The sequence below is a fragment of the Malaclemys terrapin genome, chromosome 13 (genome assembly GCF_027887155.1).
Source record: "Malaclemys terrapin pileata isolate rMalTer1 chromosome 13, rMalTer1.hap1, whole genome shotgun sequence".
NCBI lineage: Eukaryota > Metazoa > Chordata > Testudines > Emydidae > Malaclemys > Malaclemys terrapin.
This window is the reverse complement of record NC_071517.1, coordinates 27,374,133-27,443,493: the sequence shown is the minus strand read 5'-3', so window position 1 is coordinate 27,443,493 and position 69,361 is coordinate 27,374,133. Positions and strand designations below refer to the sequence as shown.

Below are 69,361 nucleotides of genomic sequence, written 5' to 3'. Positions count from 1 at the left end.
TTTCCTTGACTTTCTTCTTGTTGCTAACATACCTGAAGAAACCCTTCTTGTTACTCTTAACATCTCTTGCTAGCTGCAACTCCAAGTGTGATTTGGCCTTCCTGATTTCACTCCTGCATGCCTGAGCAATATTTTTATACTCCTCCCTGGTCATTGTCCAATCTTCCATTTCTTGTAAGCTTCTTTTTTGTGTTTAAGATCAGCAAGGATTTCACTGTTAAGCCAATCTGGTCACCTGCCATATTTACTATTTTTTCTACACATCGGGATGGTTTGTTCCTGCAACCTCAATAAGGATTCTTTAAAATACAGCCAGCTCTCCTGGACTCCTGTGCTCCTCATGTTATTCTCCCAGGGTATCCTGCCCATCTGTTCCCCAAGGGAGTCAAATAATCAATTATTATTGATTTATAGTCACCATTACAGAACCAAACCTGTGAGATATCCCACTTTAGGGGTATTAAGATAACTGTCTGCTACGTGACATAATTCCATTCTTCCTATTATCTTCACATGTGCCTAATGAGTCCACAGTACATGGTAGAAAGTAATTACCTGACTCCTTCATTGGAAGATTTGCTATATGTCTTCTAAACGCAGTATTAGCCTCTTGTTTTGTTTCTACCGTACTGATGTCTTTGTGCTGCAAATACGTTTCTGCAAACGAACAACACTGATATTTAGAATAAACATCATAATTACCAGAGGTGAAAGTGGGCCGGTCCAGCGTACCGGTAAGAACTGGCCACCGGTAGCGGCCTGTACACAGCTGATGTTACACTTCCGCTGTGGCAGTGCTTTATGCTTTAACGTCGCTGCCCCCTTTATCCCATCTCCCCCCCACCGCATCAGCAGCCCTGCCATAGGGTCCGGCAACGCTGATGGATGCTACTGGCAGAGCCACCGACAATGGGGGAGCGAAAGGGGCCCTGGGTACTAGCAATTTACAAGGGCCTGGTGCTCCTGGCCATTGCAGCAGCAGCTGTCAGCAGGGCCGGCTCCAGCACCAGCCCACCAAGCATGTGCTTGGGGCGGCACCTGGAATGGGGCGGCGCGGCGCTCCGGCCTGAGAGCGGGCCGCGACTGGGCTCGCTGCCCTCCTCGTGGCGCTCCGGCTGCAGGGGAGAGCGGAGCCGCAGCGGGCTTGCCGCCCTCCCCCTGGCGCTCCGGCCGGTCAGGGAGAGCAGAGCCACGGTGGGCTTGCCGCCCTCCCCGCAGCCCGCGGCTCCGCTCTCCCCAGCGGCAAGCCTGCCGCGGCTCCGCTCTCCCCGGCGGCCAGAGCGCTGGGGGGAGAGCGGAGCCGTGGCGGGCTCGCCACCCTCACCCCGGCGCCCTAGCCGGGCTCTCCGCCCTCCCCCCGGCGCTCTGGCCACCGGAGAGAGCAGAGCCGCATCTGGGCTTGCCGCCCTCCCCCCGGCGCTCTGGCCGCCGGGGAGAGCAGAGCCCCGGCCGGGCTCTCTGCCCTCCTCCCAGCGCTCCGGCCGCAAGGGAGAGCGGAGCCGCAGCGGGCTTGCCACTCTCCCCCCGGCGCTCCGGCCGGTTGGGGAGAGCGAAGCCGCGGCGGGCTCGCCGCCCTCCCCCCGGCGCTCCGGCCGGTCGGGAGAGTGGGCCTGCGGCCGGGCTCGGCGCCCTCCCCTGCCGCGCTCCCCGCCAGGGGCGGGGGGCGGCGGGAGGCTTTTTTGCCTGGGGCGGCAAAAAAACCAGAGCCGGCACTGGCTGTCAGGAAGGGCTGGCTGGTGAAATCTGGCCCCCCAGCACTGCACCTTCCGCCGCAGACCTCATCCCTTCTGGGGCCACAAGCCCACCCCACACACCTTGGCAAGGACACCGGTACAGTGCCCACTGGTAATCTCTGGCATTTACTCTCACCCTGGATAATTACACATACATAACAAATGATAATTGCAATTTAGTATTCAATACCTTTAAGATGAGTGGTCCGCAGTTGTGGCCATCATTTTGTCTGGGATGCTGAACAATTTTAGTATTCCAATCAGATGAGGATTTGCTAGTTAATCGTTTGATAAAGTTTCTGGAATTTTTAGAGAGTACATTAGCGGACCGCATAAATGAACTTTGCTTTCCTTTTTTCCCCCCCTCCAGTTTCTGGACATAGATACAAATCCATTCTATCTCTTTTTAATTAATGATCGAAATGATTTATTGCTCACATATATACACACTTGCTTTCATATTATTGTCTCACTCTTACATAATGTATCACCTGATTTGCTGTGCCCCATGTTGATAATAACACATTCTCAATCATGCAACATGCTATTGTTTCGCGTCCACATTCTGTGATGTCATTCCCCAGAGTCAAATCACACAATTTCACTCAAAGTCCATTACTAAGCATATTCAGTACAAGTACATGATGTTTCAATTTTTATTTGTAGCTAACAAGAAGATATTAGTCTCACTATTGTTACATTCCCTTTAAAAAATGTTTCAATGGAACAGTTCATGTCCACTGTAAAAGTAAGAGAGAATCAAGGGAGATTATGCCAGGCTGGGGAAGACGCTTAAGGAAATCGAGGCTCAGATCATCTTCAGTCAGATTCTGCCTGTTCCTAGAGAAGGGCAGCAAAGGGGTGACAGGATTGTGATGATAAATAGTTGGCTAAGGGAGTGGTGCTATAAAGAGAGCTTTGGGATGTATGGCCACTGGGAGGCTTTCGGGGACAGAAAACTGTTCTCACGGGACGGACTTCACCTGAGTAGGGAAGGAAATAGACTTCTGGGAGGAAGGCTGGCTCATCTCATCAAAAGAGCTTTAAACTAGGAATTTGGGGGAGATGGTTGGGAGATGTCCAGTTAATTTCCACACCAGATTATAACATTGAGAGGGAGGACAATGAGATAAGAACGGATATAGCCGGGGGGGACGAGATTGGACATAAGGAGGGGGGGGGGTGGATACTAGACTAATAGGTCATACTAGCAGTACGGTGTCCATACCAAATGGGATAACAAATGTGAGAGAGGCCAAACGGCATAAATTAAGATGTTTATACACCAATGCAAGAAGCCTAGGTAACAAAATGGAGGAATTAGAGCTCCTGGTCCAAGAAATGAAACCAGATATCATAGGAATAACTGAAACGTGGTGGAACAGTAGTCATGACTGGAGTACAGGTATGGAAGGATATGTGCTGTTTAGGAAAGACCGGATCAAAGGTAAAGGTGGGGGAGTAGCGTTGTATGTCAATAATGAGGTAAACTGTAAAGAAATAATAAGTGATGGAATGGATAAGACGGAGTCTGTCTGGGCAATACTCACATTGGGTAAAAGAACTACTAGAGCCTCCCCTGGGATAGTGCTTAGGGTGTGCTATAGACCGCCGGGATCTAGCCTGGATATGGACAGAGAACTCTTTAACATTTTTAGGGAAGTAAATACTAATAGGAACTGTGTAATCATGGGAGACTTTAACTTCCCGGATATAGATTGGGGAACAAATGCTAGTAACAATAATAGGGCTCAGATTTTCCTAGACGTGATAGCTGATGAATTCCTTCATCAAGTAGTTGCTGAACCAACGAGGGGGGATGCCATTTTAGATTTGGTTTTGGTGATTAGTGAGGACCTCATTGAGGAAATGGTTGTAGGGGACAACCTTGGCTCGAGTGATCATGAGCTAATTCAGTTTAAACTAAATGGAAAGATTAACAGAATTAAATCGGAGACTAAGGTTTACGATTTCAAAAGGGCTAACTTTAATAAATTAAGGGAACTAGTTAGGGAAGTGGATTAGACTAACATATTTAGGGATCTAAAGGCAGAAGGCGCCTGGGATTATTTCAAGTTGAAGTTGCAGGAGCTATCGGAGGCCTGTATCCCGAGAAAGGGAAAACGGTTCGCAGGCAGGAGATTTAGACTGAGCTGGATGAGCAAGCGTCTCAAAGGGGTCATTAAGAAAAAACAGAAAGCGTACAGGGAGTGGAAGATGGGAGGGATCAGCAAAGAAACCTACCTTATTGAGTCAGAGCATGTAGAGATGGAGTGAGAAAGGCTAAAAGCCGTGTAGAGTTGGACCTTGCAAGGGGAATTAAAACCAATAGCAAGAGCTTTTATAGCCATATAAATAGGAAGAAAATAAAGAAAGAAGAAGTGGGACCGCTTAAGACTGTAGATGGAGTGGAGATTAAGGATAATCTAGGCATGGCACAATATCTAAATGAATATTTTGCATCGGTATTTAATGAGGCTAATGAAAGGCTGAGGAATAGTAGAAGCGAGACGGATGGGAATAAAGGAGTGGGGATTGACATTACCGTATCCGAGGTAGAAGCCAAACTTGAACAGCTTAACGGGACTAAATCGGGCGGACCAGATGATCTTCATCCGAGAATATTAAAGGAACTGGCGCGAGAAATTGCAAGCCCGTTAGCGATCATTTTTAATTAATCTGTAAACTCGGGGGTGGTACCTTTTGACTGGAGAATAGCTAATGTGGTTCCTATTTTCAAGAAGGGGAAAAAAAGTGACCCAGGTAACTACAGGCCTGTTAGTTTAACATCTGTAATATGCAAGGTCTTGGAAAAAATTTTTGAAGGAGAAAGTAGTTAAGGACCTTGAGGACAATGCCAATTGGGACAAATTACAACATGGTTTTATGAAAGGTAGATCGTGCCAAACCAACCTGATCTCCTTCTTTGAGAAAGTAACAGATTATTTAGATAAAGGAAATGCAGTGGATCTAATATACCTCGATTTCAGTAAAGCGTTTGATACGGTACCGCATGAGGAATTATTGGTTAAATTGGAAAAGATGGGGATCGATATGAAAATCCAGAGGTGGATAAAGAACTGGTTAAAGGGAAGACTGCAGCGGGTCGTACTAAAAGGTGAACTGTCAGGTTGGAGGGAGGTTACCAGTGGAGTTCCTCAAGGTTTAGTTTTGGGTCCGATTTTATTTAATTTATTCATTACTGACCTTGGAACCAAATGTAGGAGTGGGCTGATAAAGTTTGCGGATGACACAAAGTTGGGAGGTATTGCCAATTCGGAGAAGGATCGGGATATCCTGCAGGGAGATTTGGATGACCTTGTAAACTGGAGTAATAGTAATAGGATGAAATTTAATAGTGAGAAGTGTAAGGTTATGCATTTAGGGATAAATAACAAAAATTTTAGTTATAAGCTAGGGACGCATCAGTTGGAAGTAACGGAAGAGGAGAAGGACCTCGGAGTCCTGGTTGATCGCAGGATGACTATGAGTCGGCAATGTGACGTGGCCGTGAAAAAAGCTAATGCGGTCTTGGGATGCATTAGGCAAGGTATTTCTAGTAGGGATAAGGAGGTGTTGGTTCCGTTATACAAGGCACTGGTGAGACCTCATTTGGAGTACTGTGTGCAGTTCTGGTCTCCCATGTTTAAAAAGGATGAAATCAAACTGGAACAGGTACAGAGAAGGGCCACTAGGATGATCCGAGGAATGGAAAATCTGTCGTATGAAAGGAGACTTGAGGAGCTTGGTTTGTTTACCTTAACCAAAAGAAGGTTGAGGGGGGATATGATTGCTCTCTTTAAATATATCAGAGGGATAAATACCAGGGAAGGAGAGGAATTATTTCAGCTCAGTACTAATGTGGACATGAGAACGAATGGATATAAACTGGCCGTTGAGAAGTTTAGGCTTGAAATTAGACGAAGGTTTCTAACCATCAGAGGGGTGAAGTTTTGGAACAGCCTTCCGAGGGAAACAGTGGGGGCGAAAGACCTCTCTGGCTTTAAGATTAAGCTTGATAAGTTTATGGAGGGGATGGTTTGATGGGATAAAGTGATTTTAGTCAATAGGTCAATAACGTGCCATCGCTGGTAATTAGCAACAATGGTCAATGATGGGATATTAAAAGTTACTACAGAGAACTTTTTCCAGAGGGTCTGGCTAGAGAATCTTGCCCGCATGCTCGGGGTTCAGCTGATCACCATATCTGGGGTCGGGAAGGAATTTTCCTCCAGGGTAGATTGGCAGAGGCCCTGGAGGTTTTTCGCCTTCCTCCGCAGCATGGGGCAGGGGTCGCTTGCTGGAGGATTCTCAGCGATTTGAAGTCTTTAAATCATGATTTAGGGACTTCAACAGCTGAGTCAAGGGAGAGAATTCTTCCAGGAGTGGGTGGGTCAGCTTTTGTGGCCTGCATCATGCGGGAGGTCAGACTAGATGATCATAATGGTCCCTTCTGACCTTAGAGTCTATGAGTCTAAGTAAGTATCTAATAAATCACCTCCAATTCCTCAGGCATGTTCTTTCATATGTAACCCTTCTGCCCATCTAAGTTGGCAGCAACAAGGGCCGGGTTCTGTATCTAGGGGTTCCGTTTCAATAACACAATGCAAAACCGGCTCGAGCCCCCACCCAGTGACCTGGGACAATTACATACCACCCCCTGGGCGTCTCTAAGAGGCAATACTTCCCCTCTCGCAAGCACGGAGTCTGAGTGTAACAGAAAATGTTTAATAACATGAGGTAAACAACATCAGCATTAAATTGGAAAAACACCACAACTAGAGTTCTTAGACCAAACCATGAGCGAAGACCCACCCCAGCAAATTGGGCCGTGTCCTCTCCCGTTGGTTCTTGAAACCAGCGACCCAAGAATCACCAAAGTCCCAAAAGTCCACCAATCCCAAAGTCTCTTGGGTCCAGCAACCCAAGAATCACAAAAGTCCGGCAACCCCCCAAAGTCTCTGTCCATGATCAGTGCAGCCCCAGAGTTCAAAGGGGGGGGGTGAGCAGGGTGTTAAGGGGCACCTTACGTGATCCGAGGCCAACCGGCTGCTTCTCCGTGGGGTTCCACCACAGCCTTCACCACGAACTGCTCTGGCAGCTGCTCCGCTCCGCTCACCGACCTGTGAGCCGCGCCGCTCCACTCCACTCACCGACCTGTGAGCCGCGCCGCTCCGCTCCGCTCACCGACCTGTGAGCCGTGCCGCTCCGCTCCGCCCCGCTCCGCTCCGTTCTGCTCACCGACCTGTGAGCCATGCCGCTCCGCTCCGCTCGTTCCTCGGGCCGCTCCCACAAGGCTCTGCTCTGCTAGCTGCTCCTCCAGCCGCTCCGCTCACCGACCTGTGAGCCGCTCCGCTCCGCTCACCCCCGCTAAGCTAAGTTAGCTTCACCCGGTTCGCCGACTGGCGGTTCATTCACCGCGCCCGGCTGAATTGCGTCCCTCTCAACGGTGCCATCCGCCACGGGAACCGGGACAAACGCTGCAGGAAGTGCGGGTACGTCAACGAAACCCTGCCCCACGTCCTGTGCTGCTGCAAGCCCCACGCCAGAGCCTGGCAGCTACGCCACAACGCCGTCCAGGACCGTCTAGTGAAGGCCATCAACCCGCGTCTGGGAGAGATCGCTGTCAACCGCACCGTCCCTGGCACCGACAGGCCGCTGCGCCCGGACATCGTCGTCACGGACGAGGTGGGGAAAAAGATCATCCTGGTCGACGTAGCGATTCCGTTCGAGAACAGGACCCCGGCCTTCCGCGAAGCCCGAGCCCGCAAGCTCGAAAAATACGCCCCCCTGGCTGACACCTTGCGGACCAAGGGCTACGAGGTGCACGTCGACGCTCTGCTCGTTGGGGCCCTGGGTGCCTGGGACCCGTGTAACGAACGCGTGCTGAGGTCCTGTGGGGTGGGCCGTCATTACGCGCGGCTCATGAGACGCCTCATGGTCTCGGACACTATCCGTTGGTCCCGGGACATTTACACCGAGCACATCACCGGCCACCGCCAATACCGAGAGTGAGCCGGGGAGACCTCGTGCACCCACACACACCCCCTGCTGGACCCTATCCCCTGAGCCCTAAACCCACCAAACCTAGCTGAATCCCGCCACGTGAGGGTCACCCCTTCCCCATTACCCAGCCCGCTTGCTTATACCCATGACTGTCCCTGCCTCCCGTATGGGTGGTGGACCCTCACCGTTTATCGACTGTCTCCTGATCCCGCCCACCGGTTACCCACCCCTCATTGGGGACATTGCAGTGTGTATATACTATGTGTGCTGCCCAGCCCCAAAACACCAACATACCCCCTTACTCTGCATGTTACCCCCAATGACCAATGACTAACGCTTCAAATTTTCTGTATCGTTTATTTCTTTAAATATTCTCTAATAAAATTTATATCTTCAGGCTCCCCCACTAGTTAACACAGCCTCAGTGATCTCAGCTCTTAAATAGCTTTAGCTCTTTTGTGATTTTAGCTCTTTTGTGATTTCAGCTAGTAGTAGGGGAGCCCCAGTGCTGGTGCACTATTGGCCCAAAGTGAACTCAGCTTAGCAGTCTGTAACTAGACTCCTAAGGGAATCAAAGTTAGCTCTGACATTCAACAGTGGAGAGAGGAGAAAGTGCAATTGGTGTTTCAGGCCCACAAAAGGGACCCACACCACCAGGTACCAATGCCTGCCCCCACCCTCTCTCCATTCACTGGGTTTTGTAACCCATGCCCCTTGACAAGCAAATGCTACTTAGGTAATGGTGAATGACTCACTCAGTCCTTCTGTCATACAACAGTTCCACTGGCCTTGATTCACAGAATCAGGGTAACAAAACTTTATTCTTCCTGCCCCAATAACAGAAACTGGGGATCCCACACCAGCCAAAGTAACCACTTTGAGTTGCTGTGGTTTCATGCCAGGCGAGTGGGTGTGCCTATGCAAACAAGATCAGCCCCTGGAGTTCTTTTCCACACTCGCCATAATTCACCACCAGATGTCAGGGTAGAGCTCATCCTGACTCTGCTTACATCCTCCCCCCAGCCGAAAATTTGTCGTCCCGACAAATCACACTCCCTATTATAACAACTCACCGGTTCCCTCCAAAGGGCCTCAGATAGCCCACTTTAGCTTCCACAAGCCTGTGTGCTAAACATATTGGTTCCTCACTAGTTACCCCAGGTGCATCATAAGTCAACCGTTTTACTGGTCTTATTACCCTGTCTCGTCTATTGAGAATCTCTGTTGCCGTGGTGGGCGGGACAGCCTCTTGAACGATGGATGGAGAGGTTTCCTTTGAGGGTCCCTCGGCTACTGGCATAGGCCCCTGCATTTCTAGTTCTAACAGTGGAGGGTCCAAGGTGCCCAGGACATCCTCCACCTGTATGTCTCCACTGTCCAATAACCTGGGTGTGTCATCACATGGGGGTCCCACCAGTGGCTCAGGGGTGTCAGGAATGGGCCTAAATACTTCTGCCATGGGGTTTAGGGTGGAAGAAGAGGAGCTCTCTTTTGATTCAGCCGATCGAGACTGAAATCTTGTCTCCATCCCAGGATACACCATGGTTGTGTCTTCCTCCTCAGACTCACTCTCAGATGTGCTGCATGGGGGTAGGTTAGCTGCAGGGGGCTGGCTGTCCACGTTGGAGGGCGGCTTTGGTCCAGCACCTTCGTTCTGCCCAGTTGCCCTGTTGTGGCCCATCTCATACGGGGTGCCTACCAATTCCCCCACAGGGAGCAAAAGGTTTCTATGCACTGTCTTTGTCTGCCCTGGACCCTCTTCAGGTTTGATCTTGTAGACTGGCAGGTCTCCTAGCTTTTCCATCACCAAGTAAGGTATTGCCTTCCATCTGTCGGCTATCTTGTGTTTGCCAGCAATACCCAAATTTCGCAGCAGAACTCTGTCCCCCGGCTGGAGTTCTTGCAGACGTACCCTAGCATCATATCGATGTTTGTTGCGGTCGGCGTTCTTCCGAGCCGCAGATGTAGCTAAGTGATAAGCATCCCGCAGCTTTTCTCTCAGTAGGGATACATATTGCTGATGAGTTTCATAGCTATCTCCATCCTCTGATACACCAAAGCACAGGTCTATGGGTAATCTTGGTTCTCGTCCAAACATTAAGAGATATGGGGTGACTCCTGTAGCATCATTCTTTGTGGCATTGTAGGCGTGCACCAGATATGCAACATGTTGGCTCCAGCTTGCTTTCTGCTCTGGTCGCAAAGTCCCCAACATATCTAATAGGGTTCGGTTGAACCTCTCTGGCTGAGGATCACCTTGCGGGTGATAAGGCGTTGTTCTAGACTTCTTAATTCCCGCTATCCTCAGCACCTCCTTCAGAAGATGACTCTCAAAGTCCCGCCCCTGATCCGAGTGTATCCGGGCTGGAAATCCATAAACTGAGAAATATTTCTCCCACAGTACTCGAGCAACAGTGGTGGCCCTCTGATCACGCGTGGGATATGCCTGCGCATATTGTGTATAATGGTCAGTCACTACTAGAATGTTCCCAATATTCCTCTTGTCTACTTCTAAAGACAAGAAATCCATGCATACCAGTTCCAAAGGTTTGGTGCTGGTGATGTTCTTGAGATATGCAGCCCTCGTGGGCAGAGTTTTCCTTTGAACACATCGAGCGCAAGTCTCACATTTCCTACGAACATCTTCAGCCATCCGGGGCCAATAGAATCCACTACGAAGAAGTTCCAGGGTCCTCTCCATCCCTAAATGTCCAAAGTCATCATGCAGGGCCCTCATGGCCAGGGCTCTGTACTCTTTTGGCAGCACTAGCTGTGCTCGTTGCTTTTGTAAAGGGTCTGTGGTCACTCGATGTAGCACTCCCTGAATCAGTTTTAGTTTGGTCCATTCTCTCAATAGTAGTTTACCCTCCGGGTTAGGTGGGACAACCACAGCTGGGCTTCGCCCCTCCCTTTTGGCAAGTAGTGTATCACGAATGCCAATATCTTGCAGCTGGGCTTCCTGACAGTCAGCCGCATTGAGCATGGGCAAAGGAGATTGGTCCAACGCAATATAGTTCACTGAAGCAGAAGGCACGCATTCAGGGGGCAGGCCCAAAGCTTCTGCAGCACATCCATGAAGACTCTCATGGGACTCTGGCTCCCGGCGACTCAGACTGCAAATAGCCCTCACTCCATCTGTGGGTATCACAGCAACTCCTGGTGCCTGTGGATGCCTGGACAATGCATCTGCATCTACATTGCTTCTCCCTGATCGGTATTGAATGCTGAAGTCATAGCTAGCCAAAGCGGCCACCCATCTTTGCCCTGTAGCATCCAGCTTAGCACTTGTTAACACATAGGTCAGTGGGTTGTTGTCTGTCCACACCTGGAACTGAGCACCATATAAGTAGTCTCGAAATTTCTCAGTGATGGCCCATTTCAAGGCCAAGAACTCCAGCTTGTGGGTGGGATAGCGAGTTTCACCATCAGACAGTCCTCGGCTGGCAAAGGCTACAGGTTTACGTCTTCCTTCCACTTCCTGGTACAGTACTGCTCCCAGACCCTCCAAACTGGCATCAGTATGCAGGATAAATGGCTTGCTTGGGTCAGCAAAGACTAGGACTGGAGCATGAGTTAGGCAAGTAATGATTTCTCGAAAAGCCCTTTCACATCTCTCATCCCACCGTGGCCCAAATGGTTCGAAGGGGCCATAGTGTCTCTGCACAGGAGGCTTTGGGGACCTTCCCTTATTCTTGGTCTTAGATTTGTTCCTGCTGGACTGGTATCCCCTGGTAAGATCATTCAGAGGTTTTACAATCGTAGCATAGTTTTTCACAAATCTGCGATAGTAGCCACTAAACCCAAGAAAGGTCTTGAGTTCTCTGTAGTTACTTGGACATGGCCATGTAGTGAGGGCTTCTATTTTATCGGGATCAGTACTCACACCCTCTTGGGACACGATGTGACCCACATACTTCACTGAGGTCCTGCAGAACTGGCATTTGTCAATTGAAAGCTTCAAACCATAATCCTCTAATCTATCAAGCACTTTAAGAAGTCTTTCTTCATGCTCCTCCAAGGTTCTTCCAAACACTATCAGGTCATCCAAATAAACTAACACTTGCAGTAAATTCATGTCTCCCACAACTTTCTCCATAAGACGTTGAAATGTGGCAGGTGCTCCAGAGATCCCTTGGGGCATGTGTTCAAACTGATAAAACCCTAATGGGCAGATGAAGGCTGTCTTCTCCTTATCTACTTCACCCAGAGGGATCTGGTAGTATCCACTCCGAAGATCCAACACAGAGAACCACTGGCTTCCCAGCAAACAGTCTAAGGCATCTTGGACTCGGGGCATTGTGTACTGGTCAACCACAGTACGGCGGTTTAGGGTGCGGTAGTCAATACACATCCGGATTTTCCCATTCTTTTTACGGACCACCACAATGGGTGAGGCATATGGGCTGCGGGACTCTGTAATGATGCCATTCGCAGCCAGCTCCTGAAGATGTTGTCGCACATCTTCCATCTCGGAGAGGGCAATCCTCCTAGATCTCTCCCTGAAAGGTCGAGAGTCATGTAGTCTGATGTTGTGCTCTACTCCTTTTGCACATCCCACATCCCACTCATGCAATGAGAACACCTTGGATCTTTCACAAAGTTTCCTCCTCAGGCGATCTTTCCACTCCTCGGACAACGGTGAATCTCCAAAGTCAAACTTTGCAGGGTCTATTGGCGGAACTTGAGTCTCACACTGGGGTTTTACAATTGATTCAGGCTCAAAGAGATCCGCTATCTTTTGTCCTTGCTTCACAACAACATCTCGACTTGTTTCATTAGCAATCAGTATAGTCACCTTTTCCTGGGCTTCAGCAGGTAGGGTTATGACTCCACTGGAGACCAGCACTCCTTCCGGGAGCTCTCCTTCAACTGGCTGCTCTACCATTGCTAATGCCCCTTGACTGCCTTTCAGCCGAGTACTCATGACAAGCACTTCTTGCTCCGTCCTTGCAGGCACTACTAACGGGGTTGTGCCCATGTACTTCAGCGCCCCAATCGGTAGCTCAGATGTCTCCTTTTTAGCACCCTCAATCTTCCTATAGGCTTCAGCACAAAGCGTATGGATCATCAGGGTATTCAGGTACTGGTCCCCAGCCCGTCGTCTGCAGTAATCCGCGAGCACCTTGAAGAGACTGGAGTTGGTCCCTATCAGCACAGACACATCAGAGGTCCCTTTAGGGTCAGGGCATATTAATGCAGCTGTGTCCACCTCTTCTCTTACCCAGCAACCTCCTCTGGGAATTCCAGGTGCACTATGACATACCCTTGGTAGGGGTATTCATCCATGCTGAGGCCACACAGACCAACGCCAGTCAGTGGCTGTATAGGCAGGTGCCTAAGCATTTGTTGGTAGAATGACTGAAATATAATAGTCACTTGAGATCCAGTGTCAAGCACGGCTTTACACTCCACCCCTTCAATCTTCACCATGACCTCTGCTCGAGGCCCTATCAGTCCTGTGGGGATCCCAGCTGGACAGTCTTTTCTGGGGGAATCTTCAAATCCTGCAGGCCTGGGTGGTCCCCGTCCCCGGACTCTCTGGCAGCTACCGGATCTCTCCCAACTAATCCTCAGCTTTCCATGCACTAAGGAGGGGTTTTCTTCATTATGGCACTTGGCAGCACTGTGTCCATCCTGACCACATCGGTAGCAGAAGAATTGTCCTTTCCCTCTTTGCCCAGATGGGATGGTGGCTCTAAATGCTGACTTCTCCATCGCCATGGTCAGAGGCTCCTTATTCCCGGAAGTCTTAGCTCGGTCAATGGTGCTTTGCAGTTCAGCTATCCGTTCTGTCAGGACCTGCACTTGTTGGGCAAGTTCCTCTGTGGTGCTCACCATCAGTACACTGGCCATTTGCAGTGGTGTTGTGCCGGCTGGCTCCAATGTTTGGGCTTCCCAAAACTCGCTGGCAGCCTGCCTTTCTTCCTCTTCTCTGACCTCCTTTATCAGCTGGGAATAACTTGGGGGATGTTCCCGTCGTTCTCTTAGCCAGAGATGGAGTAGAATCAAGTTCTGATATTGAGCTCCTCTTACAATTTGAGCCAGTCTGGTCTGATCCATCTGTTCAGCAGTCACTGCACCCCTCATGACAGCTCTCTGAAGCAGTCTTTCCAGCCTCTGTATATAGGCTGAAATCTTCTCGCCAATTTGCTGTCGGGAATTAAGGAACTTACAGTAACTGTCTTCAGGGCCCTCTACACTCCCAAAGGTATGATCAAGGGCCTCTAGGCAGTCCTTCACACTGACCCCAGGGTCAATGAGCTTCAGGGTGCGAATCACATCTAATGCTGGGCCACTAAGGCTCTCTATCAGACATCTTCGCTTTTCTGCATCAGGTACGGCCCACTCCTGCAGCATTTCAGTGGTATGCTCCAACCAGGGTTCGAACTCCTCTGCCCCAGCAAATAACCTTAACTCACAACAAGAGTTTGACCTAGCATGGGACAACACAACCTTTTCCAATATTTGCCCCAGTGCTTTTGCCCAATCATTGCCTGAGGCTGTGGCCCCTGAGCTAGAGGCTGCAGGGCCGGGGCCCAACAAAGCCGACATATTAGCCATTATACAAACAGTAATTTCCTCAAAATATAACCACAATTGTTTCCCAATGCAGGGGAACACTCAACAGGTGCTTGCGAGGGGTACTGACCCAGGGGATCCCGGACGAGCCCCCCAAAATGTAACCCTTCTGCCCATCTCATCTCATCACACAAGGGATCAATTATTAACAATTCCTTTTTTTTCATCAAGGCTATCTGTAAGTGTAAATATATTCACAAATTATATTGGTAATGTGATTATTTCAAAAATTTTATAATGATTTATCAAAAATCATAATGCAATTAACATATTCTCGTTTGTAATGTCTCAGTAACACACAAGAGAAAAGCATATTGTGAAATCATTGATCAGTTCATTACAGAATGTATTCTTCCAAGTTACCTTAACAACATAACTTGACAGTAACATTTTATTTTTAACGTTCACATTCCACTTTCCTTTGCATGTGTAAGCGGGGGAATGGTCCCGCTATTGTGGGGAACTTTCCTGCTTCTGCACTACCCCGGTGAAGTGAGCTGGTGAAAGGATCTGAGTCCTCGCTCCCACTTCCTTTACCCAGAGGCCTCCCTGCCCTTGAGGACTCCCCTTTCACTCACTTGTCTGGCAGAGTCCTCGTAAACCCCGACAAGGCTGGGCCTAGGGTTCCTGGGGGGCTCGACCCCCAACCCTGCTGTGGTCACCCAGGACAGGGGCTAGGGTGTCCCCACTCCGGGGTACTCTCTTTGCACTGGGCACCTCCCTGACCCACTGATCATTTCATACAATTTAAAGCAAATACAAGTTGTTTAATTAACACTTAATTTTAAAAAAGAATAAGGAAAAATGGGAAAGGTTAAAGGAAAACACATCACCCCGGTCTGTGGCAGGGAACATCACAAACAGTGTCTCTGGAATGTCAGGGCAGTTCATAGTCTGTTCCTTGTAGGTTCCAGGCTCCTTCTCAGGCCCTGGCTGTGCTGCAGAGACGCTGCGGGTTGGACACTTGCTCTGGCGGTGGCCACACGCTTTCAGGCTCTAGGTGGCAGGACCCTTCTTCCCAGCGTCGCGCCCCCCCACCCCCCCGTCAGGGTTACAATCCCCCTCCAAGTCTGGCCTGCAGAGCCTCTTGGCTGAGGCGTCTCCCTGTGCTGCGCCCACTGCCCAGGGTCCCCCTCGCTCTCCCCAGCTGCTCACCGCACCCGGCTCTGGACTGCTCCAGCCCCAGCTCCAGCTCCAGCTCCAGCTCCACTCTGCCTCAGCACGGCTGCTGCTGCTGCTCTGCCTTCAGCTCCCTGGGCTGCTTCTCTGGCCTCTCTGGCTCTGGTTGCTACAGCTCTGCCCCCAGGACAGGTCTGCTCTGCAGGCTGCTTCTGTGACTCTGCTCCCAGCTCTGACCTGCTTCCTGGCTGCTTGTCTGGCCCCTCTGGCTCTGGTTGCTGCAGCTCTGCTCCCAGGGCAGGTCTGCTCTTTCTGGGCTGTGCTCTGTCTTTGGGGCTGCAGCTGTGCTCCCCAGCTCAGCTCGGGCCCCTGCTCTCTCCTTAGCTTGGCCCCCCTCTGTCTGACCCAGGCAATTCCAGTTCATAGGGAGGACGGGACCCCCTGGCCTCCTGTCATGCTGATTAGCCTGCCCGCCCTGTCAATCAGGCTGATCTGGAGCATTGGCCTCTCCCCATTGTTCCTGGGGACTGTCAGTCTCAGGCTCCTGATTTGCCATCGACCCCTCCCCTTTTAGTGCTGGGAGCTAGCCAACCAAAACACCCGCACTGAATGTTAGTAAGGGGGCAACAGTCCCCTTACACATGCACTGAACTCACTGAAAACCCGCAACACAGGAAATTATATCACTGCTACTATAGTTGTGTTACAAATCTCTTATTTAATACCACATTTATTGCCCATAATCCAGAAGTACAATACAAAACATCTTACCACAAGAATCCAATGACCTGGTGTGTGATAAGGAAGCAATAATCTATCATTTTGAAGTAATTTATTCTGTATTTATTTAAAAAAAATAGAAATGCAATTATAGTTTCCAGTGAAGTAAACCATGAAATTTACATTATGCTGTATTTCCCAATTTCATCACATGTATGTGACGGGTTTGATCACAGAAACCCCCTTGGGAGCTGCCACCTGATGTGCCAAGACTACTTCCATCCCTGTTTTCCCTGCCAGCTCAGGACTCCAGCACCCTGTCTTGCTGAGCCAGACACTCCTGTCTGCTCCAGCAAAGACCCAGGGTCTGAATTACTTGCCCCAAAGCTGCAGGTTTACCTGAAAACAGTTCACAGAAGTGTGCTTGTCTTTAGCACTCAGATGCCCAACTCCCAATGGGGTCTAAATCCAAATAAATCCGTTTTACCCTGCATAAAGCTTATGCAGGGTAAACTCATAAATTGTTCGCCCTCTGACATAGTGACATAGTGACTCAGGACAGTAAATGTAACAGCACAAAAATGTCAATAAAAAAAGATAATGGGTTCTGAAAACGAATGAACAATTAATATAATATTTAATAATATATGGAGATATACCTATCTCATAGAACTGGAAGGGACCTTGAAAAGTCATTGAGTCCAGTGCCCTGCCTTCACTAGCAGGACCAAATACTGTCCTAACAAGTTTTTTTTCCCCTTATCCCTAAATGGCCCCCTTAAGGATTGAACTCACAATGCAGGCCAATACTCAAACCACTGAGCTATCCCTCCCCCGCACCGGAACACATGGAAACATTCTACTTACTTGCCATTAGGGTGACCAGATCACCCAAGACAAATATTGGGACGCGGGGGGAGGGGGAGGGTGACGCGGGGGGGGGGGGGCGTGGCAGGGGGCGGGGCCGAAAAAAAACCTTCCTCCGCAAGCGCTGGAGGGAGGCCCGGGAGACTCAGGGGAAGCGCGGGGCCGGGGTGAGTAAGAGTCCGGCCTGGTCCCTTGCAGGCAGGACTCAGTTGGGTGGTAGGAGAGGAGGGGGGCGGCCCGCGGGGCCAGGCGGCGGCTGTTCTCACCCCCGGCCAGCGGGACTCGGGAGCAGCCGCTGCTGCAGCTCCCACTGCCGCGGGGGAGGAAGCGGCCATGGCGCTCCGCGGCTGCAGCTCTGGCGCCCCCGAACCCCCCGAGCCGGGGCCTGCTGCGGGAACCCAGCAGTGCGCACGCTGGGCCCAGCCCCTGGCCAGTCGCGTCTGGGCTGCTGCCCAGCTGGTGCTATCCCACGGCGGCCCCGGAGTGGGGGCAGCAGGCCCCAGCCCCCCCGTCCCGCAGGGGAACGAACGGGGCTGGGCGGCCAATGCCTCCGCCCCGGGGCCGCCGCGGGATAGCACCAGCTGGGCAGCAGCCCAGACGCGACTGGCCAGGGGCTGGGCCCAGCGTACGCGCTGCTGGGTCCCTGCAGCAGGCCCCGGCTCGGGGGGTTCGGAGGCGCCGCAGCCGTGGAGCGCCATGGCCGCTTCCTCCCCCGAGGCAGTGGGAGCTGCAGCAGCGGCTGCTCCCGAGTCCCGCTGGCCGGGGGTGAGAACAGCCGCCGCCTGGCCCCGCGGGCCGCCCCCCTCCTCTCCTACCACCCAACTGAGTCCTGCCTGCAAGGGACCAGGCCGGACTCTTACTCACCCCGGCCCCGCGCTTCCCCTGCGTCTCCCGGGCCTCCCTCCAGCGCTTGTGGAGGGAGGGGGAATGGTGAGCCTGGGGAAGAGGCGGGGATTCGGGGAGGGAGCCAATCGGGGGAGGAGGGGGCGGAGTCGGGGCGGGGGGGGGGTGCGAGCACTTCCGGGCTCCAGGCTCCGGGGCATTTCCTTGTTTGTCCAGTGTCCCGACCGCATGTCGGTCGGGACGCGGGACAAACAAGGAAATATCAGGACAGTCCCGATAAAATCAGGACATCTGGTCACCCTACTTGCCATTATGTGTGTTGTAGAAGTAATTTTTGGCTTGGTGCAACTTTTTGGGAGAAAATAGTTTTCTAAAATTCTGAAGAATCTGAAATAAAGAAACCCCTATAACATACCCATATCTAGGGTTACCATACGTCCGGTTTTTCCCGGACATGTCCGGCTTTTCGGCAATCAAACCCCCGTCCAGGGGGAATTGCCAAAAAGCCGAACATGTCCGGGAAAAATACCGGCCGGGCACTTCCTCTCCCGAGGCTGCTCTGCTCCTCCCCTGACTCAGACTTCGGCTCTGTTTAAGAGCCAAGCTGCCCGAGCCAGCGCTACCGGCTTTGGGCAGCCCCCGTGCCTCCGGACCCCAGCCAGGAACTTCTCCTCCCCGGCTCCAGTTGCTCTGCTCCTCCCCTGATTCTTCGGCTCTGTTTAAGAGCCAAGCTGCCCGAGCCAGCGCTACTGGCTTCGGGCAGCCCCCGTGCCTCCGGACCCCAAGCCGCTGGCCGGGCACTTCCCTTCCTGGGCTCCAGCTGCTCTGCTCCGGCTGCTGGGGTCCAGAGGCACGGGGGCTGCCCGAAGCCGGTAGCGCTGGCTCGGGCAGCTTGGCTCTTAAACAGAGTCGAAGTTTGAGTCAGGGGAGGAGCAGAGCAGCTGGAGCCGGGGAGGAGAAGTGCCCGGCCGGCAGTTGGGGTCCGGAGGCAAGGGGGCTGCCGAAGCCGGAGCGCTCAGGCAGCTTGGCTCTTAAACAGAGCCGAAGAGAGTCAGGGGAGGAGCACAGCAGCTGGAGCCGGGGAGGGGAAGTGCCCGGTAGGAGGCACAGGGTCTGGAGGCAAGGGGGCTGCCTGAAGCCAGAGTGCTCGGGCAGCTCGGCTCTTAAACAGAGCCGAAGAGTCAGGGGAGGAGCACAGCAGCTGGAGCCGGGGAGGGGAAGTGCCTGGCTGGGGTCCGGAGGCAAGGGGGCTGCAGAAGTCCGAGCGCTACCGGCTTCATGGTTTGCCGGGCAGCCTCCAGACCCTGCGCCCCCGGCCGGGCACTTCCCCTCCCGGGCTCCAGCTGCTCTGATCCTCCCCTGACTCTTGGGCTCTGTTTAAGAGCCAAGCTGCCCGAGCCAACGCTACCGGCTTCGGGCAGCCCCCGTGCCTCCGGACCCCGAGCCGCCAGCCGGGCACTTCCCTTCCCGGGCTCCAGCTGCTCTGCTCCGGTGGCTCGGGGTCTGGAGGCAAGGGGGCTGCCTGAAGCTGGGAGCGCTGGCTCGGGCAGCTTGGCTCTTAAACAGAGCCGAAGAGTCAGGGGAGGAGCAGAGTACCTGGAGCCCGGGAGGGAAAGTGCCTGGCCGGGGGCGCAGGGTCTGGAGGCATAGGGGCTGCCCGAAGCCCGAGCGCTACCGGCTTCACGGGTTTGCCGGGCAGCCTCCAGACCCTGCGCCCCCGGCTGGGTGCTTCCCCTCCCGGGCTTCAGCTGTGCTGGGGAAGCGCCGGCCGGGGGCACAGGGTCTGGGGGCTGTCCGGCAAACCGTGAAGCTGGTAGCACTTGGGCAGCTCTTTTCGCGTGGCTGAGAGGGAGGAGGGGGAGTTAGGGCGGGGACTTTGGGGAATGGGTGGGGAATGGGTGGAGTTAGGATGGGGAAGGGGCGGAGTTGGGGCGGGGCCGGGGGGTGGGAAAGGGGCGGGGCCAGGGCCCCGTGGAGTGTCCTCTTTTTTTATTTTTTAAATATGGTAACCCTACCCATATCAGTATCACCTCATTCTCAGCTATGCCTTTAATCGATCATTTTACTGTAATTTAACTAATCAATCCTAACATAATGTTACTTGATTATCTAACAAATTAGATCCCAACTCCTTAATTGGTTTACACCCAGTAAAATTATTTATACATCAGCCAAAGAAAATCAAAAAAACAGACAGAGACCACACAGATAAACAATAGAGAAAGGGGAGCAATAAATAAATCACCATGATTAAAGGCATGCAAACCATTTAAGAAATGACTATACAGTTATTGTAAAGATTCTTGATTATTCATGCAGTTAGCCAGGAAGACCCTTAGTATTTGTGTACTTTTACCAGATTTGCCCATTACTTGGGGTATGCTCATTTATTGGGGTTACTTGTTTGGGTTTTTTCCCCCTGATCATTCTACTAATGTACTGCTTGTGTATAAAGCTGTTGTAAAGCACCCCTCTTTCACTACTAACAGTATTGCTGTAAAACCTTTATTTTTAAGGCACAACTCTTAACTCCTTATTGCACAGTTCTACAGGTATTCTAAGCAAGATTCTTAACAGAAGGTTAACAATATTCTATGAGTGAGAGAGAGAGAGAGAGAGAGAGAGACTTTGCTAAAGGAGCTTGGTCTGAAAAAGAAAAAGAGAGCTTGCGCAGGTCTGTGCCTCAGTTTCCCTACTCCACAGCAACTACTCAACAATTAACATGTGATTAGGGTCACATGCTGCCTGCATTTGTTCAGCAATTTGTGACCAGCTTTGCCCGTTACTTTGGAATACGCTCATTTATTAAGGTTACTCTTCTGGAGGGGGCATGGTTGTGTAATTCTATCAATGTACTGCTTGTGTGCCCCATGGAATGAGTCAAACAGCATTTTCAAGCTGACATCCTTATTTGTCCCAGATTTAGCATGTCCCTATCCCCACTCTTACATCACAATTGTACTGGTAGTAACCCACTTGATGAGCAAACCCCAGAGTATTTTTGGGTGCTACAGGGATCTGTAGTTTAGGTAAAAGAAGCATTGCTGCAGAATAAATGTGGAAGATACAAACAGAAGAATAAAGTTATTTATGGACTAATAGTGATAACTACTCAAGGAGAGCCTAAACAAAATAAGTTACATTTTTAAAGGTTAATACCTGAGGAAGAAAAGGAAACAGAGTGGGAAAATGAGAGATCTCACCCACTCCAGGAAGCCTGAACTCGTGAGGCGTCCCAGGCGATGGTGGTAGCTCAGAGTCTTGGATCAGTCAGGAGTAGATAAAACCCCAGTGGAACTGAGGCAGAATTTGGGTCTATGCACGCATCAGAAAACTTACTGGAGCGTGAGTAGATGGTTTTGTAGAGAAAATACAATGGTTCAAGGGAGGACACTAGATTTGTTTATGGGTAAACTGATGACTCAAGGAATTTCTTTAGTCTAGACAATAGGAGCTGATCCCTTCTAACTATGGCTGGTGTTCCTTCGAGGGCTGACAATGAAATTGGGCTGCTTCAGTATTTTGGATATCAATCAAGGTTTCACTATTAGAATTGGTCTAACTGCTGAGCTAGGTGTGTGCAGCATAGGTTCATTAACATCTGGAGTACAGATCTCCCATGATGCCGTTGTTCCCTGCTTTTTTGGTCCCAGAGTTCTGTGCGGTTCTCTTTTTTCCCATTCTATCTGCTAATGCGATGTCTGGTTGTCCCATCTTTCATGCAGATGAGGATAGGGGAGTGGCCTCTGTTCTCCATTCTGTATGCTAATTGGGATGAGTGTGTCACATCTTTAATGCAGATGAGGATAGGGAAGTTGCCTGAAACTTGTCACCAGGGATCTAGGTGTGTTTCACACCACCATTTACTGCTCTATGCAAGTTTTTTCTCTGCTCAGTTTTGGTTCAAGCAGGGGGGGTGGGTGTCCTTTCATGAGTCAGACAGACTGGATACTGTGCCCTGGTTCCCCAAGAAGACAGGTATTATCTGTGACTGCAGAGGTCTTAACAGACCATTGAGCGTGAAATGATCTTTAACATTATGTTGTGACAACTTACATTAAAGAAATCCATTCCACCTTGGTTTAGGAGAGAGACCACTGATTGACCAATAAGAATCTGGTGTTGCAGATCGCCATAGTGCAATTATTTTTTCTTCTCCATTTTCAGTGCAGCTTTTATTTTGGTGAATTTTGCACACAGATGCAGGAATGTGGACTTGCGCATCCAAAAGTTCTGCAGCCACTGGTCATGAACCCAAGCCTTCATTGTTGCAGAAGATTTTTGCCCTTGGGAAGGCTGTAAGATGACACCATATAATACACTTACTGAATATTTGTGAATCAGCTTCTACACACAAGTAATGACATGTGAACATGGGACTGTAAGGGTTGGATTCACGGGCAAGATAAATGCAGCAAAAGGCAATCCTAAAATTTGTGAACTGTTATGAGACTTCACGTAGACAAACAGTGATAAGAGACTCTTTTAAATACTCAAAATGTGTGACGCAGAGTTTGATGGAATCTAGAGAAATTATTTCACTGCATCAAGTCTCCTGTAGCAGTAAAGTAGCACCGGGGCAGCAGGTTTTTATATTTTTTGGTGGCGTCCAGAAAAGGTCCAAGGGAGTTTTGCTGTGGGAGGGGGCTTGGGGTCAGTACTGGGTTTACAATGGTGCCAATGGCGCCGTGGCACCAGGCCCACCCTGGGAAGGGGCCCATTACAGATCCCTCTAACCCATCCACATAGCCAAGTCTGGCCCCTCGCCTGGGGCAGTCCAGCACACAGGCCTTGCTGTGTGAGCAGCTCTCAGCCAGCAGGTTCCACTCGCCTGTAGGGGGCCACGATGCGGGCTCGGCAGGGCTGCTGGCCACAGGGCCAATGGGTGTGGGTGGGCTGGGTGGGATCTCGGGAGTCACATCCCAGGGATCTGCCCCGCTCCCCAGCACTGCTCCAGTTCTGAGCTGTCTCCACTGCCTGGGACCTGTGGGGCCCCACCTGCCTCCCCGGGGGAAGAGCCACCTGGGACTGGTGCAGAGGCTGGGCCAGTCTCAGCCAGTCACAGGGGACAGTGCGGGGGGGGCTCAGCTGGGTCCTGCCAGGGCTGTGGGTCCTGAGGGAGCCTGGCCCAGGTAGGCTCTGCTCCTGTTCCAGCCTGGCTAATTGCACCACTCCCAAGGGGCCGGAGTTATCCTGCCCCAGGACCAGCTCTGGCTGCACTGCTGGCTCAGCCTGGCAGACACAGTCACATCCCATCAGGGCTGGCTGTTGTGGCCGGGGGTTAGGGTGTGGGAGAGTAGGTCTCTCATGGGTCTGGGGGGTGCTGGGTGGGGGGGGAGGTGGGGAGATCTGTGTGTGTCAGGGTGCTGGGAAGTGTGGGGGGTCTGTGGGCACACTGTGAAGTTGTGGTGGTGGGGCAGTGGGGGGCACTGGGCAGTGAGGGGATCTGTGGGGGGGCTCTGGGCAGGGAGGTGCAGGGTGCTGTGCAGTTGTGGCAGGGCTGTGGGGGGTGTTCTGAGTGGGTGGGGGAGTGGTCTGTGGGAGGGCACTAGGCATGGGGGTTTGTGGGGGTGTCTGGGTGGTGTGGCACTGGGTGTAGGGAGTCAGAGGGGTGCTGGGTGGGGGGGGTAGCATGGTGCAGCATGGGCCTGCCCCCAAGGGGAAGAAGCACGATGGCAGCGCAGGGCTGGGCTGGCCAGTGTGCGTCTGGCAGCTTCCGGTTTGTAAACAGTGCCCTTGTACCGGGCTGGGTGGAGCAGGGCTATCCCTGCCGTGTCATGACCCATCTCCCATTGCCCCCGGCCAGCTCCTCGCTCTGAGGACTCTGCCCCCCTGCCCCATGTCCCCATTTCCCCCATGGGGGCCCACAAATATGTTTAGCACCAGGCCCACAAAAGGTTAATCCGGCCCTTTTTGGGGTGCAGGCTCTGGGATGGAGTTAGGTGCAGGAGGGTTGCAGTCTATGGGGAGTTTGAGTGAGGGGTGCAGGCTCTGACCTGGGGCAGGGGATTGGGGTACAGGAGGGGGTGCAGACATGTGGGCTCTGGGAGGGAGTTAGCAACGCAGCACGTTATATAAGAGAAAGGAGCTGCAGTGATTTCATATAGACACAGAAACTAATAGAAGACTCTTTTACATATTCAAAATGTGAGATGCAGAGTTAGAGGGAGGGAGGGGGTGTCTGTACAATATTTCACAGCATTCAGTCTCCTGGTTGGAGCAGTAACGTAGCCCTGCAACACTTGTATACCATACAGAGGAGCTACGGTGTCTAAGCTTTGACAGTCTAGGAATTGGGCTGCCTGTGCCTTTAAGAACCCAGCCCCAGGCACCCACCCTCTGCTCCGGAGCTGACAAGCAGCGTCCTGTGAGCAGAACGAAAACAGCCTCTGCACCCCCCACACCCCTAGATTTACAAGCACAGCAGGTGGCTCATCCCTCGGGGTCACTGCTCCCCCCGCACGGGGTCTGGCAGCATCTCCCCCCAGGGTTAACCCCGGCTCCCACCCCCCACCCCCGATTTTTCCCCTTCAGCCCCTCTCCTGCCACTACCTACAGTAGCTTGATCCCCCCCGACAGTAAATTTCTGCCCCCTGCTCAGACCCTGACAGCCCCTTCCCCCCACTGCGATTTGCTCCCCTTAATCCTTTCAAACCCCTCCAGAGAGGGCAGTAGCAACAGCGAAGGTTACTGGGCATGCTCAGTTCGGGTGAGCAAGCTCAGTGCACCCATAGTAGGGAATTGGGAGGGGGAGCTGTTTGTGCCATTACCGGCATCAGGAAGTGAATCGCACTCGCTGCAGTGACTGGGGCGCTGTGGGGAGCCCGGGCTCCTTGCAAGATCTTCGAGCTCTGGTGGCTGCTGCTGGGTCCCCGGAGTCCTGGCTGCAGCTGGGAGACTCCAGCAGTAACATTCCCGCTGCTCCCCAGGAGCCTCTCCCGGTGCAGAGACCCCAGCCTGGCCAGGACCCCCCCTTCCCGGGCCCCAGCCCCTGCTCCCAGGGAGGGCAGAGACCTGCCCATCCCCTCAGGGAGCGGTGCCGCCTGGGCTGCAGGGGGGAGGATTTGGCCCAGGCTGCTCCCAGCGGAGCTGGCTGCGATTCCTGTCCCCGTGCCCAGGAAAGCTGCCGCCAGCTCCCATTGTCTGCAGGGCGGGTGAAGCCAGCGCGCGCCCTGGGGAGAGCTGGGACAGCGATACGGGGACACAGCCGGAAGGGGGCTGAAGAGGGACAGGGGGCTCTGAGTGCCAGAGGGCATTGAGGGGTGATGGTGAACAGAGATGTGAGAGGAGACGGGGGACGGGCAGGGATGTGCGAAGGGGCGGGGGGAACGGGAATGCAGGGGGCCGGATGGGGCCATGGGGATGTGGGGCTGCTCAAGGGACGCTGAGGGATAGGGTTACCATACGTCCTCTTTTTCCCGGACATGTCCGGCTTTTCGGCACTCAAACCCCCGTCCGGGGGGAATTGCCAAAAAGCCGAACACGTCCGGGAAAATGGCGGCTCTGCTCCTCCCCTGACTCTTCGGCTCTGTTTAAGAGCCGAGTTGCCCGAGCGCTATGGGCTTCAGGCAGCCCCCTTGCCTCCGGACCCCGCCGCTGGCCGGGCACTTCCCCTCCCGGGCTCCGTCGGCGCAGGGTCCGGAGGCATGGGGGCTGCCCGAAGCTGGTAGCGCTGGGGCAGCTCGGCTCTTAAACTGTGCCGAAGAATCAGGGGAGGAGCAGAGCCTCCAGCCGCGGCGGCTCTGCTCCTCCTCGACTCTTCGGCTCTGTTTAAGAGCCGAGCGCTACGGGCTTTGGGCAGCCCCCATACCTCCGGACCCTGCGCCGCCGGAGCCCAGAAGGGGAAGTGCCCAGCTGGGGGCGCAGGGTTCGGAGGCAAGGGGGCTGCCCGAAGCCCAAGCGCTACCGGCTTCACGGTTTGCCGGGCAGCCTCCAGACCCTGCGCCCCGGGCTGGGCGCGTCCCCTCCCAGGCTCCGGCTGCGCTGGGGAAGCGCCGGCCGGGGGCGCAGGGTCTGGGGGCTGCCTGGCAAACCGTGAAGCTGGTAGCGCTAGGGCAGCCCTTTCCACGTGGCTGGGAGTGGGAGGGAGGAGGAGGCGGAGTTAGGGCGGGGAAGGGGCGGAGCTGGGGTGGGGAAATGGGCGGGGCCCGGGCCCGTGGAGGGTCCTCCTTTTTTATTGGTTAGATATGGTAACCCTACTGAGGGAATACCCAGAGGGCAGGGAGAGAATTGTGGGGCTCAGGGGAATACAGCTGGAATAGAGAGAAACTGAGTGGGGAGAGAAAGGGATGTGTGTGGGGAGGGGGACCGAGGGGAACCTGGAGGGAGAATATGAGAGCAAGCGAGATTGGCTGGGGAGGGGAGAACCAGAAGGTAGGAGAAGGGGGAGGGATGGTGAGAGATACAATGGCAGTTCCCCCAGCCCATGGGGGAGGAGAGGGGCAGGGGGCTACCCCACCCAGCAGGCAGTGGGGAATTTTTTCCCCTAGAAATGGTCAAACAAGCATTGGAGGTGGGAGGGCAGGGGACTTCCCACTAAGGGCTCAGAATTTATAGGGCAAATATTCCCCCCTCTCCCTCCTTCCCCCCACACATCCTGCTCCCAATTTAGTCTTTTTGGGTTTTATTTAAGACAGTCTCATTATTTGTGGGTCTGACTCCTGCATGTTAAATGTTTGGGGTTGACAGGACTGAACAGGGCCCTGCTCTGATTTCTGTGCAGGATTCTGTGTTAAACCAGAGTGACTGCTAGCAAGAGCAGGCAAGGAATCCAACTGGTATTTATTTTGGTTGGTTTAGTTCCATTCAATCTGTTCAGTTTCATTTCTGGTTCTAGCCACCTAAAGAAACACAAATAAAAGTTCAGATACCAGTTTAAATCCTATTTCAGGCTTAGTGGAGGTAAATTCAAAAAAGAGAGCTGCAACTTAAAATGTAAAATGTTTTGAATATTGGCTGTTTGTTTGTTTTCTACTTTACCATTACTTGAGTTTTCCTAGTGCTTTTGTGTTGTGAAATTAACAAGATTTTTTTTTTCATGCACAATTTGTTTGAGCAACCTAAAATAATGTCTTTGCTTGGCCATATTAGACCTCTGCAGTGAAAGGATACATCTGAGGCCTGGAATTTTTCTTTCAACACTCACTTGTGTTAGTGGAACTGCCAGTACAATTTTTGCTAGTTGATTCAGCTTGGGCATGACATTTTTCAGATGTTCCCAGTAGTCTGGTATGTTTTCTTTCTTATGGAGATGTGGCCCATCTGTGAATGAATCAGAAATTGGTCCATTCCTTTTTTAAGCTTTCCTTCATCCAGATATTGCTTCCTTTTTAGAGATTTCAAAAGCTTTCAGAAGATGTTCCAATTCATCTTTCAATTTCAGACGTGTCGGACATTCATTCTATGACATCTTTATTTCTGACTTCTGACTCAAACATTTCCATCTTCATTCATGTTGTGGTGTAATGAAATTTTGCCTTGACTTTATCCTCTGCTGACAGTGGGGGTTGATACCTAGGATCAAGATATACATATGAGAGAAACATATCTATCTGGGGTAGGGGTGGGGGATTGGAGGTGGGTATCAGACAGTGTCCTTGGGAGTGGGCCCTGTTGGCAGCTTCAGTGGGGAAGGGAGTTTGGAGCCTCAAGTGGAGCAACTGGAGGGAGAAGCTGCCCCAGGGGTTGGGGAGAGTGGGAGGAGGCCTGTCTAAGGGGAGAAGGTTGGGGAGCTATTATCTTTGTCCTTGGGCTTGAAGAGTTATTATGAACTTCAGGGCCCAGGGAGCATCCCCCCTCTTCTCTCCTCAGGGGGGGCATCTCAGAGATGGTTCCTCTACCTCTGGGCCCCCCTTCTGCCTTCCATGGTGTATAGGCAGCTCCTAAGCTTCCCCTCTCACTAACTGCACTTGTGGGCTGGCCCCCTTCTCTTCTCACTATCCTGGGGCTGGCCATTCTGGGAGCCATCGCCAGCCCATTGGCTAGTTTCTTTCTGCTCTTAAAATGAAAATAAGATCACTGTAGTTTTTTTAAATATATTGAGCTTAAAAAATGCTGAATATCTATTTTAACTGGTAATAGTCCCCCCCCCCACCTCCCTTTTTTTGTTCAGTTCAGTCAGTAAAACAAAATTATGGTTCAATTTTGGTTCCGGTTCCAGTATGAAATACTGGCCTGGGGACAATGTCAGGGGGGATCCCCTGTGACGGAGTAGGGAGTGGGGCGGATTGACCTGGGAATGTTGCATGGAACTTTTACTAGGACTGTCTGCATTGGTGATGGGATATCAGGGTGTGATTTCACTTGAGGGATGATACCTGAGCCCAGGAAGGGGGTTGGGGCCAGGTGACACCTTTGCCTGGGAACCAGGACAAAGGCTGGAGGAGAAGCCGGGGGGAGGCTGGGTGAGACTGCTGGAGGGGGTTTCAGTTGGGAGTTGACTGGGGAAATGGAGGGAGTCCCCAGGCTGGGGTCTAAGCTCCTGCCCCCCAGATGGACCTGACTGAGGGGGTCCTGTTGTCTACACCCTACAAGCTCTGATTTGGACTGTGTTCCTGTCATCTAATAAACCTTCTGTTTTACTGGCTGGCTGAGAGTCACGTAAATCGCAGGAAGTGGGGTGGTGCAGGGCCCTGACTCCTCCACACTCCGTGACACCCTCAAAGTGGCTCCTTTGATTCTGCTCTTTTCTAGGGTTTGACTGTGTTCCTGGGAGGGTTTAAAAGTGTCTCATGGGTTTAGTCCCAATGGGAGGGGTCAGGTGTTGTAATAATGTAACTGAGGGTTTTCCAAGGATAGCAGAGTGTCTGTCTGCAAGGAAAGAGCCTGGGAGGAATCAGGGTGTGAAATGGACTAACACTAATTCAGAAACCTCCCCAATTGCCCTTCTCACCCCAACAGGTTGCAGAATGTTTTGCTCCAGATCATCTTCCTAGGGGACGGGGCAGGGAAATGGCTGTGGTGGATCCAGCTCAGGTTGGGGATTTTGGGGGGAGCTGCTGGGAAGGATTGTTGTAGAGGGGGAGGGGCAGGAAATACACAGGGTGAGGCAGGGAGAGGGACAAGGTGTGATAATCCTGTTGGGACATGCTCAGTTTAGGGCCTGGTTTATGAACAGGCCCATTGGGGATGGGGTGAAAATTCCCCCATTTCTGAAACAGGAGACAGACCCCCTGGACAGGGCTGGGAAAACAGACCAGAGTGCTGGAGCCTGAACCCACTAGGCAGAGACTGTGGTGAAATATAAAGGGAAGGTGCTGGAATTCCTGTCCCTGTCCCCTGCATGGAGCTCTGCTTTCCACATCAGCCTGTGTCTAGTATGTGTGTGGTCAATGAAAAGACCCTGCCCTCTATCCTCTGCTGGGAGGGTCAAGGAGCTCTCACCTTCTCTGTGTTTCGTGGAGACTCATGGCCACTCTTGAGGGGGGTGGGGCTAGAATTCTGCTCCTCCAGGCCTCCCAGAGCTGTTGTATTTTGGTGCTATTTCCCCCATAAACAGTGGGATTGTGGCTGGGGCAGCAGGTACTGAGTGGGGAGCACTTGTTTTTTCAGATGCCAGTGACCTTCGAGGAGGTGGCTGCGTATTTCACCGAGAGGCAGGGGGCTCTGCTGGACCCCGGTCAGGGGGTCCTCTACAAGGATGTCATGCAGGAGAATTACGAGACTGTGACCTCACTGGGTAAGTATTCCTGTCCCCTCAAACTATTTTAAGCCAAGGGGGTCTGCATTTCTGCATCTGGTCAGGTTCTTTCCTCGTCAGTTAGATTAGAGGGAAATGGGTCTCATTGTCCACAGCTCCAGTTTGAGAGAGCCATTCGCCCCCATACACCCTCCAGCGGGATAGGGGAGTCATTAACCTAATGGACATGCTAGTTCATCTGCATCCCTCCAGCTTTCCCGTGGGCAGAAGCAGTGTGTTATGTTTGGGGAATTAATTCTTACTCACACACAGGATCTCTGTGCACCTCCCTTCCTGGGACTGGCTCCTGTGACACTCTATACCTTGGGAGGGCCCCCTATAGCCCCCATATTCCTCATCTGTATATAATTGTGATATTGCATAGAAAGCATGCCATGTGAGGTATTAGGGAAAAGGTTAAGATTGGCTTATGGTCACTGTTCTATCTAAATATGTGTATCTTTAGTGCATATGAAGTTATAAGACTGTGTTATACGGTTGTCACTAAAATATACTGTGGGTTTGGGAGTTGCTCAGATACTGGCTCTACAGAGACAATGAAAAGGGAGGTAACCAACACCCAGGTGGGTGCTATTGAGCAGAAATCACCAGCCATTGTCCAGCAAGGGAGTTACAATTCAGTGACTCACCTGCATGAAGCCACACCAGGGGGATTGCTCAGCCTGGCTCTGGAGACTCAGCAAAGCCCCCAGACATGCCTGGACTTGTGCTCCCCAACCACATGGCTCTGAGGGTATAAAACAGAACACAGGCCCAGCATGTGTCCACTTTCTCCTTCACCTTCCTACACTGCAAGCAGCAAGGACGCTGAAGACTTGAGACTCCAAATGAGGGAACTGTCCCAGATTTCAAAGGTGAAATCTATATACTATAGACTGCAGTATCCACTGGGGTGAGAGAAACTGCTTAATCTAGATGTTGCCAAGTCTTATAGGGTTGAAAGTTTAGACTGTGTGCTTATATTTTATTTCTTTTGGTAACTAACTCTGACTTTTTGCCTAGCACTTAATACTACTTAAAATCTGTCTTTTATAGTCAGTAAACTTGTTTAACTGTTTAACTTTACCAGTGAGTTTTCCTGAAGTGAATGGTAAATTGCTCTGGTATCAAAAGCTGGTGTATATCCACTTTCCATTGATGAAGTAGTGAACCAATTAATAAATTTAGATGGTATATTCCTAAGTTACAGTGTTGGGATCTGGGGTGATTTGGCTGTGGTGCCTCTCTCTGTGTGATTCATGAGTGGCACTGGGAGCATTCATGCAATTTAGCTGGGTGTGGAGGCTCCACATGTGGTTGTGCTGAGTGATCACAGCATGTGGAGGGGTTCCTGCTGGTCACTAGCAAGGCATTGTGAGAGACAGCCCAGGCTGGAGAGAGTTCAGGGAGGCACAGCGGTCCCACAGTCCCAGGCTACACCCTGGGGCGGGGGGGTGTGTGTCCCATCACAGCTCCATCTGTGGGGAGGGCTCTGGAGGTTTACACAGAGACAGGGGGTTAACACTAGAGCTGTGTGTGCCTCAGCAAGTCCCCCAGAGCACACAGATCCTGAACACTCCTAGTGAGGGTGTGACAACTTCCCCTCCACCAGCCATTGGTCTCTCCCAAGGGGGCTCAGTGACCATGTTTCCATCTGTTCAGACCCCCACAACCCCCCAAAAAATCATGGGCTCAGTTTAAACTCAATGTGTGTCCTTTGTGACAAATACTCCACTGATCCTCAGTGCACTCACATCATGCCTGATTTCACCCCCGAGGAGGACTCCCCATTCCCAAACCTGACCCGATCGCCCAGCTGGAAGCAGGGGAAGAGCCATGGGTCCCGGATCTCCAGGTCTCTGAGGAAAAGAAGATCCCAAGAGGCACCCACCCAGGTGAGAAGTCAGTGATATTGACACAAAAACTATATGGTAAGTGAAGGAAAAAGCTGAAAATCCCCAAAATGTGGTGTGAGCCCCCTCAGTTCTCCTCATCCCACCCAGGTCAGGTTGTGGTCAGTAGGTGTCATATCATCATGGCAGATACAGCTCATGGCTTCCCACCCACCCTGTTAGCTGTCAGGCATTTTCTCCCTGACTTCACTTCCCTGTGAGTGTTTGGATGGGATGTTGAGGCAGAATCCAATTTCTCAGGCTCCCCAACAGTTATTGTGTTGTGTTTTCCTTCTTTGTTATTCCCCTTTCTGCTAGCTCAGGCAATGACTCCTGCTGGGACTCTCTCCCTTCCTCAGCAGGTGATGAGACAATGAGTGAGAACGAGGAGGGAGATCTACAGCAGGAAGGACTTGAGCAAATGGAACTCCAGGGGACCTTCTTGAGAAAAGCTGGAGAGAAGTTCTCCCAGTGCTTGGAACAGAGAAAAGCCTGGAGTAATTGGCACAGGTCAGAAAGGAATCAGGGAAAATGCCAAAGGAAGAAAATGGAGGAATCCATTGAATGTGGGAGAGGAGGCAAGGATCCCAAGGAATCCGCAGCCCAGCAGACAAATCAGAAGGAGAAGAAACCATATACATGCTTGGACTGTGGGAAAAGCTTCAGTCAGCGCTCAATCCTTATAAGATATGGGAGAATCCACACAGAAAACTGTGAAAATGCCTCCGCTGTAGGAAAAGTTTGTCAGAACTCGCACCTTATTAGACATCAGACAATCCACATAAGAGAGAATCTGCATAAATACTTGAATGGTGGGAAAGGCTTCAATCCCAGGCCAAATCTTCCTAAACATCAGAATTCACAAGGGACAGAATCTATAAGTGCCTCAACTGTGGAAAAAGTTTCATTTGAATATCAAACCTTGCTTCACATTAGACGATCCACACAAGAGAGAGCCCATAAATATTTGGATTGTGGGAAAATCTTCAATAATTGCAGGGAAAGATTCAGTCTAAGCTCACACATTGTTCCCTCATGAGCTAATTCACAGAAGAAAGAGCTTGAATGTGGGGGTATCTTCTTTTGGTGCTCACACAGCATCAAGCATCAGCAAATCCAAACAGGGAGGAGCCCTCTCAGATGCCCTTAGCATGGAAATAGGTTCAGTTGGAGCTAACACCACATTGAACATCAGAGACTCCTCCACACAGGAGAGAAATTCTCTCAGTGCCCTGACGAGGGCTGGACGTAGTAAAAACTCCATTTCCTAATTCCCACATACATCAGTGACATTTGGCTCCTAGGTATCCAGCTGCCCATGTCTGGGGGCAGGTTCCAGCAGCAGCTAACCCTGATCTGATCAGCCGCTCCTCCCTGCTGATGGGCTTTCCTGCCTCCTGGTAACCTGCTGAGGAATGGGAGAGAGAAATTCCTCCAGAAGCCCCCTCTGCCTGGATGAAGTTCTCTTTCCTTTCCCTTCCCAGTCAGGATGCCCCTACCATAGAGACTAGGAAATGGATACTTGGGCAAGGCTCCACATTCACTCTGGACACCTGCCCCCACCCCCCATTTTCCAGTAGCCTATGGGTTGGGCTCCCCCACTTACCTGGAGCTAGTCCCTGCAGGGTGAGTTTCCTGAGTGCTGGCAACTCTTCCCCTCTCTAAATCCCCTAAGGTGCTGGGTTCTGGGAGATCAAATGTGAAGGGACCAGGAGGGATGGGTTTTGGGGAAGACAGTGGGTGACTGAATGGTTGGGTCTGGTGGATGTGGGGAGCATAGGGTACTCGGTGCTGGGGAAATCAAGTGTTAAGGATCGTGGGATAAGAGAGGAGAGTACAGGGAAGAGAGGTGCTGCCTCTTATCACTCACCCCTTCTGTATTCAGAAAGCTCCACTGAGGGGCTGATTTCCACAGGGACTTGTGGGAGGCTTTGGGATCCCACCTCTGCCTCCTCAGCATCAGCCTCCGAGGGTCCGTCTGTGTTGGGAAAGGTTGTGGAGATTAGCTAGCAAATCTCCCCTGAACTCCCCCTCCCCCCTGCACTTGTCCTAGTCTAGACTGACCCCAAACATCTTATATGTTCTCTTCCCCCCATTAGCAGAGTGATTCTTAGTCACTGAGTTCCCCCTTTGGGGAGAGATTGTCTCATTCCCACATAATCTCAAATTGCTCCAGGTTATGCAAAGAAAAAAAAATTACTTTTTGTACTCTGACTCCCTTAGAGACCAGAATTAAATAGATTCTAAATTTTGGAGCAGGGACAGGAAAATGTGGTGTTTAGGTTCTGTGTTATTTGAGAGTGATGGGGTGAATTGGAGGGATATCTCCTGGGATACTCATTTTTAAAGGCTGTTAGAGTTTGGGTAAGTTTTTCAAAAGCATATTTTCCAAAATGATGTAGGGTTGGGTTTTTAAAGGTATCAGGCACCTGACGATGCAGATAAGGGCCCAGTAGGGTGTTCAAAGCAAGCTAGGCACCAGGGGCTAGATCCAAAAAAAGATTTAGGTGCCTGGCCACTACTTTCACTTTAGGTACCTGAATCTGATGGTTAGATGCTGCCAATCCACAAACCACCACTCAGTGGCTGCCTAGCTGTGTAGGTGTCTAAAGCCCCTACACACCTAAATATCTGAAGTTGAAATCACCCCGATGCCTAACAATCTGCTATTGGGCATGCTCACTGCTGTTCAGCTGACCCTGGGGCTGGCCGTGGATCAGTGAGTGGCTGGCAGGAGGCACTCCGAAGGGGTGGAGAGGAGCGAGCTGTGGGGGCCTCGGGGGAGGGGGTGGAGTGGGGACAGGAAGAGGCGGAGTGAGGACTTGGCCTCAGGGGAGGAGGCTGAGCAGGAGCGGGGACTCGGGGTGGAGCTGGGGTGGAGCAGCCACTGGGAAAAATAAAATCAGCACCTGTGCTCCTGAATATGACCCCAGAAATGAGCCTCTCCCCAAGGACATCGTAACTTTACTAAAGTTAAAATAACAGCCCAGCTATGGGCAGCATGTGAACTGCCTGCTGGGGGAGGGCGGGCTGCGTGGCCCCAGTCTCTCCAGCCCCAGAGCGCCGGGAGGGCGGGTTGTGTGGCTAGAACCGGGGCCACTGCAAAGGTGGAGCCACAGAGGGGGCCTGTGCACTGTGTGTGGGCGGGGCCACACCTGGCTGTTTAGGGAGGCACCACCTCCCCCAGCCTATGATACCCACTGCCCATGAGCCCAGCCAGGAGAGAGCGAATATTCCTGCCATCTCTGTCAGAGGAGCCACTTTTGAGAGGTGGCCTGGGAGTGGGAGGAGCAGTGACTCCCAGCCCTAGGTCTGAGCAGTTAGGGGAGCCAGGATGGAGGGTCTTGGTACCTGAGGCTGTGCCCAGTGATCAGGCAATTGGCAAGGACAGCGCTGGGTGCAGAGTTACCGGGCAGCTCTGCAATCAGCTCCTGTGAGCCCCAAAGGAGTGTGTGAGAGTCAGGCCCCATTGACACTTCCCAGCAAGGAGGAGATTACACCGTGACCCACACAGCCACCAGGATCCCCCCCAACTGCCTCCCGCTCCTCCAATTCCTTCCTGCCCATCAAACATGGCCCTTCCAAGGATTCCCTCCCAGCTTAGTCCCCTTCCCCTTATTCCCTCCTACTTGTCCAAACTGCCTCCCATCCCAACTACGGAGCTGGGACCCGAGGCAATGCATGGTGGGGCATGTGGGGTCAAGTGTCCTGCAGATTGACCTGCTGGGGGGAAGGGAGAGGTTCTCTGTCCTCCCACGGCACCTGCCCCTGGCACACTGGGCCTGGGCGGGGAGCGGAGGAAACAGGACAGGCTGCTTCTCACACCGACCACTCAGGGTCACTGCTTTGGGCAGTGCAGGAGCTGTCTGAGAGAACCTGACTGGGGAGGCAGCAGGTCGCGCCCAGCGCAAGCCCGGCTGCTGGGGACAGGGCCCGAGGGAGCCAGAGCCCCTTGTCCTCCCAGCACGTTTCCAGCTTGCTCGCTGCCTGTCTCCAGCAGCAGGGCCCAGGCAGGGAGTGGGCTGCCACCTCCAGGGTCTCTCAGGGTACATCTACACTACAGGGGGGAGTCGATTTAAGATACGCAAATTCCCCCACTGCCCATTAATGACCAGTCTCAGAATTTCTCCATTCTCTTCTCCCCAATCCTCAGCCCCAGCAATCCCTGCCCTCTGCAGCCTCCTCCAGCACCACCCATCCCCCATCCATTGGCCCAAGGGAGGCCACTGCCCAACCCATGTCTCTCTCCTCCCTCGAGCTGCTGGGCACCTTGTCTCACTCACCACAATCCTCTCCACCCACAGCTGCTTTGGAGCAGGTTGACTCCAGCATGTCCTGCCCCATCTGCTATGCAGTGAGGAGACACTTTGAGCTAGAAAATTTGATAAAATGTTTCAGTCTGTGCTAAGGAGTTGCTGTTCTTAACAATTTTAAAGTAATAAAATACAAATGCAATTGAGTATTTCAGATAGTAGATTATGTCATAATCTGATATGACTCAATGTGATAGGACACCTCACTTTATGCACTGCTGCTCCTAGCGACCCTCCCAAATAGATCCTCCCGGCTTGCCATTCTCCACCCACCATGAGGTAGGCAGGAGAAAATTGTTTTCCTTATCTGGGAGAGGGAGAAACTCAGGCTGAAAAAGGTGAAGTGACTTGTCTTAGATCACACAGCCAGTCAGTGGCAGAGTTGGGAATAGGACCCAGGAGTTCTGACTAACCATCACATCTTGAATTTCATACATTGACTGATCAGAATAAAGTGCTCTCAAATGAGCTACAACCCACAATTGTTCACAGTAATTATTCAGCACATATTCTAGAAGATTAGAACAATACAGAGAATCATGAACTGCTCAGAGACAATTAATGGGGAGAAGCAGCAAGATTAATCCAATACGTGATCGGTTGTGACTTATTTGTCTGGTCTGAAAAGAGAACAAAACAATCTGAGATTCCTCCCTGTCAATAGCCCTCTGCTTGGCCAATCAGCATTGAGACTCTGAGAGGTGGGAGGCTGAGGGATCTCGCTGGATGTCCCAAAGGATGGCCCAGGTCTCCACCAGAGAGGAACACTCTCAGAGCACTATTCCAGCCCACATCTTTGTGAGGGCCTCCCACAATGAGAGCAACTCCCCTCCCCCCTCTCACACCCCTCCTTGGTGGAGGGAGGGAAGCAGGGAAAAGGGAAAAAAAGAAGCAAGCGAAGAAGAGGAAGGAGAGAGGGAAAGAGGAAAAGGGAAACCAAAAAGGACAAACTCCAATGTCCCCAGTGATTCTAAGGGACAAAGTCCTAGGTAGGAAATCAAATTCTGCCACCTTAACCTAGTGTTTTTTGTGCCTAGAATTCCTCCTGCACCAGGTGGATCAAACTGAACAGGTTCCAAACCTCTCTACAGTCCTGTATTGTAGACAGGCCCCAACTGTGTCTCAGTTTCCCACTCTGTAAAATGGGGATAATAAACAAAACCTTCATTATCTCTATTTTATAGTTGAGAAAACAGAGGCACACAGAGGTGAAGAGACTTCCTCCTCGTTACAAAGCCAGGAATAGAAAACTACTGGTCTTCTGATTGCCAGTCCGGGGCCCTAGCACTGATTGTCCTGGCCTCTCTGCTCTAACTTTAATCACAGCCCAGCTAAAGATTTTCTTCTTCTCCATGTCCCTTAACTCCACATCACTGCAGAAGAAGGATTTTCTGTTAGCCATCTGGCTCTAATGCATGTGGCTCTTATTCCAAAAGACATTCTCTAACTCAGTCACATGTTATGGATTTGATGGAGGAACCACTTGGTGACATTCTACGGCTTGTGTTATACTGCAGGTCACACTAGATGGACATAATGATCTTTTATTGGACCAACTTGTGTTGGTGAGAGAGACAAGCTTTCAAGCCACACAGAGCTCTTCAGGTCTGGGAAAGGTATGCTGCACTGTCACAGCTAAATGCCAGATGGGAACCGATTGGTTAGCATACGTAGTTAGTACATATTGTAAGGGATCATTCAAGGTAGAGTGGCTACAACTACAGTGCATGGATTCGGGACAGGCAGCTGTATTCCTTCCTTTAGCCAGAGGGGCAGGTTTAACCCCTGCATATGGACTTTACTTCGCCTTCCACAGATTCAAACACTGTTCATTGGTGCTCCACTGTATAAAATCTCCCCTGACAAGTCTGTCTGAATGGTCTCTCATCATTGGCAGTGCAAATAAGAGGCTCGGGGAGGCTAAGTCTCCCCAAAATAAAAGAGGCTGGGGCAAATGCTGGATGTGGTGCAGGTCACCTCCCTTTGGAGGGGTGCCGGCCAGCGGCCTTTGCGCCCTGGGACCAGGAGCACCGGAAGCTCCCTAGAATGGGGGGCACCACCACCTGGATTGTGGCTTTGCCCATGCTTCAGCTCTTCCCCCTAGGCCCCATCCCCACTGTGCCTCTGCCCCCAAGGCCCTGCCCTCACTCCGCCTCTTCCCACCACCACCCCACACCTCTTCTCCCGAGGCCCTGCCTTCACTCTACCTCAGCCAGGGGGTCATGGCCCCATCACTTTTTCCCTGGCTTAAGGGCGAGCGATGGGGGAGAGGGAAGGGGCAGAGATGAGTGAGCAGCGGGCGGGGCCTCGGGGGAAGAGGCAGAGCGGGGATCAAAAGAGGCGGACCGAGGGCTGGGTCTTGGGGGAGAAAGGCAGCGTAGGGGAAGGGTCTCTGGGCAGAGCAGGGGGCACTGGGTGCCCCCTGTTTAGGGAGCTTCCTGTGCTCCGGTGCACAAAGGCGGTGGGCTGGTACTCCTCCAAACGAAGTTGATCCATGCTGCATTGGCAGCCTTTTTTATTTTGGGGGAACAGCCTCCCCAAGCATCTTATACGCACTGCCCATGGTCTCTCTTACCTTCCCTCCAAGTGGTGCCCTCCCTGGGAGCAGGGTCTGGGGCCCGGGAAGGGGGGTCCTGGCCAGGCTGGGGTCTGTGCACTGGGAGAGGCTCCTGGGAGCAGCGGGAATGTCAGTGTTGGAGATTCACCTCTCCTGGCTGCAGCCAGGGCTTGGGGGTCCCAGTAGCAGCCGCCGGGGCTCGGGGATCTTGCAAGGAGTGCAGGCTCCCCTCAGCGCCCAAGTCACTGCAGCGAGAGCAATTCACTTCCTGCTGCCTGGACTGAGTGACCCCAGCGATCGCTCCCAGAGTCGCATCCCAGCTGCTCCTGGGTCCTAGCGATCAAGGGATTGCACTGCAGCCCCCCCTGCCCCAGACCCTGCCTCCTGGGTCCCCACGTTCCCTAAGCACGGGCAACTTCTCTCAGCATTAAGGGAGCATCGTGCAAAGAAGCCACTGTGTCAATGATGGGGATAAAAGAGACATCCAGATACCAGGCAAGAAGGAAAAGGGGGGGGGTTCTATGGAGACTGGGGATTGTTCCAGAGAGTCCCCAATATCAATGGGGACAAGGCTCCTGATCCTAGTGAGGCAGCCCAGAGATGCAGAGAATACGTTTCTCGGTGACACTGACCCTGTGTGTGAGTCACTCTGATCACAGACTGGCACAGGGAGCAGTTTGTCAGAGACGGTCTCTTGTCTCCACACCAGGCTCACTGGCTACTAGCCCTGGGCCTGAGCTACAAGTTCTGCACCCCTAACTCGGGCCATGTAGCTGTCAGTGCTTTGCCACCAGGTTCCTCTGGTTATTTGCAGGGCTGGATTAACCCATCCCTGGGCTCTAGGCAACCCCCTCCCATGTCTGCCCCCTGCCAGTCCCCCGCTATCCCCCTCCTGGCTCCTTTCCCCATGTGGGCACTAACTGCCTTTCCCCATGCTGCGCCTGGATGTTGGCGGTGAAGCACCAGCTGGCCTGGTTCCAGTGCTGCTGCTCTGAGCACTCTGGATAGGCCCCAGTGTCCCAGCCCCATTATGATGGTGGAGGGAGGGAGCTGAGTGAGTGGCATTGTGCCATGTCAGTTGCAATAACAAATTTGGCCTTGTCCCTCCATTTCTCCCCCCCATGAAATGGGGCACAGGCTTAGAACAAACCTGAGTGGGCAGTGGGACAGCCACATGCAAGACAGGCCAGGGAAAACTTAGTTTGAAAAGCACCTGAGGGATTTAGGCACCTGGGGGATTTTAACAGCAGAAATTTAGGTGAATAGGATCCTTAGACACCTTCAAAGTTAGGCAGCAGCTGGCAGGGGGAGGGAGGAGGGGTTAGAATATTCAAGCCTGCCTGTAAAGGCCTATATACTTAGGGTTACCATCTGTCCGTATTTCCCCGGACATGTCCGGCTTTTGCATCTTTAAATAGCTGTCTGGGAGGAATTGTTAACAAGGTTAAAAGGTCCGGGATTTTTTCTCCTTCCCTCCCTCCCTCCCTCCCGTCCATGTAGAGTGCGGCCTCGCTGATTGGGCGGCTGGGCCTGATTGAGCCGCTCCCATTGGCCTCCAGTAGCCAGAGGCCCTCCCCTGCTCCCCCCCTCTTCCTCCCCTGCTGCCTGCAGCCCAGAGTAACAACAAAAACATTCCCCCCCCTGCAGCGTGTTTTGCCTACACGTGGAGCCAGCAGGCATGGGCATGGTAGGAGTCCCGGCGCGCAGTCAGGGAGCAGGGGGAAGGTTGTGGGTCAGGAGTCCTGTCAGGGGGCGGGGGTGTGGAGAGGGATCAGAGCAGTCAGGACAGGGAGCAGGGGGGAGGGTTGGATTGGTTCTGGGGGTCCTGTCAGGGGGCGGGGAGTGGTTGGATGGGGCGTGGGAGTCCCGGGGACCTGTCTGGAGGTGGAGGTGTGACTATGGGGTGGAGGGGCGGCGGGTTATATTCTTTTGTGGTGCCTGAGCTCCAGCAATATCAAGGGCCAGGGGCCCTGCTCCAGTAGGGTTACCATACATCCGGATTTTCCCGGACATGTCCGGCTTTTTGGTCCTCAAATCCCCGTCCGGGAGGTATTTCCAAAAAGCAGGACATGTCCAGGAAAATAGGGAGGCATGGTAAGGGGACCGCCCCCTCCCCAGGCTCCAACTTTCCGGAGCCAGGCGGCGGCTGTTCGTTCTCCCCAGCTGGGCAGCCGGACTCGGGAGCAGCCGCTGCTGCAGCTCCCACTGCCGCGGGGGGAAGCGCCAAGCATGTGGCGCTCTGCGGCTGCGGCTCTGGCGCCCGGGGCGTGAACCCCCTGAGCCCAGGCCTGCTGCGGGGACCCAGCTGGTGCAATCCTGCGGGCGGCCCCGGAATGGGGGCAGCAGGCCGCAGCCCCCCCATCCTGGTCGGGTCCCACAGGGGAACAAACGGGGCTGGGCTGCCGATGCCTCCGCCCCAGGGGTGCTGCAGGATTGCAGCACCAGCAGGGCAGCCAGCCCAGACGTGACTGGCCAAAGGCTGGGCGCAGCGTGCGCACTGCTGGGTCCCCGCAACAGGCCTGGGCTTGGGGGGTTTGGGCCCGGGCGCCAGAGCCACAGCTGCCGAGCGCCATGGCTGCTTCCTCCCCGCATGGCAGTGGGAGCTGCAGCAGTGGCTGCTCCCGAGTCCGGCTGCCCAGGTGGGGAGAATGAACAGCCACCGGCTGGCCCCGCGGGCCACCCCCCTACTCTCCCTCCAGGTACCGCCTGAGTCCTGCCTGCTTGGGGCCAGGCCAGACTCACACTCACCCCGTCCCTGCACTCCCGCGCCTCCCTCCGGCGTTTGCGGAGGGAGGAGGAATGGTGGGGGGGAGTTGGCTTTTTGGTTTTTGTTTTTTGCTCTGCCGAGGTTCCCCCTCCTCCCTGGGGGTGGAGTTGGGGTGGGGGAAGGGGCGGAGTTGGGGCGGGGCCGGGGTGGGGGTGGAGTTGGGGCGGGGGTGGTAGGGGGGGAGTTGGGGCGGGGCCGGGCCCCCCTGGAGTGCCCTTTTTTTGCAGGATTGAAATATGGTAACCCTATATATACTTTAAGAACTTGGGTGTATTTTTATCACTTAGCTAGTTACAGGGATATAAAAACAAAGAATCAAAATCACAGTCTGCCTATGTATGGGCCTTCTCTCACTAGGATAGTCTGAGGCCTTGTTCTTAGGCTAAGGCCTTTGGCTAAGCAGCAGGGGCAGCCATAAACTGGAAAGTATACAGTCACATCCTCACATCCCAAACCAGTCACATTGAAATAAGGTGGTATTAGGCTGTTAGGAAGACGATCCTGTCCTCATAGTGCCCATCACCACCAGATAAAGAAACAGATCTTATGATGGTTAAAAAAAACCTTAGTTTAATAGCATCCTGTCTTGCAAGAAATCACTTAGCAATGGTTGTGGTTGTGAAACCCTCATTTCTGTATTGTTTTATCTTTATGGCCCCCACTTTTCTATTATTAATCTGTTTGGTTCTCTAATTGTTTCTGTCTGCTGTATAACTAATTTTGCTAGGTGTAAGTTAATTAGGGTAGTGGGATATAATTGGTTAGAGAAGTATGTTACAATATGTTAGGATTGGTTAGTTAAATTTCAGTAAAATGATTGGTTAAGGTATATCTGAGACTATTACTATATAAACTGGGGTCAAACAGGAAGTGGGGGAAGGGAAATTGGAATCATGTTTGCTAAGGGGGGGAACGGGAACAGAAAATAGGGAACAGGGAACAGAGACACAGGCAAGGCTCTGCGGCGTCAGAGCTGGGAGGGGGGACATGGTGTAATGCTCTGCAGCATCAGAGCTGGGAAGGGGGACGCGGGGTAAATGCCCTGTGACATCAGAGCTGGGAACGGAACACTGGGGAACAGACTCTATCGGCATATGGAGATAAGTCCGACTGGTGTGAATGGCTTCAAAATATGCTTTCTTGGAAATGAACCCCAATAAACATTGCATAGTCTGCGCTTCGAGACTTCTGATCTTCTGCTTTCTATGTGACAAGAACTGGGTGAGAGGGTGAAGGGAAAGCTCTCTAACGGGGTTTGAGTATCAGTGTCATTTAAATGTCAGATTCAGGTACCTAACGTGAAAGTAGCAGCTGGGAACCTAAATCTTTTTGGGGCTGTAGCCCCTGGTGCCTAACCTGCTTTGGAAACCCCACTAGGCCTCCATTTGGTTCATCCAGTGCCTAATACCTTTAAAAATCCAACCCTAAGTCATTTTTGAAAAAATGCTTTTGAAAAACGTACCCAAAACCTAATGGGCTTTAAAAATCAGTTTAATATAATCTGGATCCATAAACACTAAAATACCTTCATCAGAACAGTATGGGGCTTTGAATGGTATCACTCCATGGCAGCATCTGACAGTCGGTGCTAAATGCCTGAACATACCCAATGTTAATGATTATTGCTAAAGCCAGTAACAGATTGACTTTTCTCAGAAAATGTGTTCAACACTCTAGGAGCAAGTGCTGTAATTGTGGAGAACAATCTGTGTTTGTCACACACAACTGGAATTAATTTGCAAACTAGATACCATAGATTAAGCCTGAATAAAGACTGGGAGTAGTTGGGTCATTACAAAACCTAAACTTAATTTCCCCAATACTAATTTCTCCCTACTGTTACTCACACCTTCTTGTCAACTGTTTGTAATGGGCCACTCTCTTACCACTTCAAAAGTTTTTTTTCCTCCTTTGGTATCCTGCTATTCATTGTTTTATCTTGTTAGACTGACCTAATACTTGGTAAAGCAACCCCCGTCCTTTCATGTATTTATACCTGCTCCTGTATCTATTACTTCATACATCTGATGAAATGGGGTCTACCCCACGAAAGCTTATGCCCAAATAAATTTGTTAGTCTTTAAGGTGCCATAAGGACTCCTCGTTTTTTTTGCTGATATGGACTAACACGGCTACCACTGAAACCTGACAACAGAAGTTGAATACTTGCTTTAGGTGCAGAGCCTCATTCTGTCAGCAATCGGGAGATGCTGCCCCCTCCCCATATCATTCCTCTTGGGGCATCACTCATAGCCCTTTAGATTTCAGGGTCACTCCTCACATTTATAAAATCATTACGTTGGCTATTCTGCATATTGAGACTGTAAACTCTTTTCCTTGGGAGCTCTCTCTCACGACGGGTATATACAGCACCTAGCACAATATAGACTTTGACTTCAGTGGAGCTTCTGGCTGCTGCTGTATTACAAATAACCATGGTGTTCACTAAGGGTAGGTCTACACTTACCTCCAGGTCCGGCGGTAAGCAATCAATCTTCTGGGATTGATTTATCGTGTCTTGTCTAGATGCGATAAATCGATCCCGGATCGATCCCGGAAGTGCTCACCGTCAACGCAGGTACTCCAGCTTGGCGAGAGGAGTACGCGGCATCGATGGGGGAGCCTGCCTGCTGCGTCTGGACCCGCGGTAAGTTCGAACTAAGGTACTTCGAATTCACCTACGAATTTGCGTACCTTAGTTCGAAGTGGGGGTTAGTGTGGATCAGGCCTAAGATACAATTATTTTGTAACCAGAGAAGAATGAATTTTGGGAAAGTTGTGGTATGAGGAACAGGCCGAGTATCAACAGAGAGAGACTCCCAAACCTAGCAATCTATACTTCCAGTCCTGCAAAATCTTAGTCACATGTTTAATTGTACTACTGCCAATAGCCCCACTGATTTAAATGGGTCTGAGCTAGAATTAGGCAGGTGGTAAGGTTGAACGAGGTGGGGTCTTGGTCAGAAACACAGCTCAGAGATCAGAATCACTTTAGCCATATTAGATAGATAGATAATATGGCTAAAGTGATTCTGATATATATAAATATCAGGGGTTCTCAGCTCAGCTGTGTGCTAAAGGCCGCCTACGTGCCCGGGGTCCTGGGTTCCCAGCTGCCCAGCATGGGGGTGTCCGAGCTGCCCCACTGCCCAGTGCAGAGGGGTCAGGGTCGGGGCTGCTGGCCTGCCCTGGGGAGTGAGAGTCTGGGGTCAGGGCTGCTGGCGGGCCCCACAGGGTCTGCGGTCTGGGGCTTCCGGCAGGCCGCAGGGGGTCCAGGACTCCTGGCCAGCCCTGCAGGATCGGGACCCAGCGCAGCCACCCAGCACTGCAAGCTCCAAGCACCAGGGCAACTGGCCCACCCAGTGTGGCGGGGGTTGGGGCAGCCATCTGGCCCCATGGGTTCTGAGGAAGCTGGTTGGCCCCGTGGAGTCCATGGCAGGAAGCCAGCCACCCCAGCGCAGCGAGGGCGGGGCTATCACTGCCCAACCACCCGGCCCCTGTGGCCCAGGTAAAACACTGTGGGCCACATATGCAGCCCACCACCGATATAGATATAGAAATAAATTTTAGAGTATACTACTTGCAGCTGAGCTTCCGACAGGGTAGAGGTGAGGTTTTATGGGTGACCTCACTGCATTTCCATACCAGACCATGTTTGCATTGCTTTTACTATTAACCTGCCTCTGAATTTGGTGGGTATTTAATGCACAACAAAGGACACAGAGTGTGAGAAAATAAATTTGACTTTATTATTCCAAAGGACAAACAAAGACAGACTCCTTTCCCCATCCCCCGCCCAGTTCAGCACGGTACTTTTCATCCCCAGGCCAGCACATTGTTGCACCCAAATCCCTCATGCACCAGCAGTAGAGCAACATTTATAAACTGGCAGAAAAGTGCAGAGAATCCAGGAGACATGCTGGGACCCAGGCACAAAGCAAACACTCCGAGAGCAGGGAATCCAAGGAGCTGAGATTAGAGGGGTACAGTGTGGGGAAGACAACATCTGTCATCCCCACACAGAATACACTGATAGATGGGGAGGGAGTGACCAGCTGGGCTGTCATGCTCCTTGTTTCCCTCTGGCCTCTATGATGGGGGTTAGCCTGGCTTTAAGGCTAGCCCAGGCCTGTTTACTTTTCTCCTTCTTGTCTCTGCCCAGACCCATCCTCTCAGTAATCTGGAGATTCTGCATCTTCCCCTTATCACTCCTCTTGGGGCATCATTTGTAATGCTTTAGATTTCAGGGATGGCTTCACTCAGTACTCACAGGGCAATTCCTGTCTCTCTCTGGTATTGGTGCAGCAAGTTCACAGTTCTCAGCCTCAGCTGTCTGGCTCTCAAGAGAAAAGTCTGCAGTTTCCCAGCTCTGTTCCCCTCACCCCCTCCTGACTCTATCTCACATCCCTGTAGAGATCAGGTAGCAACTCCATGCCCTGTTCAGTCTCGGCCTCTTGGAGTATGAATCTAGCACTCACCCTTGGTGTTTGTGCTGAGAGATATTGATAGTTTTCATTGTTCACACAACACAAAAATCTCATGACAAAGGGAAAAGAAAGGTTAAATAAAATAAAAAAGGACTCTTCTGGCAAAAGATCTTTTGTCTCCTTAAGTCCTCAATAAAGCTGTGCAATATCCTGTCAAAGTAAGCTATTGGTGCTTTCTAAATGCAAAGGGGGCAGGGAAAAGGGGCAGAGGGGGTGAGTGATAAGAAGCAGCACCTCTCTTCCCCGTATTCTCCTCTCTTATCCCATGATCCCTAACATACGATCTGCCTGGCACCCAACACCTTCTGCTTCCACATCCAACAGACCCAACCATTCAATCCCCCAGTTTCCTCCCCAAAACCCATCCCTCCTGGTCCCTTCATATTTAAATCCCTGGAACCCAGCACCTTCGGGGATTTAGGGAGGGGAAGAGTTGTCAGCCCCAGGGTTACTCACTCTCCAGGTACCAGCTCCAGGTAAGTGGGGGAAACCAGCCCCGGGGTTGCAGGAAAATGGGGATGGGGACAGGTGTCCATAGTGAATTTAGGGCCTGGCCTAAGTATCCCTCTCCTAGTCTCCATGAGAGGGGCATCATATCAGGGAAGGGAGAGGGTATAACTTAATTCAGGCAGAGGGAGCTTCTGGAGGAGTTTCTCTCTCCCTTCCCACAGCGGGTGAGCAGGAGGCAGAAAGGTCCATCAGTTCAGCAGCCAGGACTGCAGCAGGGAGGAGGGGCTGATAAGGACTTCTCCTCCACCTCTGCCTGGGGTTAGCTTAGACTAGGCAAAGCCAGAGGGTCCCTGAACAGCTCAGGGTCAGCTGCTGCTGGAACCTGACCCCAGAGATGGGCAGCTGGTTACCTGGGAGTCAAATGCCACTGTGTGTGGGAATTAGGAAATGGAGTTTTTACTACGTCCAGTCCTAGTCATGGCACTGAGAGAATTTCTCTCCTATGTGGAGGAATCTCTGATGCCCAATGTGGTGTTAACTCCAACTGAACCTTTTTTCCATGCGAAGGATATCTGAGAGGCCTCTTCCCTCTGTGAATTTGCTGATGCTTGATGCTGTGTGAGCATGAAATGAAGCTTCCCCATACATTCAAGTCTTTCTTCTGTGAATTATTGGATGGGGAGTAATGTGTCAGTTCAGATGACTCTTTTGCTGAAGTTATTGAAGCTAGTTCCACAGTCCAAGTATTTATGGATTTTCTCTCCCATGTGGATTGTCTGATGTGATCTTCAAATTATTTTTTTTCCACAGTCGATGCATTTATAGATACTGTGCCATGTGGATTTGAAATGTTTAGTAAGGTATTTATGGGATTTCTCTCATGTGGATTGTCTGATGTATAAGAAGATTTGAGCTCTCACTGAAGCTTTTCCCACAGTGCAGGCACTTACAGGTTTTATCTCCTGTGTGAGTTCTCAGACATGAAATGATTAAAGCTTTTCCCACAATCCAAGTATTTATAGGGATTTTCTCCTGTGTGGGTTCTCTGATGTATAATAAGGGCTGATGGAGCATTGAAACTTTTCTCACACTGCAGGCATTTTTAGGATCTCTCCCCCATGTGGCTCCTCCCATGGTTAATAAGGCCTGAGCGCTGAATGAAGCTTTTATCTCAGTCCAAGCATTTATAGGGTCTCTCTCCTGTATGGTTTCTCTCATGGTTAATTAAGACTTGAGCAATACTGAAGCTCTTCCTGAAGTACAGGCATTTATAGCAGGGTTTCTCAAACTGGGCCCCAGGGGTCCGCAAGGGTACTCCAGTGGGTCAACGAGTCATGTCCGGGGCCGCCGGCCCCGCTGATCAACTCCTCCCCCTCCCTCCCAGTGCCTCCTGCACACCGCAAAACAGCTGTTCAGTGGTGTGCAGGAGGCACTGGGCGGGAGAGGGAGGAGTGGGGATGGGGACAGAAAGAGGCAGGGAAGAGGAGGGGCAGGGGTGGGGGCTTGGAAGAAGGGGTGGAGTGGGGGCGGGGCCTGTGGCTGAGCAGTGGGCTTGGGGGGAGGAGGGGTCCATGAAAATTTTTAAATCGAAAGAGGGGTCCTCGGGTCGTTAAAGTTTGAGAACCACGGATTTATAGGGTTTCTCACCAGTGTGGAGTCTCCCGTGTCTAATAAGATGTGCCCTCCGACTGAAGCTTTTCCCACAGTCCAAACACTTATAGGGTCTCTCTCCCGTGTGCAGTCTCCTATGAGCAGTAAGATTTGAGCTCCGACTGAAGCTTTTCCAACAGTCCAAGCATTTATAGGGTCTCTCTCCTGTGTGGGTTCTCTCATGGCTAATAAGGCCTGAGCACTGACTGAAGCTCTTCCCACAGTCGCATTTATAGGAGTTCTTGCTCGTGTGGATTCTGCCATGGTTAATAAGGCCTGAACGCTGACTGAAGCTCTTCCCACAGTCCAAGCATTTATAGGGTTTCTCTCCAGTGTGGATTATTTTATGGCTAATAAGATTTGAGCTTCGACTAAAGCTTTTCCCACAGTCTAAGCATTTATAGGGGTTCTCTCCCATGTGGATTCTGCCATGGCTAATGAGACCTGAGCGCTGACTGAAGCTCTTCCCACAGTCCAAGCATTTAAAGGGTTTTTCTCCAGTGTGGATTATCCTATGGCTAATAAGATTTGAGCTCCGACTGAAGCTCTTCCCACAGTCCAAGCATTTATAGGGTTTCTCTCCAGTGTGGATTATCCTATGGCTAATAAGATTTGCGCTCCGACTGAAGCTTTTCCCACAGTCCAAGCATTTATAAAGTCTCTCTCCCATGTGGATTCTCCCATGTCTAATAAGATTTGAGCGATGACTGAAGCTTTTCCCACAGTCCAAGCATTTATAGGGGTTCTCTCCAGTGTGGATTCTGCCATGGTTAATAAGGCCTGAGCGCTGACTGAAGCTCTTCCCACAGTCCAAGCATTTATAGGGTTTTTCTCCAGTGTGGATTATCCTATGGCTAATAAGGTTTGAGCTCCGACTGAAGCTTTTCCCACAGTCTAAGCATTTATAAAGTCTCTCTCCAGTGTGGATTCTCCCATGTCTAGTCAGATTTGAGCGATGACTGAAGCTTTTCCCACAGTCCAAGCATTTATAGGGGTTCTTTTCGTTCTCATTTGTCCACTGAACTGTGGTTTCTTCGGGATCCTTGCCTCCTCCCCCACATCCAATAGATTCATACACTTTATTCCTTTGGCAGTTTCCCAGCTTCCTCTCTGACCTGTGCCAATTACTCCAGGCTTTTCTCTGTTCCAAGCACTGGGAAAAATTCCCTTCACCTTGTTTCAATAAGGTCCCCTGCAGTTCCACTTGTTCAGGACATTCCTGCAGTGGATTCCCATCCTCGTTCTCATTCATTGTCTCATCACCTGCTGGGGGAGAGAGAGAATCCAGGCAGGAGTCATTGCCTGGGTTAGTACAAAGGACAGAAAGGGGAATAGCAAAGAGGGAAAACACAACTCAGTAACTGTTGGGGAGACTGAGAATTTGGATTCTGCTCCCAAATCCCATCCAAACATTCACAGGGAAGTGAAGTCATGGAAAAAACTCCTGACAGCTAACAAGGTGGGTGGGAATCCATGAGCTGTATCTGCCATGATGACCTGACACCTGCTGACCACGGCCTGACCTGGGTGAGATGAGGCAGAACTGAGGGGGCTCGGATTTTCAGCTTTTTCCTTCACTTGCCATATAGTTTTATAGACATCTCACCTGTGCGGGTGCCTCTTGAAAACTTCCTTTCCTCGGAGGCTGGGTGATCTGGGACCCACGGCTCTTCCCCTGCTTCCAGCAGGGCGATCAGGTCAGGTTTGGGAATGGGGAGTCCTGCTCAGGGGGTGAAATCAGGTATGATCAGACTGCACTGAAGAATGGTGGGGTATCTGTCACAAAGGGCACATCTTGAGTTTAAACTGACCCCATGATTTGCTGGGGGGCTGTGGGGTCTGAACAGATGGGAACATGATCATTGAGCCTCCTTGGGAGAGGCCAATGTCTGGGGGAGGGGGAGTTGTAAAACCCTCACTAGGAGTTTTCAGGATGTGTGGTCTGGGGGACTTGCTGAGGCACACACAGCTCTGGTGTTAAACCCCTGCATACATCTAAGCATCCAGAGCCCTCCCCACAGATGGAGCTAGTCCCAGGAAGGGAGGTGTATAGAGATCTTGTGTGTGAGTGAGAATTAATGCAGATAGGTTAACACATTGTTCCTGCCCCTGTGAAAGCTGAAGGGATGGGGATGAATTAACATGTCCATCAGGTTCATGACTCCCCTATCCCATTATAGGGGGTTTGGAGGTGAACGGCTCTCTCACACACTGGAGCTGTGGACTATGTGACCCATTCCCCTCTAATGTAACTGACCAGGGAAGAACCTGACCAGATGCAGAAATGCAGGCCCCATGGCTTCAAATAGCTGAGGGAATAAGAATCCTTACCCATCGAAGTCACAATCTCATAATTCGCCTGCATGACGTCCCTGTAGAGTGCTCTCTGATCAGGGTCCAGCAGAGCCCCCTGCCTCTCAGTGAAATACACAGCCACCTCCTCAAAGGTCACTGGCATCTGAAAAAAAAGGTGCTCCCCACTCAGTACCTGCTGCCCCAGCCACAATCCCACTATTCATGGGGGAAGAAGCACAATGAGACGACAGCTCTGGAAGGGTGAAGGGAGGGAGGAGAATACTACACCCACCCTGCTCATAGTGGCCAGGAGGCTGCAGGGAACAGAGAGAAGGTGAGGGCTCCTTGGCCCTCCCAGCAGAGGAGGGCAGGGTTTTCTCATTTGCCACACACCTACTAGGCACAGGCTGACATGGGAAGCAGAGCTCCACACAGGGGACAGGAATCCCAGCACCTTCCCTTTGTATTTCATCGCAATCTCTGCCGATGGGTTCAGGCTCCAGCACTCTGGCCTGTTTTCCCAGCCCTGCCCAGGGGGCTGTTTCCTGTTTCAGAAATGGGGGATTCTTCACCCCACCCCTCAGGCCCTAGGCTGAGCATGTCCCAGCAGGATTATCACACCCTGTCCCTCTCCGTGCCTCACCCTGTGTATTTCCTGCCCCTCCCCATCTAAAACAACCCTCCCCAACAGCTCCCCACAAAATCCCCTACCTGAGCTAGATCCACCACAGCCATTTCCCTTCCTCGGCCCCTAGGAAGTAGGGATGATCTGGAGCAAAATAAGGTCGTTGTTCTGCAGCCTGTCAGGGTCAGAAGGGCAATTGGGGAATTTCCTGAATTAGCATTAGTCCATTTCACACCCCAATTCCCCCCAGGCTCATTCCTTGCAGACAGACACTCTAGACTCCGCCATGCTGGGAAAACCCTCAGGTACATTAATACAACACAGACCTGACTCCTCCCACCAGGACTAAATCCACGAGACACTTTAAAACCCCCCAAGGAACAGAGTCTCTGAGCCAAATGCTAGAAAAGAGCAGAATCAAAAGCTCCAGTTTGGGGGATCCCACCCAACACTGTCCCCAGGACAGCACATTCCCCCAGCAGCATGGGGACTAGGCAGAGGCAGGAACTGGCATTTCCTCTCTCTGCTCCTCACCTTGTCCCAGGAAAGTCAATCTGGGTTGGAAACTGGGTTGGAACCTCCCTCCTCACTTATTGCTTCTGCTGCCCCTTTCAGTCTCTCCGCTCTCCCTTCCACATCGAAGAGCTGGTTACTGTCCTGCCATTCCTGTGGGTGCTTCCTCTCCAGTAGCTACTGCCACTGCTAACAAGGGTGTGAGCCTAGGTGTGTTGGGGGCAGCAGCTCTGGGACTCGCAGACACCCCGGAGCAGAGATGGGGTGACGAGGGGCCATTTATGCAGAGTCACTTTCTTGCTTGCCCCCTGCACTTACCCCCAGAGGTCAATTTCATCACCTGCAGTCTCTGGCTCAGGAGCTGATGCCAGCAAAGCCTTGGGCTGCCCCAGGGTGATAGTTCCAGTCACAGGAAGAAGTCCCCCCTTGGCTGGGCATAGAGGGGGCCTTAGTGATGGGTGTCCCAGCATAGATTCCCCCTTGGCAGCAACGGCTGCTCAGCCTGGGCTCTCAGATCACAATGGAGGAAGCAGCATCTGTCCCAGAAAGCCCAGCTAGCTCTAGGGTTCCAGTATCCTGAGCACAGAGAGAGACTGACACTGACCTCTTTGGTCTTAGCAATTACCAGAACCACCCTGTGCTGCCCTTGCAGCCCCCAGGGACAGTCAGGCCAATGTTGATCTCATATGCCCATCTGGACTCATAGTGGAATCAGAGAACCAATTCAAACTGGTATTTCATGTATTAACTGGAACTGAATCTCAACCATAAATTTGTTTTACCAACTCAACCTCAATGGAACTGAACAAAAAGAAGTGGTGTTACCAGTTAAAATAAAGATTCAGCATTTTTAAGCTCATTATTAAAAAAAATCAAAAACAAAAAAATCCCTACAGGGAATTTAGTTTCATTTAAGAGAACACAACAGACTAGCCAATAGGCTGGTGATTGCCCCAGAACGGCCTGCCCCAGGACAGTGAGAAGAGAATGAGAAGAGAAAGGGGACAGACCACCAGAGCAGGGAGGGAGAGGGGAAGCTTGGGAGCTGCCTGCACACCATCGGAGGCAGAAGAGGGGCCAGAGGTAGTTGAGCCACCTCTGAGAAGCCTCCCTGGGGAGACAAGAGGGGGATGCTCCCTGGGCCCTGAAGTTCATAACTGTTCAAGTCGAAGGGCAAAGGTAATGGCTCCTCAACCTTCTCCTGGTAGACAAGCCTCCTCCCTCCAGTTGCTCCACTTGAGGCAGGGTTCATGCTCCAAACTCGCTTCCACACTGAAGCCAGCTGCAGGGCCCACTCCCAGCCACCCAGGGCACTGTCTGATACGTGCCTCCAGCCCCCAACCCCAAATAGACTTGTTTCTCTCATACATATATCTTGATGCTAGATATCAGTCCCCACTGTCAGCACAGGACAAAGTCAAGGCACAATTTAATTACACCATAACATGGATGAAGATGGAAATGTTTGAGTCACAAATAATGATGTCACAGAATGAATGTCAGACACGTCTGAAATTGAAAGATGAATTGGAACTTCTTCTGAAAGCTTGTGAAATCTCCAAAAAGAAAGCGATATCTGGATGAAGGAAAACCCCAAAAAAGGATTGGGCCAATTCCTGATTCATTCACAGATGGACCACATCTCCATAAGAAAGATAACATGCCAAACTACTGGGAACATCCGAAAAATGCCATGCCATGCTAAATCAACTAGCAAAAATTGTACTGGCAGTTCCAGCAACACAAGTGAGCATCAAAAGAAAATTTAAAGACTTCAGATGTATCCTTTCACTGCAGAAGTCCAATATGACAAAGAAGATGTTTAAATATGTTATTTTGGGTTTCTCAAACACATTGTTTAGGAAAAAATAATCATGTATATTTGACAACACAAAAATGCTAGGAAAACTCATGTAAAGTTAAAATTATAAAATAAATAAATAATCAAAAATCTAAAGAGTTTCCATTTTAAGTTGCAGCTCTCTTTCATGGATTTACCTCCACTGAGATTGAAATAGGATTTAAACTGGTAGCTGAACTTCTATTTTTGTTTCTTTGGGTGGCTTGAACCAGAAAAGAAACTGAACCTATTGAATGGAACTGAACCTGAATCAAACCAAAACAAATACCAGTTGGATTCCTTGCCTATTGTTGCTAGCAATGACTCTGGTTTGACACAGAAATCAGAACAGGACCCTGTTCAGTCCTGTCAGCTCCAAACATTTATCATTCAGGAGTCAGACCCCCCCCCAAACAATGAGATTTTTTTTTTTTTTTAAACAAACAAAGACTAAATTTGGAGCAGAGGGTGTGTGTGGGGGGGATATTTGCCTTGTAAATTCTGAGCCCTTAGGGGAAAGCCCGCTGCCCCTGCCCCCACCACTTGTTTGACCATGTCTAGAGAAAAAGATTCCCCACTGGCTGCTGGGCAAGACAGCCTCCTACCCCATGGGCTGGGGGAGCTGCCACTGTATCTCTCACCATCCCTCTCCGATCTCCTACTCTCCAGCTCTCCCTTCCCCAGCCAGTCTCCGCTTGCTCTCATATTCTCCCTCCAGCCACCCCACAGCCCATTCTCCTCACATCCCCCCTTTTCCTTCTTTTTATCCCCCCACTCAGAGTTTCCCTCTATTCCAGCTGTTCCCCTGAGCCCCAGAATTCGCCCCCTGCCCCCTGATTATTCCCTCAGCCTCCCTACATCCCCATAGCCCCATCCCGCCCCCTGCATCCCCGTTCACCCCCCTCCTGTCACCTCACACATCCCTGTTCTCCCCCCTCCTGCCCCTCACGCATCTCTGTTCTCCCCTCAATGCCCTCTGGCTCTCAGAGCCCCCTGCCCCTCTTCAGCCCCATTCCCGCTTCCACCCGCAATCGATCCCTCCAACTCACTGCAAACCATGGGAGCTGGCAGCCACCTTTCCTCTGCCCAATGCAGGGAATCGCAGCCATCCCAGCTGGGAGCAGCCTGGGGCATCCCCCTGCAGACAGGCTGCACCGGGAGCGTCTCTCCCAGGGGACGGGGAGGGGGAGCAGGTCTCACCTTCTCTCCACGTGGGGCTCTGCCTGGGAGCAGGGCTCTGGGTCCCAGTAAGGGGGAGTGGGACAGGCTGGGGTCTCTGCACTGGGAGAGTCTCTCGGGGAGCAGCGGGAATGTTCCTTCCACGCCTGCAGCCAGGGCTCTGGGGTCCCCAGCGGCAGCAGCCGAGGCCCTGGGGTCTTGCAAGGAACGTGGGTTGCACCGCAACAGAGTCACTGCAGCGACCGCAATTCACTTCCTGCTGCCAGGCGGAGTGACCCCGGGAATCGCTCCGCCCGGCGCCTCCTGGGTCCTAGCGACAGCGACAAGACTGGGTTTGTCCCGTGTGTGTCTGTCATTGTTATTATTTATTGTATCCTCATCCCCAGGCCCGCCGGCAGGGTGGGGGTGGGGGTGGGGGTGGAAGGGTCAATTGTCCAGGGGCCCGGTGATTTAAAAGGCGGATGAGAGTGAGATGTATTTTTTAAATAAAAATTAAGATAAAAACTTAACTAGATGAAGCAACACCACAACTTACCCAAAGTGGGTTCTAATGTGTTATCTGAAGGATAAAAAGTAGCATCGTAAACCTCAGCCTTCCCTTTCTAGGGGTGCACTTACTGTTCTGCCCTGGGGCCCGGAATTGCTATTGTCGGGCCTGGTTACTCCCAGCATGTTCTGTCTAGGGTGACCAGACGTCCCGATAAAATCGGGACTGTCCTGATATTCAGTGGTTTGTCCCGTGTCCCGACGGATGTATGGTCAGGACACCATTTGTCCCACTATTTTGGCTCGGGGCACTTCTTTTTTTTGCTTCGGCAGCGCTCCAGCTCTTATTTATTTTTTTGCTTGGGCCCTGCCCCCCCATGTGTCCCGATATTTTGTTCTTGTCATTGGGTCACCCTAGTTCTGTCTATGTAATAGTGTCTGATTTTGCCAGGTCTAATTTGGCCGCTTTGAAAAGTTGTGTGAGTGAATAATGTTATTGGCTGTCCTGTGAGACATGCAGTGTTTGGTAATTCAGTCACGCTGTCAGTCATTTTCCTTTTTATATTTTTATTGTATTTCTGTTGCTTTCTTTATGCACATTAATCAATCAAATAAATAAATAAACAGGATTATTGTTTCTTTCTTTATGAAAATTAATCAAATAAATACAAATGATTGCATTGCAGCCCACTGCCCCAGACCCTCCCTCTCCGGGGAACCGCATTCCCTAGGAGCAGGCAGCTCCTCTCAGCATTAAGGAGGCATTATGCATAGAAGGCACCATGTCAATGAGTGGACAGAGAGGAGACATCAAGATTGAATGTCTGTAGAGACTTGGGACATGGCGGTGATGGGTTCCTGGTCCTACATAGGCTGCCCAGAACCCAGAGAGGCAGGGGAGATGTTTTTTTCCGGTGACACTGACTGTGGGTGGGATTCACGTTGGTAAGAGATTGACCCAGGGAGCAGTTTGTAAGATGTGTTCTCTTTTCTCCACATCATGTTCACTGTCTTCTAGCCCTGAGCTGAGCTGCAAGGTCTGCTCCCTTAGTTCAGGCCATGGAGTTGTCATTACTATGCCACCAGGTTCCTCTGGTTATTCGTAGAGTCAAATTAACCCGTCACTGGGCTGTAGGAAAAAATCCTCCAGTTCTCCCCCCGTTTCCCCAAAGGGCTACCTGCTGCTCCTCACCTTGCCAGTGTAACTTTGGCTGCACAATTTGCCTCTGGTATCAATTATTAACATCTGTGTATCCTCTCCTTTGCTGCCCTGTCACAATTTGCTGCTTCTGCTTTTCCCCATCCTACAGTCCAAGGGCAGTAAGTTGTGATGGATGGAGGCATTCCCACCACAATTTGGTACCTCTCACTTTTCCCCACTTTCTGGTCCAGGGGTAACAGACTGTGATGGATGGGGTTCATTTATTATAGTTTCCCCACCTCTGCCTTCCTCCATCCTTTGGTCCAGGGCTGGTAAATTCTGATGGATAGAGGCATTTCCACCACAATTTGGTACCTCTCACCTTTCCCCACCCTCTGTCTTTCCCTATCTCCTAGTTCAGGGGTAGAAAGTTGTGATGAACACTGGGTATTATAGCCTGTAGGGCTAGCCCGCTTGTTTGCCTATATATATTTTCTTATGGATTTCTTATTTTCTTATGGGTTTGACTATTTGTTTTATTATAATAGGTTATAATAGGTTTATAGATTTATATTAGAGTATTTTTGGCTGTAACGCAAGGGACCTACTGGCCACATCCTGTATGTTGAGCTAAGGCAAAGTTAGTGTACATATGTTTGAGACCTTTCCCCTAGATAGGTGGTGATGAGCTAAAGCATAAGGTCCATATATGGTTGCAACCTTTAACATATGTAACTTTAGCGCCCTCGTGGCCAAGATGGAGTCTGCTCTGCAGACAGCTCAGACAGCTCTGGCCAAGACAGGGCGCGCGCAGGAATGCAGCAGGAGAAATCCCTTCCACCCCAGGGGCACCTGTTCCAAACCCCCCAGAGTGAACACACCCACCCACAGGAAAAGCACAATGGATATAATAAAGGGAAATATTTATTTACAGAGGGATGAGAGGAGAAAAACAACAAGGGGAAATATAGGGGGAGCAGTAGAATAGGGCTGCCTCCAGCCAAGGCCCCACAGGCCCAGTGGTAGTACAGTCTGGAAGGTCAGACACCGAGCAATGTGTCTGCACACAGAGTTCAGGAGTCCTGAGCAAAGTTCCAGTCCAGTGGTGATTCTTGGGTGCTCCTGTAGGGTTACCATATTTAACAAATAAAAAAAGAGGACCCTCCACGGGGCCCTGGCCCCGCCCATTTCCCAGTCCCGCCCCAACTCCGCCCCTTCCCCGCCCTAACTCCGCCCCCTCCTTCCTCCCACTCCCAGCCACGCGAAAAGGGCTGCCCGAGCGCTACCGGCTTCACGGTTTGCCGGGCAGCCCCCAGACCCTGCGCCCCTGGCCGGCGCTTCCCCAGCGCAGCTGGAGCCCGGGAGGGGAATCGCCCAACCGGGGGCGCAGGGTCTGGAGGCTGCCCGGCAAACCATGAAGCTGGTAGCGCTTGGGCTTCGGGCAGCCCCTATCCTTCCAGACCCTGCGCCCCCGGCCGGGCACTTCCTCTCCCGGGCTCCGGCGGTGCAGGGTCCGGAGGCATGGGGGCTGCCCAAAGCCCGTAGCGCTCGGCTCTTAAACAGAGCCGAAGAGTCAGGGGAGGAGCAGAGCCGCCGTGGCCGGAGGCTCTGCTCCTCCCCTGACTCTTCGGCTCTGTTTAAGAGCCGAGCTGCCCGAGCGCTACTGGCTTCAGGCAGCCCCCATGCCTCCGGACCCTGCGCCGCCGGAGCCCGGGAGGGGAAGTGCCTGGCCGGTGGCTGGGGTCCGGAGGCAAGGGGGCTGCCTGAAGCCCATAGCGCTCGGGCAGCTCGGCTCTTAAACAGAGCCGAAGAGTCAGGGGAGGAGCAGAGCAGCCGCGGGAGGGGAAGTGCCCGGCCGGCATTTTCCTGGACATGTTCGGCTTTTTGGCAATTCCCCCCGGACGGGGGTTTGATTGCCGAAAAGCCGGACATGTCCGGGAAAAAACGGACGTATGGTAACCCTAGCTCCTGGTCGTCTTCGGCGCCAGTGAACTTTCCCCCAACAAACCCCTCCGGTGCCCTCTTCTGCCGCTCTCTGCAAAGCCACACAGAGCGACCCCCTCCCCACTTAACTAGCTACAGCCTCCCTCCTAGTTCCCAATGCAGAGTCCCAAGCCCCAGTACTCACAGCCCCATGCAGCTCTGGGCAGCAGTGATACTGGGTCCAGCTCCGGCCTGTCTTCTTGGGCGATTCCTCCCTGGCACAGTGCGCCTCCTGGCTCCTGTCCTAGGCTGTCCCTGATCGGCCCTGTTCTTCTCAGGCTTCAGGCAGGTTCTCTCTCCTTCACTTTTTCCAGGGCCTTCGGCTGCCTCTCTCTCTCCCTGGAGCTCCAGCGCTGCCCCCTGGAGTTTCCCTCCTTTTTTCTTACTCTCCCCCCTAGGAAAAAGATTTAAAGGGGCCATGCTCTTTAAACCCCAAAGGGGTTACACATAGATACATAAAGAATGCGTCGAAGCAGGGTGGTATGGGGGGCTACCTAAGTGCTACCTCTTTAAACTTAACAGGTACACCACAACTTGGAACTTGCAAATAACCGAAATAATCGGGTAGGACAGAAATAACAAATGTGAGAATGAGCTAATGTCATTAATATGTGTGTATATCTCATCAATATGTACAAACATACCAGCCTATGGAGTAAGTGTACCCTAACATTTCTGTGGGTGAAGAAACTAAGTGTGGACATAGAAGGAGGGCTCAGGTGTTCAAGCTCTATAAGGGGGGTGACCCACCATGCCAAAGAGGCTTCTTCATTCTTAGTTTATTACCCTTTTGTTTATTAGTCTATTAATCTGTTAGTTCTGAATTGTAAGTTTTAAGTCAGTCAGTTAAGTAAAACTCTAAGTTAGCTTCTTCAGTCTTCTATAGCTCTTCAGCTTCTCCTAAGCTCTGCTCTTCCCACTCAAGAATTGAGGAACTAGGACCTGAACTCCCTTGGCATGCCAGAGACTAGGCTGGTCCTTGGTCTCTTACCACCAGGTTATCAAGGAAGGGTGTGAGTATATTAATCAAAAGCTTTATAGTGCATAATATCACGTGTATCTCTAGAACAATATTATTGCCTTTGTAACTCTGATTATTTTACCATTTAATTACTGTTTGATTACTATTCCATTTATCTCAATAAAAGTCTTTAAGGCTACATTTGTCTCAGTGTGAGTGTCCTTGTCGTACATTCCAAGGGCCTTGCAAACTCTGTGTAGCCTGATTCTGGGATAAAAACCTTATCTTCTGATCAGATCAATTGACGAGCTTATTACCCATATTACCTAAAATAATAATATTAACCTCTTAAAATCAGGCAACAGTATGCCTGTCACAATTTGCTACCTCTACCTTTGCCCATCAATGCAGTATTGCCAACTTTGGGAGATCAAAAATCACGAGTCCAACCCCCAAAAATCATGAGATTGGCCCCAAAATTATAACATTTTAATAAAGTTTATATTGTGTTTTTAGGTCAGTCACGTGGTGTTTGAACTCCCCCTGCAGATCGCAGGGGTGTGCGCATGTGACAATTAGTTTTGCCCACTCTCCCACATTCTAGGTAAGGTGATTTTGGCCCCTGCTACAGGAGCTCTTGGCCCCACATCCACCCATCTCCTGCCCAGCAATTAATCCTGTCTCCCAGTCTCCCATCAGTTCTGTCCCCACCCAACCCCTCAATTCAGCCCCCCAGTTCAGTCCTCCAGCCCCCATCACCACCACCCTATTGGTTCAGCCCCCGTACCCCATCAACCCCCACTGCACTCAGTGCACCTTCCCAGCACTCAGCTCATCTGTTCAGAACTCACCATCAATAGTCCCCCCACCCCATCAGCCCCCACCCTCTTCACTTCAGCCCCCCGCAGCCTTCTGCCTCATCTCTGCTCCTTAGGGTTCTTCACTAGGGTGACCAGACGTCCTGATTTTATTGGGACTGTCCCAATATTTGCTTGTTTGTCCCATGTCCTGACCAATGTTAGTCTAAGTCTAGTGATCAGTTCACAAGAGTTGACATGTCTGCTCTGCCTGGTTTGGATTGCACCCAGGACGTGACAGAGCCTGAAACTGACGAGGGATTTCATCTTTCATGGGAAATCTAAGTGTTATTATTTCCGAGTCTGCAGGTCACAACTCAGCCCAGACAAGGCTCCAGACAAGCCCCAGAAAATGGATTTCAGTTTTAAAGGTTCCAACACCACAAACAGAAGGAAAAAGAACCATTTGTGGCACAGAGACAGAGAAAATGTAACTAACCCCACACATGGTTTGTCTGAGGGAGTCAGGATGTTTTGCCCAGGCTAATTAAGACAGAGCAGAGAGGGTGAAGCAGGGAAGAGGGGAAAGTGTTTGTTTTGGGGGTGAGTAGCCATTTACACACATAACCCCATTACTGCCCCTGGGACAAGCCAGGGGGTGCCGCTGAATTGCACAGAGATGGGTCAGGGACATGTTTGCTCCGTCAGAGACCTCAGAGCGTAAAAAGACTGAGGCTTCGTCTGCACTGCAAATAAAGACCCACATCAGGGAATCTCAGAGTCCATGGGCAATTGACTTGGCTTTGGGGCTAAAGTAGCAATGTCAATGTTTAGGTTCAGGCGGGAGCCTGGGCTCTGAATCCTGGCGAGGGGGGAGGATCTCAGACCCCAGGCTGCAGCTGCACATCTACACTGCTATTTTAGTCCTTCAGCCGGAGCCCCCATGACCCTGAGTCAGCTGCCCCAGGCTCTGAGACTCACTGCACTGTTTTTTTGTTTATTTTTTTTTGGGGGGGGGGTGGCCCTTCAGTGTAGACATACCCTGAATGAGGGTCCTGTGTTAATGAGCGCTGCAGTGTGTGATCCTGTCCCTAGAGATTATATAGCAAGGCACAGACACAAGGGGGCTGAATTAACAGGGCCCAGACATCCTTGGTTCTGGCAATGCCTAACTGAAACTGCTTGACATTGCACCCTTAAAAATATGCTTTTACTGTAATATTTTGAGGGTAAAGTTGATATAAATCCTTGCCACTTTTCTCTCCAACAATCAAATATTGCTGCACAGATTTTCCCCTTTCTTCATTTATACTAAATGTTACTGCACCTCCCTCAGAGACTGATCACTTTCTCTCTGGAGATGGATTACTAATATATTACCTGCATAAAGATTGTGTGTTTTTCCTTTAAACAACCAATTGATATGAAACCTTTCAGATTTTGCTTTTCCCCTGTCTACATAGCCAATTTGTGTAAATCTTCTCAGATTTTTCCTCATTTTCTCTTAATTATCAAATGCTGAAATAAACTCTCCTCAACAGTCACAGATTTGTTCTGTCTCTATTACTGAATAATGTAAGATTCCCTCAGTTTGGGAGGAGAACTATAAGGTGCCACAGGACTCTTTGTTGCTACCTTGAGTGATTCCCACAGCTGAGGGCATAGGCACTGACTCCATGAGTGCTTCAGGGCTGGAGCACCCACAGAAAAAAACCGATGGGTGCTCAACACCTACCTGCAGCCTCCCCAATCAGTTCTTCCCCCTCCCCCCAGTGCCTCCCACCTGCTGTGATCAGCTGTTCTACAGCATGCAGGAGGCTCAGGAGGGAGGAGTGAGGGCGGGGCATGCTCAGGGAGGGGCAGAATGGGGGTAGGAAGAGGCATGGTGTGGTGGAGTCGGGGCAGGAAGAGGCGGGGCAGGGTAGGGCGGTGGGGAAGGGGTGGAGTGGGGGCAGGGAAGGGGGCGGAGCCAGGGAAGCACCCTCTGGCACATTACAAAATCAGCGCCTCTGGCTGGGGGTGTAATAGAGAGAGAAAGCCTGGAGTACTGGGCCTGGTGCAAGATCTGAGGCCAGAGCCAGAGGCTGTGAACCAAAGTCAGGCCATGTATCAAAGCAGATGTCCACAAGTTCAATGCCCAGTACATGAACTTGGCAAAGTTGTTGCTAGTGTACTAGGCACTAGAGTTTTACATAAATATATCCCAGCTAGTACAGATACAGCCCAGTCTAGTACAAGAGAGGATGGTTTGACAAACTAAGGAGAGGGATATTTTGTCCAAGACATTAGGAACAAGGGAAGGTAATGTCATGACACACGTAAGGTGTGGTATAAGTTGTATATTTTAGTTGTTTGTTTCAGTCTATAAATGTCGGGGTACTTTGCCTTAATTCCCTGTTCAGCCAAGGGGGCAGTGGCAAGTCCCACCACTGACTGAGCTGTTCCTGGCTGCGAGGCACTCGTGTGTCGGTGTACCTGTAACCACAGAGCCAGGGCGCTGGGACTGTGCCTAGGGGGTAACAAACCTGGCCCAGTGCTTTGTCACTGAACTGGGCCTGTGATCTTTCTTGATGAGTAACATCGAGCAGGCTGCCATCTCTGCTGTTAATAATAACCAAGGGCAGAAGCACCAGGCAGCCTGAGCAGCGTTACTCAGGCCTTGGCTACACTTACCAGGTAGTTCGACGGCTGGAAATCGAAGTTCTGGGTTCGACTTATCGCGTCTAGTCTGGACGCGATAAGTCGAACCCGGAAGTGCTCGCCGTCGACTGCGGTACTCCAGCTCGGCGAGAGGAGTACCGCGGAGTCGACAGGGGAGCCTGCCTGCCGCGTGTGGACCAAGGTAAGTTCGAACTAAGGTACTTCGACTTCAGCTACGTTATTCACGTAGCTGAAGTTGCGTACCTTAGTTCGAATTGGGGGGGGTAGTGTAGACCAAGCCTCAGGCAATGACGTTCCAGCCTTCAGCACTTAGCAACACTGGGTAGTGCTGTCGATGTCTGCTGAACCAGCTATCTGCGCAGAGCTGGACAGCACACTGAAACAACACACACAAGGGCAGTTCTGGGAGAGGTTTTTGTGGGGGCCTTAGCCCCCCTGTAGCCATCCCTCCGAGCGCAAAGGTCAAAGCAGCCACTGCTCTCTGGCTGCCCAGCTCTGAAGGCAGAGCAGAGAGCGGTGGCTGCTGGTGGTGGCTATAGGGGCTGATACGCACAACCTACTTCAACACCCCCACACAGGGGCTGGGGAGTTCCTGAGGATATGGCAGGGATCCAGGACTCTCACCCACATGTCACTGCCTAGCAAAGAGGTGAGCTCCTGGTCTCGCCCCAATCACAGCCCCAGTTACTCTTTGCAATAGCCAATCAGCGACCAGGGGATGCACATTTAAACCCCCATTGTGGGAGGAACCTGCGCTGACTTGGATGGCTCAAGTGCAATAGGGGGAGATGGACTCTGTTCAGACATTTAGCACAGTCAGGCCCTGCCATGGAGTGATACCATTCAAAGCCCCATGCTGTTCTGATTAAGGTATTTTAGTGCGTGTGGACACAGATTATATTCAATTGATTTTTAAAGCTCATTAGATTTTGGGTAAGTTTTTCAAAAGCATCTTTTCCAAAATGACTTATGGCTGGATTTTTAAAAGTATCAGGCACCAAAGGAAGCAGATAGGGGCCTAGTGGGGTTTCCAAAGCAGGTGAGGAAGCAGGGATAGATCCAGAAAAAGATTTGGGTGCCTGACTGCTACTTTCACTTTAGGTACCTGAATCCAACATTTAGATGCCACTGAGCCTCAACCCTACTTCCCCCACTCAGCTGCTGCAGTCCTTATGCACAGGAGCGCCGCCAGCTTTTCTGCCACCCTAGGCGGCGAAAGGTCCTGCCCCAAAATGCCGCCCCCCACAGAGGTGGCGGAAGGTCCTGCCACCAAAATACCGCCGTGGTCGCCGCCCCCCAAATTGTAGCACCCTAGGCGACCGCCGAGGTCGCCTAATGGGTTGCGACAGCCCTGCTTATACACCTACATTTCTGTTGTTAAAATCTCCCAGGTGCCTAAAAATTTGCTACTTAGGAGGCTCACTGCTGCCTCTGTCTAGGCATGTAGGTCCCTATTTCATACCTAAGCCCCAGCATGCTTCCCCTCGTTATTGTCACAGAGATAGGAAGCAGAAGTCTGGAAGTCCAAAGTGCAGGCAATGCAATGTTTATTGGGGATAGTTTCAAGCAAGTATATCCATAGCTCTGTGTCCCTGATGCCCTCCGTAACAGGCATAATTATACCTGTAGTGAGCAACCTTTAAGACTAACAGATATATTGGAGCATTAGCTTTCATGGGTGAATGCCCACTTTGTCAGATGCATGTAATTTCCAGGGGCAGGTATAAATATGCTGGCAAGAATCAGTCTGGAGATAACGAGGTTAGTTCAATCAGGGAGGGTGAGGTCCTCTGCTAGCAGTTGAAGTGTGAACACCAAGGGAGGAGAAACTGCTTCTGTAGTTGGCTAGCCATTCACAGCCTTTGTTTAATCCTGATCTGATGGTGTCTTTGTTTAATACCTGATCTGTAGTGCACGCCCTTGGTCCCATCCCTTACAATTTATGGCCATGTTCCATTTTGGAGGGTCTTGAGTCTGGAGGCTTCAGTACCACCCCTTTTGTACCACATGGGAGGGATAACAAGTGAGGTTGTTCACTGGCCAAAGCCAAGCTTTTCTTTGGCTTTTAGTGTTTCTTATGCCACCCCCCACCCAATCCTCCTTGCCCCTCCCGACTGGTTGCTTGACCTTATCTTGAGATAGGAGCCAGGCAGCCTTCCAGTGTATGCATGTATATTCACTCCCACCATGCCCTGTAACAGTTTAGCTCTATTTCTTACCTTTTCCCTTTGAATTGCAACACATTGTGTCTTTGTTCTTTGTTCACACGTTAGTAAGGATATAAAAGTATCAAATGTCAAACCCCAAATTCTATCTCAGGCTAACAAACAGGCCTATATAATAACAATGCTTCTCAAACTAAGCGTTCCCTTGCCTATCTTGCATGTGGGGCCCAGTTTCATTGAGCACTGGGTGCTACAGGCTCAGCAGAAATTGTCTGCAGTCTATGCACAGCAGGTCTTTAAATAACTCCAGACAGATGGGACAACGAGCTTCCTCCTGCAGAGTCTTGGCTGGCATGGCAGCAGCTATGGCTCCTTCTGGGGAGAGGAGTCACCCCTAGATTTCCTCATGAGCTTCAGCCTGGAGCAACAGCGAGATGTTCCCCTCCCTGACAGAGACTAGAGCTTGCTAAACTGGAGAGAGTCACTAGCAGTGGTACAGCTCTTGGAGTGAGACTCGCCCACTCTAGCTAAGGACTAAAGGAATTAAGGCCTGGAACCACAAAGGGGCCTCACAGAAGCAGAGCCGGTGTGGGCCCGGTGCCAAACATATGTGTGGGCACCCATGTGGTCATTATGGACCCCTTCTGAATGTGAAGCCAGTGGCACCATATTAAACATGGTACTGAATCTCAGAGACTTTTTTCATTTTGATCACACATCTCTTCAAGACTATATGTATTGCCATACACATTTTCCTCAGTCCCCAGTTTTTCTCATTGAGCTGTACCCATGTGGGTTTACCAGTGAGCAAAACTTTCATAGTGATCGGGGGAATCTCTCCATAGATTCATCTCCTTCCCCATTCAGAAGTTTTGTAGCCATGTGTCCAGTACCACACTATTTCACCAGTCACTGTATGTTGTTCTGGTCTCCACTCAGTAAAGTTCCACAGCCAGCAGATACCTGATCAGTTCTGACAAATCCCTCACGAAGGCCCCATCCTGCCATTTGAACAAGCCACTTGCAAACACCATTTCCCCACCCTGGCTCAGTGAGCACTTAGCCCTGGGAACCTAAAGTCACCAGCTTTTCTCTCTCTGCTCCCATCTACATGCTATTCCACTACGTGGTCACCACCATCTCTTCCCCATGCTTCTACCTTGGACATGCTCCCCAGCCAGCTGGTCCTATTCTCCCCCTGCAAACCTGACCTGCTTCCTCTTTCCCGGCTCCCCTTGACATTCCTTTCTTGCTGGTGACCTCTGTTCCTTGAGGTTAACTCCAGTTTATTTATCTGCTCCTAGCTTAATTGTCCCATTGGCCATGGGGCCAATTGCCAGAGGCCAGCCTTAGACATCTGCATCTACTAGCTGCTGGAGAGGAGGCGATTCCAAGGCTGAGCATGTTTGAACCTTGTGACAGCAGCACTAGGGACTCTCAATCCTCAGCATCCGAAGAAGTGGGCTGTAGTCCACGAAAGCTTATGCTCTAATAAATTTGTTAGTCTCTAAGGTGCCACAAGTACTCCTGTTCTTCAATCCTCAGCGCTGGCCCAAGGCAGCTGCAGTCTCTGCAGTTAGGTGCTTCCCTACTCCAGGCTATGGCTTAAGTAGCTGAGATGTCCATCACCTGCAGCAGAGGCCACCAATTCTCATGCACCCCTCAGTTAGCATATAATTATGCAGAAGGTGCAGTCTGAATCAGAGCCGTAACTAGCTATTTTTGTGCCCGAGGCAAGAATATAAAATTGCGCCCCCCTTGGCTCCTCCAGCCGTGCCCCCTCCCCGGCTCCTCCAGCCACACCATGCACTCCCTTGGATCCTCCAGCCACGTTGCGGCCATGCTGCGCCCCTCCCTTGGCTCCTCCAGCTGCACCGCCCCCCCCCTTGCACCTCTGGCTGGGCTGTACCGTGCCCCCTCCCTCCTTGGCTCCTCCGGCCGCACTGCCTCGGGCCGGGCCGGGCCGGGCCGGGCCCCCCCGCTCCTCCGGCAACACCGTGCCGTGCACTCCCTTGGCTCCTCTAGCCACATTGCAGCCATACTGCACCGCCCCCCTTGGCTCCTCCAGCCGCACCGCCCTCCCCCTCGCGCCTCTGGTTGGGCTGTGCCGTGCCCCTCCCCCTCCCTCCTTGGCTCCTTCGGCTGCCCCGCCCCCCGCCCCCACGCCTCCGGCTGGGCCGTGCCCCCCCCCCACTCCTCCAGCCTTGCCGTGCCTCCCGCCGCTCCTCCGGTCGCACCCCCCCCCCTTGCGCCTCGCTCCTCCGGCTGCGCTGGTGTGTAAACTATTGAACTTTTCCTCCCTGTGTGATTGGAAAGAAATCCAGCCCCTCTTCAGTTTTAAGCAATTGACTTGGTAATTTTCAATTGTGAATGTGCGCTCAATGCTAAAAGCCCATGCTTGGCTGTGCTCCCCACCCGCCTACTCCTCCAGCCGTACCGTGACCCATCCCTCCCCCTCCAGCCGCACCGCCCCCCCTGCACCTCGCTCCTTCGGCTGTACCGTGCCCTCCCCGCCCCGCCCCGCGCCTCCGGGCGCACCGCGGCAGCGCGTCCCCCCTCGCTTTTTTTTTTGTTGTTGCTTGGGGTGGCCGCAAAAAAGACCCGGCCCTGCGCTCCCCGCCCCAGCTCACTCTGCTCCGCCTCCCGCTCCTGGGCCTGAGTGCGCTGTTGGTTGTTTCTCCGTGCTCCCAGGCTTCCCGGACGAACAGTTGATTCATGGGAAGCTGGGGCTCGGAGGAGCGGGGCAGAGCCTTCAGGGGAGGAGGCGGAGAGGAGGTGATTGTGCCCCTCCCCTTTGTGTGCCCGAGGCAAGTGCCTCACTCTCCTCGCCCTTGTTACAGCACTGGTCTGAATAATTTCGGAGGCTGGGGAGCCAGGAGATTCCACATCCTTGAGCAGCAGCTCTGTAACAAGCTCACACCGCCCCCCCTCCGCTGTGGGACCGAGAACCTATGAAGACAGTGGAGTTACCCCAATGTATAACCAGTTCCACCCAAAGCCTGTTGAAGTGAATAGGAGTCTTTTCATTGTCTTTAATGGGCTGTGTATAAAGTCTAGAAAAGATCCTTTGCTTCTAGGAGCACAGTGCATTCTAAAACTATGCTGCACTGGTTTACTATTGTAAACAGAAGGGTCTCACATTACCTAGTGAATAATAAACACCTCCTGCAGCACTTAACTTCTTCTGAGAGGTCTCCCACCCAATTACTACATGTAAACCTGCTTAGCTTACAAAGTCTGAAAATATCAGGTGGTATGGTTATAAAAGAAAGGCACTTCTGATGCATCCGAAGAAGTGAGGTTTTTACTCACGAAAGCTTATGCCCAAATAAATCTGTTAGTCTTTAAGGTGCCACCAGACTCCTTGTTGTTTTTGTAGATACAGACTAACACGGCTACCCCCTGATACCTGAATCCAGTAGGAGTTTTGGATGTGCACAGAAGGCTGGACTGGTTCCTGCATGGTTACAGAACTGCAGTAAAGTGGAACAATTTTCAGTTTGTGTGACTGGAGGATATCTGGATCCATACTGTAAGACTGTCCCAGATGACGAGGAAAAGTTGAGGTGCCTTTGCTGTTCTTTTGTTGTACTTTTAGTTTCTGTGGAGAACTTGCCAATACAATATTACTGTCTTCTTCTTTATATGTTTTTATGGGAACCAAAACTTAAAAAAAAATGGTAATGGTTGTTGGAAATAGCAATTCTGGTCCTAGTTAGCATTAGGAAGATGCCAGCATTTGTTGTTCAATTTTATCCTACTTTTTCTACAGAAAATTACAGTGGATCAGTATTTGACTTGGTAGAAATGAAGTAACAGAGAGAGACCCAAACTGAACCTGAGCGCTCCTGAATGTTGAGGGTTTTCAAATCTGGAAGGCAGGTGCTAGATTCCCTTTCTGAATATTAGATAAATCTGGAAAGGAAAGGCCAATGTCTGCTTCTATGGCTCAGAAATGGAAACTGAGTCACATCCTCCTGCGTGCCTGGTACCTAAAGCTGCCCAGGTCCTCTAGTAGAGCCTTCCTTCCCTTACTTATCATTTTAACTTCTCCTGGTGGGGTCCACATATCTCCCTTGCTAGGCTTCAGATAGAAGTGCATTGTCCATTCATTCCACACAATTCCTTCTTTGGGGGCTTTCAGCTGAAGCCACCAGCATCCCTAATCTAATCTGGGGAAGCCTTTTGCTCTTTGTGCGTATATGTTCTCCATTCATAGCACCACCCCTGTCTAGCAGCCAGCTCCCCATTCACAGCAAACATCGGGTCTCACCAGCCCTGGCAGCTTCTCCTAGGGTGACCAAACAGCAAGTGTGAAAAATCGGGACGGGGGTGGGGGGTAATAGGAGCCTATATAAGAAAGAGACCCAAAAATCGGGACTGTCCCTATAAAATCGGGACATCTGGTCACCCTAGCTTCTCCACTCCCTCCCACTCCCTTTCTGGTTGATAGCAGCCACGGGAATTCTGGGAGATGTAGTTCCTTTCCTGCTCCAGGGCTGGTGTAGTGTAGGAAACTGCTCTCTGTAAGAATGTGCTCCTGGTAGCAGTTACTGATAGATAGTTAATTGTAAGGAACTCCTATTGTAAAAAAAACTGCTACCTGATGTAGCAAATGCCTACAGGTAGCAGTTTCTCACACTATACCCCAGCCAGCCAGTGAATTCCTGCAGGTTAGGGACATTATAACCCCCCCCCCCCCCCCGCCACCCAGATCCCTACACAGGGAGGGAAGGTTCCTGAATCATGAGCCTTGGAGAATAAATGTATCAAATTGTTTAAAGCTGCAAACTTTCTCCTAAAAACTCCCTCTGGAACAGAAGTGTACAGTGAGTCCCCTCCAGAGCAGGAGGGATGCCCAATGTGGGGCATGTGGGACTGGGCTCCCTTTTTTCTCTCTCTCCCCTCTAGGACATCAGAAGCACCATGAGCAGGTATGTGGCTCCTTCTCACTCCCCCTCACTCTTCTCAGCATCAGAAAGGGGCTTGGGAACCTTATTAGCACATCTCCCCAGGGCACAACAGCACAATGTGTGGGACAGGGTGACACTGCAA

The 69,361-nt window shown here is 51.5% G+C and overlaps 2 protein-coding genes and 4 long non-coding RNA genes across 9 annotated transcripts in view; 2 read left to right on the top strand and 4 right to left on the bottom strand.

Moving 5' to 3' along the window:
* LOC128848372 (uncharacterized) overlaps window positions 1-3,263 on the bottom strand; it is a 6,643-nt gene extending 3,380 nt beyond the window's left edge. The window contains exons 1-2 of the long non-coding RNA XR_008447013.1: window positions 1,924-3,263; window positions 556-657 (exon numbers count right to left, since the gene is read on the bottom strand). This is a non-coding gene — a long non-coding RNA (uncharacterized LOC128848372). The remainder of the gene's footprint in view (window positions 1-555; window positions 658-1,923) is intronic.
* Window positions 3,264-26,631: 23,368 nt separating this feature from the next.
* LOC128848377 (uncharacterized) lies at window positions 26,632-34,160 on the bottom strand. Its single transcript, XR_008447018.1, has 2 exons — window positions 33,307-34,160; window positions 26,632-27,380 (listed from the first exon to the last, which is right to left on the bottom strand). It is a non-coding gene; the product is annotated as an uncharacterized LOC128848377 (long non-coding RNA).
* LOC128848327 (zinc finger protein 2-like) lies at window positions 27,492-33,689 on the top strand. 4 transcript variants are annotated; one of them, XR_008447006.1, is made up of 4 exons: window positions 27,492-28,841; window positions 29,418-29,544; window positions 31,290-31,439; window positions 31,796-33,689. XR_008447006.1 is itself a non-coding variant. In XM_054048294.1 (4 exons), the coding sequence occupies exons 1-4, from the start codon at window positions 28,818-28,820 to the stop codon at window positions 32,473-32,475; spliced, it is 948 nt and encodes a 315-aa protein (XP_053904269.1). In that variant the 5' UTR covers window positions 27,492-28,817; the 3' UTR covers window positions 32,476-33,689. The 4 variants fall into 4 exon arrangements, 3 of the variants coding, with proteins under 3 accessions (XP_053904269.1, XP_053904268.1, XP_053904270.1); XM_054048294.1 differs by having other exon boundaries at window positions 31,323-31,439; XM_054048293.1 differs by having other exon boundaries at window positions 31,323-31,439; window positions 31,760-33,689.
* Window positions 34,161-44,798: 10,638 nt separating the features above from the next.
* Window positions 44,799-54,331, bottom strand: LOC128848275 (zinc finger protein OZF-like). Its single transcript, XM_054048177.1, has 5 exons — window positions 54,134-54,331; window positions 50,667-50,724; window positions 49,992-50,118; window positions 49,267-49,380; window positions 44,799-48,926 (listed from the first exon to the last, which is right to left on the bottom strand). Exons 2-5 carry the CDS (start codon window positions 50,688-50,690, stop codon window positions 47,620-47,622), a joined length of 1,572 nt encoding a protein of 523 aa, XP_053904152.1. The 5' UTR covers window positions 50,691-50,724; window positions 54,134-54,331; the 3' UTR covers window positions 44,799-47,619.
* Window positions 54,332-56,647: 2,316 nt separating this feature from the next.
* LOC128848370 (uncharacterized) lies at window positions 56,648-67,019 on the bottom strand. The gene is made up of 3 exons (XR_008447010.1): window positions 66,937-67,019; window positions 57,868-58,116; window positions 56,648-56,861 (listed from the first exon to the last, which is right to left on the bottom strand). It is a non-coding gene; the product is annotated as an uncharacterized LOC128848370 (long non-coding RNA).
* On the top strand, window positions 66,510-67,945 carry LOC128848380 (uncharacterized). Its single transcript, XR_008447020.1, has 2 exons — window positions 66,510-66,579; window positions 67,686-67,945. It is a non-coding gene; the product is annotated as an uncharacterized LOC128848380 (long non-coding RNA).
* The last annotated feature ends 1,416 nt before the right edge of the window (window positions 67,946-69,361 follow it).

Coding starts and splice junctions, on each gene's coding strand:
- LOC128848327 (XM_054048293.1), top strand. CDS start 28,818: ATGGCTGTGGTGGATCCAGCTCAG. Junction 28,842..29,417: donor CTGTGGTGGATCCAGCTCAG/GTTGGGGATTTT, acceptor TTGTTTTTTCAG/ATGCCAGTGACCTTCGAGGA. Junction 31,440..31,759: donor CCCAAGAGGCACCCACCCAG/GTGAGAAGTCAG, acceptor CTGCTAGCTCAG/GCAATGACTCCTGCTGGGAC.
- LOC128848275 (XM_054048177.1), bottom strand. CDS start 50,690: ATGGCTGTGGTGGATCTAGCTCAG. Junction 50,119..50,666: donor CTGTGGTGGATCTAGCTCAG/GTAGGGGATTTT, acceptor CTTTTTTTTCAG/ATGCCAGTGACCTTTGAGGA. Junction 48,927..49,266: donor TTCAAGAGGCACCCGCACAG/GTGAGATGTCTA, acceptor TCTCTCCCCCAG/CAGGTGATGAGACAATGAAT.